The following is a 71764-nucleotide window of genomic DNA, read 5'->3' as shown; positions in this document are numbered from 1 at the left end:
TAGAGAGCTAAGAGACCGATCTCGCGACGAAGGCAACAGTGGTTGAAACCCACATCTTTTATACTCCAAAATTTCGATCTTTGCCTGAAATTTGAAGGTAGAGGAAGATGATGCGAAACAAAATTACCATGAGCTAGATAAATTGTCCGGCTGAGGACGGGTAACTGGAGACGTCCGACTGAGGCCTTAACTCCGTTAATCCTTTTGATTCATGACTAGATATCATGAATCAGAAGAACACAAGGTTAAAAGAACACCTTGTAATTCATCTCTCAAAAGATGAGTCTGGAATTCAATATAATGCTAGATGAATTTGGTTAATTCTTGAGGAAGCTTAACATAGAGGCAAAGAAAAGAGTGCTAAAATGGAGTCTAGATCTGTGACTTTCTTTGAGGGTGGCGGCTAGGATACGGATGATGCATGAACATGAGTGAAAAATAATTTTATATACGTACCCTTAGTGGGTTTTTTTTAAATTTTTAAATGAGACACTGAACGGGTTATGGGGCCATTACATATCTATCCATCGTTAATTTTAATTAGAAAAATACCTACAAGCTTTTCGGATGATAATTGTCAATTGCTATAGTTTAGTTTTCATTCAAAATTAATATGTATTTATAAACCGTGCATCGCACGGGTACTATACTAGTTATATACTAAAAGAGACACCAGGAATTACACGTGTCAATTCCTGGTGTAAAATTTTTCCGCCTAAAAATGTTTTCCTAAAATATATATTTTATTTTATTTTATTTTATTCTCTACCCTTTTATAAACTATCTATATATGGAAAAAATATTAGATTATAATTTATGGCAATAATAGATATCACGTAATAATAATTTTGCTAAATACTTTTTTTTTTTTTTTTAATATTTTAGTCAAATTGGTACATTAGTAATGGAAATTATATTCACTCGATATGTTGGTCAAAGTAGCATATTACACATGTATAATATGCATATTAGATAATATAAATAAAAATGAGTATGTTTAATTTTTTATTATAATTACGCAGTAGTTTGGCGATATTTAGTTAAATATTTTGTAAAAAAAAATTATCATAATCCGTGCGTGCACGGGATCTAATCTAGTTTTAATTAATAAACTAGTGTTTGGCTCAAGCGATGTCCCATTTGCTATACTAAATTAAATATCCAAATTCTTATATGAGACTGTCCTCACCATCAACTGATGGTGAGACCAGTTCACATTTGCGAATTTATAGGTATGTTACTTCTATAGTTTAGACATGTTACTATTTTTTATTATTTTAGATGAGGTACTTTTTTTAGTTTAGGTATGTTACTTCTATAGTTTAGATCTGTTACTTTTTTATATAGTTTTAGGGGAGGAACGCTATTGGTTTCGCGCTCGTCACACCATCAAGTTGATGGTGTGACTGGTCTCACAGGAGACGCGCTGAATTAAATATATGCATCATATCTATATAGTTGATGTGTGTCTGGCTTATGATAGCATGTCTCTTTGTAGTTGTCCACTTGTCCTAACGCTTTTTTTTATTTTTTTTGTTCCAATATAGTATATAAAAAATACAAAGTCAACCAAAAATTTAGTTTTTTAGACTTTATTTTAACATGTATTTATAAATTCATAGAAAATTAATAAACCATAATTAGTGGTTGATTAAGATGGTAATAAGTGTTATCTTGCACACTTGAGTTCTAGTGTTTGAACCTCAATGTATTATTTTTTTGTTGCCCATGACATATCATTACACTTGGTGAGTGGATAATGTGACGTAAAGATGAGGGTTATGCATAACATATATATTTTTAAGAGCCTCTTTTAATTTATTAGTAATTTAGTATAGATATAATGGCAGATTTAGGATTTTTAATAAGAGGGGTCGAGTGACACCAAACAAAAGTGTTCTTGATACAGTTGCGGAACTCCCCATCAATCATCAATCATCACTATATACTAAAATGTTATAACCAAACGCGTGTCACGGACGATTGGAACAAACCTTGCAAATACAATATAGAACAAATGGCAAAAACAATAATTAAACACACAAGTGTTTGTGAGGAAATTTAGATTTCCCCCCTCAAATATTATCGTATTATTAAGTTCCTCCAAAATAATACAATAACCCCTCAATTGATGATTCCTCTCACCAATGTATTTCCCCCTTATTTTCTAGCTAGGCCTAAACCCCCTTTTATAGGCTAAACTAAAAACCCACGTCTACCAGGATTATACTTGCTCCCCAAATCTAAATAATTCTAGAGATTGATACATACCAAAATATATCTTGTTTCCTAATAACAATTCTAATTAAACTAGGAAACAAGATATTAAACCAAATAACACTTATATTTGCCTCCAAGTCTGTTTCGTATTCTTGTCGACTTAACTAAGTTGTGTTTAATTCCTAACAAACCTCAACTTAGTCTCTTCACGAACCAATAAACAACTTTCGGAGCTTGCCTTCCCTTGAGCCAAAATTGGTCATTCAATACCTCCTTCAAGTATGAAGAGATTTTGTTTGTTACGTCGTCCCTTCAAGATCACACTCCTAGCCTTGGTTACCTCCAAAAGACCTCCCTCAATATGAATAGCATAACTCAAGCCATCCAAACGACCCAAAGATATGAGATTGCAACCAAGTCTCGAAATATATCTCACCTCTCATAATTTTCGAGTATTCACATCATGTGTCTTGATCTCAACCTCGCATATACCCTCAACCTTAGCCTCTTCCCCATTAGGCAAGGTAACACACAACCCATCACTTTGTTTATAAGAAGTAAACCACTCCTTCCTACAACAAATATATTGTGAGCATCAATCCAAAATCCAACCCTCTTTTGGATCTTTACTCTCCTCCACCATTAGAGCCATATCCTCATCAATAGCTATAGTAGCAGCACCTCTAACCCTACCGTTACTCAATACCATCAAGTCTTCCTTGTACCTAGGATACTTTGATTGTATATGTCATACCTCGTCACAATACCAACACTTGATGTTAGGGTTTGTAGTGCTCGCCTTTTTCTTGCCTTTCCATTTATTGCCACTATCCTCCGCTACCAATCCTGCTCCTCCATAGATTGATAACGATCCCCTTGCTTCACAAACCACTCTGTCTCGAATAACGCCACCACAGTATCGTCCAAAGCAATTGTTGTCTTCCCTACAAGTAAACTAGTTATCACAGAGTTATACCTTTTAGAGAGAGATGTCAACAATAGAATTACTTTGTCCTCCTCCTCGATTTTCACATCGAAACTCGCTAACTGGGTGATCAAGCCATTAAAATTATTCAGATGATCTTGTATTGCGTTGTCTTCCTCCATCTCGAGTGAATAAAGGTCATTCTTCAAGAACAACTTGTTGGCCAATGATTTAGATGCGTACATCTTATCAATTTGTCCCACAACTCTTTTGGATTATTATCCTCTAAGACATTGTACATGATCTCGGGTGCAAGAGCAAATCTGATCGTACTAGTAGCCCGTAGTTGCATATCCTCCCACTTGTCCTTGTCCACCAAATCAGGTTTATTATCTTCCAAAGTCTTGTGAAGACCTTGATGTATAAGAATATCCTTAATTATAGTTTTCTATAATGAGAAATTCGTCTTCCCATTAAAAAGTTCTACCTTGAACTTGTTCCCGGAATCATCCATGGCTAAAACTCAGCTCTGATACCAGTTTGTTATAACCAAACGCGTACCACGAAAGATTGGGGTGGGAGTTTACGTGCAACGGAAAAATGTACTGCTTTCCTAGCATTATTGATCAATTTAGTTGCATTTTTACTTGCATTTCATATATCTTTATACCTTGCAATCCTACATAGTGTACGTATTTGACTTTCAAACCGTGTCCGGACTTTATTTGACTCTCTTGAGCCTCTTTTGAACTTAGCTATAATTCCAAAATTCAGTCGGTTGTGCTACATATTGATAGCCGCTTGGTATTGTGTGAACCAATTGAATGGTATTCGGTAAGATGTTGATCTTGCATGTGTCAAGAATAGCTTGCCAATTATCTTGTAGGTCACCTTACTATGTGTTTGTGTGATTGGTGTGACTTGTTATCGTATGATTTTGTCTTGAGATTCATTAGTAGTTTAGTTGTAACTCACACTTGCCGCATATGACAGAGGCCATTCTCTTAGGAAGCCTTCAGACGAATTTTAAAACATCAGTTCCTGCCTTTCATACCCCCGTTGTAGCCTTGTCCGTTTATTCTTTTAACTCCAAAAATTGATCCCTATTAGCCCCGTTGGTTACTTGTCTCGAGTCTATCTTGGGGGAGCTTCGGTGTTCGTAATGGTTTCATTAATGTTGATTGATTGGCACACTAAGCCAATAGTAGGTGGTTCGAGGCTATGTTTGGATTTGTGGTTCGAAAATGGTGTTTTTTTATTGTTGGAACCCAAGCTTGTAACAGTTAGCATTAGTATTTATTTTTATACTTTCGTTTTCATCATTTTATTTCATAAAAAAAAATAAAAATAAAAAGTCAAAAAAAAACCAAAAAAAGTCAAAAAAATTCAAAAAATATGTTATTCATTTTGCATATAGTTGAATGAAAGGGAAGGGGATTGAAGAAAGATCATTTGGCATTATATTATGTTCTTCCCCTTGGTTATGACATGGTTGATTGTTCGGGTTTCATGGTTCGATGGAGTTGGATTATCGACATCATCACGCCGACACATGTAGTTCACCTTTTCTCCCAAATTATATCCTACCGTACCCTTACTTTGTACCTAGCCCCATTACAAGATTATTATAAAGACCTCTTGATCGGTATGTTTGTCTTGTGATTGAGTGAAATTTGTTTCTTTCTATTGCCATCTTACCCCATGTTGCATCATATATTTATATTCTACAAGGTATGCTGCGACGACTAGCTTGATTGAGAATAGTTTGTGACTAAGCTTGGCTGTTTCAATTGTGGATCATGATGCTTTGTGGTTCTATTTGTATCTGAGCTAGATTTCTATCTCAATAAATTTGTTTGATTGTTTGCTCAAGAGTAGGTCTTGTTCAGGTTTAATGAAAGTCATGTGCGTCTCATTTCTCTGTCTTTGGTTTAGTGTTTCTTGGGGACAAGCAACATTTTATCTTGGGGGAATTTGATGAATCATATTTGTATAGGGTATTTTAGGCGAATCTAGGTTGCATTTCTAGGCATTTGTCTCATATAAGTTACATTTAAAGTCGTAATTGCATAAGTCGTCGTTATTGTGGTCTATTTCGCTCTGTTTGTGTTTTCTTTGATATTTCAGGTGATTTTACAATCATTTGGATGCTTTCGGAGTGTTTGGAGGTGGATCGAATAATCACCAGATGGTTTGAGTTAAAGGCGAAGTGTTTGATCGGATAATTGAGCTTTCCGGGAACGATTATGTCAATCCGGATGATTAGCTCGATGTATCGCTTGTGCATAGATTCGCAAGATCCCTCGCTGGCTCGTAAGATTCTCGTTGGCTCGTTGCATCTCTCGTTGCACCATATCTCTAACCGTCAAGCATTGCATAAGAGATGTACATCCCCCGCTCTCTCTCTAGATCCCTCTCCGCCCCATTGCTTCATTGTTGCTTGCTATGCATCTCACCAGGCCAGTGAGGGATGGCTCGCTAGATCCCCCGCTGCCTCGTTGCTTTGCTTTGCTTTTCTATGCGCTTCACCAGGCCAACGAGGGATGGTACACGAGATCCTTCGTTGCCTCGCCTTGCTACAGTTTTGCGTCTCACCAGGCCAACGAGGCATGGTACACGAGATCCCTCGCTGCCATGCTTCGCCCTACTATTGTTTTGTGTGTGCGTCGCTTAGGATGTTTGCCGTGCTCGGGTTTCATTGCCACGTCATCATCCATCGACCAATCATTGACGACTTTTATTTTATGTTATTTATTTTATTTTAGAAAATAGAAACTACTTCAAGGGAATTAATTTATTTGGCTCATGTTTTTAAGTCCTAGAATTCTTTTCACGCTTAATTTTATTTTCTCTCGTCATATTCTTGAGCCCTATTACATTACATTCCATTGATAAATATAGAGGTATTTTCTTAATTCTTCTTGCTTTGAATTATTGTTTCTAATATTGTTCATTATGAATTTCAACATTATTCCATATTTCATGTTTGTTAATTTAGTTATGAGTGAGTAGTCGTTTTCTAGGGCTAAGTAAGGGAAGTCATGTTTATACCATGATTGTTATGCATTAAAGTTTGTTAATTTATAGATTATGCTCGAGTAATTCCAATTGATTTGTTCTTAATTGTTGATTCATGTAATTGGCCAATATCGTGAATTGATTATCTAGCTAATAGGAATTAGAATCAAAATATCGTATTTTCAGATTGCGCCAAGGCTTGGCGCAAATGACAATTCTGATTATGTTAGCGATCGGACTGCATATGTTGGATTGAAAGTGTTAATACCCTGCCGTAGGATTATGTGCTTTAATTACTTGGCCTAGTTTATTCATTTTCGAGTTGATTTGTGTTCTTGGATTGGTATAAGCATGGTGGACCGAACGTATGCCCTAGACCTTTAATTCATTGATAAATTCTGCATTATATTATTGCTTTAGTTTTGTTAGATAATAATAAAAATCAACTTTCGTTTATTGAAATAGTTTATTTAATTGGGCAAAAACTAATAGAACTTGTCTCCCTGTGGGATCAATCCGTATTTGCTAAGTATCTGCTAACAACAGACACCGTGCACTTGCGTTATCACTTTTAAATTCATCAAGGCTCCAACAAATTCAACTTCTATTAAGTCCATCTCCTCCACCCATCCATCAAATCTCGTTGCTCGTCCCGTTGTCTCATAGCAAGCACTACTTCTCTTTGACGAAAAACTTGTATCATTAAAATCTCCCGCAATGAGCCATGGCTTGTTATGTGTCATGGAAAATTCTCGTAGTTCATTCCATAACTCTCTACGTTTCATTGGGTCAGGACTCGCATATATAGCTGTAAAATACGAAGGAATTGCTCCAACTCTCTTAATGTCTATAGTAATTTGTTGATTATGCTTAATGATAGGTTCCACGGTGACAATATCCGGTTTCCAGAAAATCCGAATTTCTCCACTAAAACCCATATCATCAACACGGGTATGTCCAGAGTAGCCTAGAGTCGAGGCAATTGAAAGGGCTTGGTTTCCCCCCATATGTGGTTCCACAAGCGCAATACCATTGGGCTTGTAAATGGGTACTAAGTCTTTAAGCGCGGTAACAAAGGGTTTACTACCCACACCTTGAACGTTCCACACCATACAAGTAATTGGTAGGGTATTCGGGGATAAATTTGTTAGGTTATGATACATATGACAATTCATAAATCATGCGGAAAAACCATAAAGCCAGGAAAGCATATTATTTACACATAATCATTTAGCATAGAATAGATGCATACATGTTGTAGCGTGCCTTCCCAAGCTGCGCCCGAACCGAACAAGAACAAGTCTTTAGGACTCCAAATGTCGTCCCTCCGTAGATAGTCCACAGTACGTCCGGATCCGCCTCAAGTTAGACCAACTAGAATCGCCCTTAAAGTGCTAAGGGATTTCGGTTATTATTGCAAGTGTATGGCTGATTTTATTTCAAAAACTTACCCTTTGAATACTTCAATCGTGCCCATAAATTGTGACCCTAGGCACTTATTTATAGGAGTATGGAAAAGGAATTGTAATCCTACTAGGATATGGATTTGCTAGTTAGAACTTCATTAGGACTCTAAATAACAAAACAAATCTAATAGGATTAGGATTTTAATCTTTGCACAAATCCTAATAGGATTAGGATTTCCCGCACAAGCATTGCACAAGCCATGCACCCGTGCAGGCCTTGCGTCCCACGACAGGCGCACAGCCAACGCTGCTGTGCTGCGCGCGCGCGCCCTTGGCCGGGCCTGGTCGAGGCGTGCGTTGGTGCATGCGGCTCGCTGGGCGATGGCCTGGCTTCGTGCTGGGCCTTCGTCTAGCGGGCTTCATCCGATGCTAATTCGTACGATACGCTTCCGATTAAATTCCCGATTCCGGAATTCATTTCCGATACGAACAATATTTAATATTTCCGATTTCGGAATTAATTTCCGTTTCGAACAAATATTTAATATTTCCGTTTCCGGAATTATTTTCCGATTCCGATAATATTTCCGATTCTGACAATATTTCCGTTTCCGGCAATAATTCCGATTCCGGCAATATTTCCATTTCCGATAATATTTTCCGATACGTACCATGTTTCCATTTCCGGCAACATCTACGACTTGGATAATATTTATATTTCCGATACGATCCATATTTCCGTTTCCGGCAATATCATCGTTTCCGGAGTATTCATTTCTTGCTTGTGACGATCTAAGCTCCCACTGAAACCAAGATCCGTCGATTCCGGACAAGTGTGCATTTTCTAATTCCTTTGTCGCTCGATGCTTGCTCTTGAACATAAGGTAAGAGTTGTCATCCTTATTATGTCCAGAGGTGTTTCTCGGTTTCAGAGTTCAACTGATCAAATAAACAGATAATCATAGCCTATGATTCATCCGAGCACGGCCATGCATTTCACAGTTTCTAGCTCTCCGAGTGGCCTTGTACAACTTTTAAGTATCTCATCCCGATTTATGGGAGGACAATCCCAATCTTGCGATCTTGAGATTAGATTTCGTTTGATAGGTGATTACCTGAGCGTTGCCTTTATAGCCTCCTTTTACGGTGCGACGGTTGGTCAACGTCAAAGCAACCAGTTCTCAGACAAGTAATCTCAAATCACTCAGGTATTGAGGATTTAGTGTCTAATAATTTTAATGAAATTTACTTATGACAGATTTTCATCTCTTACAGTAAAGTTTCATAGGTCTGTCCGATACTAGTCTTCCCAAAGTAAGTATCTATGCAAATGATTATGACATTGCCATGTCCACATAGTTCAAGAAACAGAACTACTAGTCATCTTGCATTCTAGTCGTCTAACGTTTTCTATGCGTCCAATTTTATAGAAAACTCCGACTAGGGACCATTTTCAACCTTTGACATTCAAGTACTTGATAGACATTTCTTAGTCACAGGACTGGTCTTGACAGTCTATCTTGAATATTTCGTCAAATTGAAGGGACTCATCATTTAATAAACCACAAATTAAATGGAAAAATGAATTCTATTCATTTATTGTGAATGATTAACCAATAATGTTTTACAAAGATTTAAACTCTAAAACTTTAAAACATTAAATAAGGATATCAAAGCCATTCTCCAATATGCTTGATTCCCATAGCTGCAGTGTGCGAGTTGTGCTTCGCCTGCGGCAGAGGTTTAGTCAATGGATCTGATATGTTGTCATCAGTTCCAATCTTGCTTATCTCGACTTCTTTTCTTTCAACGAACTCTCGTAGAAGGTGAAATCTACGAAGTACATGCTTGACTCTTTGGTGGTGTCTAGGCTCCTTTGCCTGTGTAATAGCTCCGTTATTATCACAATACAGGGCTATTGGTCCTTTAATGGAGGGGACTACACCAAGTTCGCCTATGAACTTCCTTAGCCATATAGCTTCCTTTGCTGCTTCATGAGCAGCAATGTACTCCGCTTCAGTTGTAGAATCCGCAATGGTGCTTTGCTTAGCACTTTTCCAGCTTACTGCACCTCCGTTGAGGCAGAAGACAAACCCAGACTGTGATCTGAAATCATCTTTGTCGGTTTGGAAACTTGCGTCCGTATAGCCTTTAACAATTAATTCATCATCTCCACCATAGACCAGGAAGTCATCTTTGTGCCTTTTTAGGTACTTCAGAATATTCTTGGCAGCAGTCCAATGCGCCTCTCCTGGGTCTGACTGGTATCTTCTCGTAGCACTGAGTGCGTACGCAACATCCGGGCGTGTACATATCATAGCATACATTATTGAACCAATCAATGATGCATATGGAATCCCATTCATTCGTCTACGCTCATCAAGTGTTTTTGGGCACTGAGTCTTGCTTAGAGTTATTCCATGAGACATTGGGTAGGTAGCCTCGCTTGGAGTCTGCCATCTTGAACCTATCAAGCACCTTATTGATATAAGTGCTTTGACTAAGTCCAATCATCTTTTTAGATCTATCTCTGTAAATCTTGATGCCCAATATGTACTGTGCTTCTCCTAGATCCTTCATCGAAAAACATTTCCCAAGCCAAATCTTGACAGAGTTCAACATAGGAATGTCATTTCCGATAAGTAATATGTCGTCGACATATAATACTAGGAAAGCAATTTTGCTCCCACTGACCTTCTTGTATACACAAGATTCGTCTGCGTTCTTGATGAAACCAAAGTCACTGACTGCTTCATCAAAACGTATATTCCAGCTCCTGGATGCCTGCTTCAATCCGTAGATTGATTTCTTTAGCTTGCATACTTTTTTAGCATTCTTTGGATCCTCAAAACCTTCAGGTTGTGTCATAAACACAGTTTCTGTTAAAACGCCGTTTAAGAAAGCGGTTTTGACACCCATTTGCCATATTTCGTAATCGTAATATGCAGCGATTGCTAACATTATCCGAATAGACTTTAGCATTGCAACTGGTGAAAAGGTTTCATCGTAATCCACACCGTGGATTTGCCTGTAACCTTTTGCAACCAATCTAGCTTTGAAAACTTCAAGTTTCCCATCCTTGTCCTTTTTCAGTTTGAAAACCCATTTGCTTCCAATGGCTTGGTAGCCATCCGGCAAATCGACCAAATCCCATACTTGGTTTTCAGACATGGAGTCTAATTCAGATTGCATGGCTTCTTGCCATTGCCTGGAGCTAGGGCTCGTCATAGCTTGTTTGTAAGTCGCAGGTTCATCACTTTCAAGTAATAGAACTTCATAGCTCTCGTTCGTCAAAATACCTAAGTACCTTTCTGTGAGGGGGTCGAAAAAGCGCGAGGCTAATGCGTGACCTGTCCCTCGTGGGTGTGACGATTCTTTTTATTCAAGATAGTGTAATTGGATTTCCTGTGAGTATACACTCAATTGACTAGTAATATAGGAGTCGCCATTCAGTTTTTAACGACAATGAGAAAAACTGACAAAACCCGGTTATCGTGACATAAAGGGAGTGCAATTATGTTTGACCACGACGGCCGTAGGTTCCCTTGTGATCCCTGGTGTGGGGATCTCTCAATATACACCCGCAAGGTAGAGATTGAGGGTTCGGGGGACTGTAACTACCGAGAGGAGTAATTCGCTCGTCGATAACTCCAGAGGCAGGATATCCTTACTAGCTCAGCATAAATAATTGAAGGGACATGCGTTAACTATTAAACTAATCTGAGTTGATTTTAGCAATATGCAACATATAATACTAATTCGATCGTGATTATCTGATTTAAATAGCATTAAGGGACCTAGCATGATAATCCGATTTCCCAAAAATATTATATTTATTAGGCATGATAGAACAATCATATTAGGTTAGTTTAACAGTTCATAAAAAGGGCGAGGAAAGCAGTTAAATCATCGAAAAGGGACACATTACGACGCACCCTTGAGAGGTGCGTCACGGTTCTCAGAAAACTAACCACTTTGACTTTGCTATTTCTCGTTTTTATTTAACGAATCTCGATTATGGGAAAAGATACGTTCTGTTCGATTTATGGATCGATTGCGACAGAACGTGTGAACAGTTTCGCAGCGAGAGGCTTAGGCTAAGGGGTTTAGAGTCAATACTCAAAGTATATTATGTGTTGTTGTGTGTTGTTTCACGTCAAAACTAGGGGTCTATTTATAAGGAAGAGTTCGCGGAAAGATAGAATTGCAGAGTTCTAATCCGCAAAGAATTAGGAAAAGAGACGTACCCAGGTATTTTCAGCGCCCAGGCCTGGGCGCCGAAGATTTCGGCGCCCAGAGCCAGGCGTTGAAAATAGGGTCTAGGCAGTTTTGTTTTGTCAGATTCGGATTCCTAAAATCCGTAGAGTTTGAGATTAATTCGAGTCTTTTAGCGCGTATCAATTTTGTGACGGAATGCGTCTGGGCCCGTTACGAACTCTAGGCTCGTTAGGATTTAAATTAATACGTAACTCTTATTTCCGAACCCAATTAGGAATAGGATTCTCGCGGTTTTCTATCTCATTTAGGATTTATGTTGGAATGCAACACCTAATTCTGACAGGTTTCTATCTTTTATGATTTGCCACTTTTAGAAGCTACCTTTACGGAAGTTACTATTTTTAGCAGGTTTCCATAAATAGCAGGTTCCAGGTGAAATGAAATGGGGAATCGAGATTCGTTTATTTTATAGGAGATGCGTTGTCAAGTGGAGTTTTTATGCTTTCATCATCGAACCTTTCCCTTGCGGGAATGGGGACAAAAGTAGGTGTCTACAGTTAGCCCCCACTTTGACTGAGTCTTGGAGTAAGACGATGGTCAAAGTATTAGACGGAGTGCGTCACACAAGCCATGGTGTATGTGACCTGTTTTGCGAGGGTCTCACGAGCCCCCGAGTGATAACATTTGACTTAAGGGTCATCACTTGAAGTGTCGACATATCCCTCACGTGTCATTGGGATTTGTCAACTGATAGTCTAGAAACTTCCTCACTTTGTCATTGGAAGGATCTAAAGACGCGTAGAAACTCCCTCACTTTGTCATTGGGAGTAACTACAGATGTTTTCGAAATTAAAGCTGTAAAGTTTAATTGGGCCTGGCCAAGCCCAATCACGAGGTAAAACGTTTTTAAAGATTCTCATTTTCAGGGCTAGCTAAACGAGAAACCCCCTTGTTTTTATAGGATGTAAAATGAAGGAAAATCCAACAAACCAATCCTTTAATTTTTGGAAAAAGGGAAAACCAATAAAAGTTATCGCTGCAGCGACTAAGGACCTGCGCTGTTAGTGACGCAGACCCCGCCCGCTGAAGGTGGGCGAGCCTGTCCTCTGAGGGGGACCCCCCGTCCGATAGAAGTGGACGAATATGTTTGATGTTTTTGAAAATAAGGACCTACGCGGTTTGTGACGTAGACCCCGCCCGCTGAAGGTGGCGAACCTTGTCCGCTGAGGGTGGACACCCCGTCCGATAGAAGTGGACGAATCTGTTTGATTTTTTTGAAAATAAGGACCTACGCGATTTGTGACGTAGACCCCGCCCGCTGAAGGTGGCGAACCTTGTCCGCTGAGGGTGGACACCCCGTCCGATAGAAGTGGACGAATCTGTTTGATTTTTTTTGAAATAAGGACCTACGCGGTTTGTGACGTAGACCCCGCCCGCTGAAGGTGGCGAACCTATTTTAAATTTGAAGACTTTATTTTTCGAAAACTGAGGACCTGCGCGGCTAGTGGCGCAGACCCCGCCCGCTGAGGGTGGGCGAGCCCATTTTGAATTTCTTATTTTGCCCATGTAGAAGGGCTTTTGTGATTACAACCTGTTGGTGGGTCGTAATATTTCCTGATTAGATGTGTCCTATAAGTGGGTCCACATTGTGTATATTTTTGTTTAACAATATTTTTTGAGATATCCAAACATGTTATGGTGCGTGGCGCAGTCTGGGTATGTGATTTTGATTGGCGCTCCCTGTTGGAGTCCACTTTTCGCGAGCCCCCAAGTGTTGGGGCTCGTCGGTTGTTTTTCGCGTCTTGTAATCATGTTTGGGGTCACGTTCGTATGTGCGAGCGACCTCCTATAGTAGTGTGCTATTTTAGTGAAGCCGTGGAGTGCGACTTTAGCTTTCAGGCGACATCCGGTTTTGGCTTGGCCCGGATTATCCCTTTGACAGACAGACATTTTCTATTTGGAAAACCAATGACTTGACGACACATATTTTTGGTGTTTTGAAGAATGACCATGATATTCAACTTGCTTTTTTTTGAAAAGTGTACATGAGCGTTTTCTGAGATGAGTCTAAGTTTCGACCAAGTTTTATTATTATTATTATTATTTTTTGCTTATTTGGGAGCTAAAGGTGCTTTGGGCTTGATCTTACTTGTAATAGGGCCTCGTGTTTTAGCAACACGGTCTTAAGTCCTTTCCTATTCCGTGTTTTTGTGAAATCTGGGCCTTGGGCTGCATTTTCAGCGCCCAAGCTCAGGCGTTAAAAATTTCGGCGCCCAGAGGTGGGCGCTGAAACTTCTTTCCTGGTAATATTTGATTTTCGGATTTCTAAACACGTCTCCGAATGGGATCAGGATGTTTATTGGGTGCGTTCAGCTATATATAGGGGCTAGGTACGTCCTTATTTTTCACCACTCTCAAATTCTTTCTCTCTTTTTTGTTGTGCTCTAATTATTTACTGCTTTTGTCATGTCGATCCCTACTTTCTCACTCCAACGGACTGTTAGGCGTTGGCTACGGGCCCTTACTCCCACAGAAAAACCTTTGTTAAAAGAATACCACTTAGAGGCACTTTTAGGCTTACAACAAATTAATATTGATTATAATTTTCTGCATGCTGCCCTAAACTTTTGGGACTCCGATCATCACGTTTTTTCCTTTCGGGGCAATGAAATATGTCCTTTGCCTGATGAATTTGCTGCGATCCTTGGTTATCCTACTAATGCTACTCCTGTTACTCCTGGCACTATTGAAGAGGGTAAAACAACCATAAGGGCTTTCCTAGGGTTAGATGATAACATGTTTGCTGAACTTGTTGTAGACGATAAGGTTAACTTGGCAAAACTCGTAAAACATCATTTTAGGCCTAGTAAGAATATGATCGAACGAAAATTGAACATTCGAGCCCTTGTATTTTGCTTGTTGAATCATTATTTGCTGTCGAATAATAATGGTGAGTTCGGTGACATAAGGCTGATCCCCTTGATTAGCCAGATGGAAAGTTGCTATTCTATTATGCCGTTGGTTGTTGCTGAGACTTTGCTGAGTGCGGATGAGCTGAAGAAGGAAGCCAAATCCGAAATTTTTAAGGGAAGCCCCCTATTACTGCAGGTAATCTATTTTTTTCTTTGCGCACACATACGCCACTTTTATATATTTCTTTTTGCCTGGGGCTGAGTTTCAGCGCCCAGGGCTGGGCGCTGGAATATTCGGCGCCTGGTCCTGGGCGTTGAAACTGCGTCCCATGAACCTTTTTTCTTTCTTTTCATTCTTTTGATTCGATCGTACCTATTTTTGCAGATTTGGCTTGCGGAACGGCTTAGACTTTTGGAAGCTCCTGCCGATCCTAAACATTATCGCCCTATAGCTTTGGGTAACCGAAAATACTTGCACCAAGGCCAGGACGAGGCCGAATGGACCTCCTTGTTTACTTATGGCATTTGTTCTATTAAGTGGGTGGTACCATGGTGGGGTTTGACTACTATGACAGGGGGGTCTGATGTATCGGTTTACATTTCTTTGTTGGGGCTATCTTGTCCCATTTATATTTTCCCTTACCGAGTCATGCGTCAATATGGTTTAAGGCAGACTATCCCCTTTTCTGATACGGTACCACCTAAGGTAGCGACCTTTGCACAAACACAGGTCTTAGCGTGGGCTAGGTATTATGATGGTCTCCCGCGTTGGGCTGTAGCTACAAATGGGTTTATGGGTCTTTCTGAAAACTATAAGTTGTGGATGAGTTCCGATGACAAGGATGTGAGGACCGAGGCTCGTAATGGGGAGCCGGCTGAGCTTTTGATACCTCGTATTCGTGTTAAGTATGAGGGTCCTGATTCTGCCAGACCTCGTACCTATAGTTTTAAGACTGTGAAAGCTCGTCCTGATCGAAAGCGAAAGGAAGTTCTTCCCCGTTCCAGTGTCAGGCCTAAAAAGGTGCCTAACATGAAGGGGCCTGCTGTTGTTAAAAGAAATGCAAGCTCTCGCGGAGATCATCGCCGGAACAATGTATGGGTTAGGAAGGCTCAGCCGCCTGTAGAAACAATGGCTAGTCCAGTTGATGATAGTACTCCTTCTCCCATCATTGCCTGTGCCTTCGAGGCTGAGCGGGCTATAATTGAGAATGTTTCTGAAGCCTTGACATCTTTGGAAGTTAGTGTCCAAGAGCCGGTTCTTATGGAGATTGATATTGGGGCAGCGCAGAAGACTGTGGGGGTGGATCCTGCGAACATTGCTCTCTACAAGACTTTATTTGATGATCCGGAAGAACTAGAGTAGTGTAGTTCTTGCTAGGGTGTAGGTGCCCTTTATTTATTTCAGTTGTGTTTGTTTTTTTATTTCTAGCACTTTGTTTTCCTTCTTATTATATTTTAATAAAGGTGTATTTTTAGTTCCCATTCAATTTTGTTTATATGTCTAACACTTTTTACACAAAGAATATAATTTATTATTATTATTTGGACCTAACCCTTGGTAAGGATTGCCTACGTATCTTGTCAGAATCAGGTCGCGCGTAGTTCTTAGCTTTTAGAATAAGTTCTAGTATGCCGGATTTCGGTAGATATGTCTTGAAGTGGAAACATATTACTTAATCGGTCAAATGAGTGAAGTATTTGCCATTATTTTCATCTGCCGTTTTCCATAGGTTGCGTAAAATTCGACCAATTTGTTGGTAAACCTATTTGGATACGTACTGTACCCCCCAAGTGTACGTTATTTTTCCGTTGTGTGCGGATAAAATGACGGGCACTTTTTGAAAACAAGGAAAACTTTTGGCAGGCAGAGAGTTTCAACGCCCAGGCTGGGGCGTCAGAAATTTCGGCGCCTAGCCCTGGGCGCTGAAAATAACTTGGGCGGTCAATTTTGACGTTTTTGCTTCACATGTTCTTGCGTTTATTTCCAATTCGTTTTTTTTTGTGCCTTGATATTTTGCTTCGTAGTTAAAGTTAATTTTGAGGCTATTTTGGAGGCTTTTTTGACTGTTAGCGTGAAACGCATTTTTGTCCAGATTAATTTTTTCTATTGGTGACTCAAAACAGTTTTGAAAATGGAGTTAGGGTGCGGAACTTATGAAGATCTTTTGTGGAGGGTATGATAGAATCTATGTGAAAGTTGTTGGTGGATTCTAAGTTTTATGAATTTATTTTTTTTGGTAACATTTGCATTTGTTTTAAATTTTTGATTTCTTTTTGATTTTGGGTTGCATGGATTGGCTCTTATGATGGTTGGCTTTTTGAGGATGGGATAGTGTGGTTTATTTTGTGGGTTTCGGGAATTGGTTCCTATGGCACTATTTCAAAACCGAGTGGGCTTTGTTTGTTGGGCCTAGAGTGGGCCGCCTCTTTATTTTTGTATTTTGCAAGTACATTTGGTGTTCATTTAGTGTTAGAATAAAAATTTTAGGAGAAATATTACGCCTTTATTGATTCGGAAAGTAAGGAAAACACACTGAAATAAAACTGACCCATATTCTAAAGGGCCTTAGGACCATCTAAAGTCTCTATTATTCTTTTCTATCAATCTAAAGAACTACTAGGCGCTTTTTACTAATGGTGCTCTATGTGGCTCAAGCCTGGGGTTTAGTCTCATAAAACTTTGGTCCTTTACCGGTACTCATCTCGAATTCCATTCCTTTCGCGTTGACCCACTGATATGTCTTCACCCATCCGTTCCCGACCTCTTCTAGTGTTGATGCAGGAGAGATTAACCGGGTTGGATCGAAACCTTCATCTTGTAAAGCTAGGGTAGTCATCACAGTCTCATTCTCCATAGGCCTCGATTCGTTAAACAATGTCCATAGAGCCTTGTTGTCCAATATTTCAGCTGGTTTAGTCTTGGTGAGGTGGGGTGCCTCATCCAAGGTGTGGCAGTCATGGAAAATTTCAAATCCGGGTTTTAGCAAGCCATCCTGAACGAAGGGTTCAGGGAAATCACAGCATGGGTGTTCTTCTCCTTCCCGAACAAACATCCCGTTAAGGGCCCTTTGATATGGGGGAAGGAGGGTGGTTTGTTTGGTTTTGTTAAGGCGTAGCCTAGATAGGCGGTCAGCAATATCTTCCTCCGTTGGTTCATAACCTAAGCCAAAGGGAGTAGATTTGTCGGGAAAAGGACGGAATGTGCATTCCTTCTTCCTTATGCCCAACGGGGTTCCTGGGAAATAACCTTGAGCCAACAGCATTCTAGGGATGACTCGGGATGCATGCGGGTCTAGGAATGCTGGATCATAATCTTCGATGAACTGGATTGCTTCTTCCATTTGAAACCCATAAAGGTCATCTGCAGTTTCAGCTGTTTTAACCATGGTACAACTGACGTCGAGAGGGGGGGCGCGGATTTCTAGTATTACCCCGTTATGGTTAAGTTTAACCATTTGGTGCAAGGTTGAAGCCACACCTCCTAAGTCATGGAGCCAAGGTTGCCCCAAGAGGAGGTTGAAAGTGGGCTTGATGTCGATTATTTGAAACTCCGTGGTGCGTGCCACAAGCCCAGTTTGTTTGGTAAGGTTAATTTTTCCCAACACAGGCCTTCGGGAGTTATCATAAGCTCGTACCCCTTGTAAGGAGGTTTGGAAGTCATCGCTTCCTAGCCCCAAGCAATGGGCGGTTCGCAATGGGCAGACATTAACCGCCGAACCATTATCTACGAGCGCTAGGGGGATGTTTTGTCCTTTGCATCCAACCACTAAGTAAAGGGCTTTATTGTGAGCACCCCCCTCTTTGGGTAAGTCTTTATCAGTGAAAACTATGGCCTTTTCTCCGGCATCTCTCGTGACATGGCTAACCAATGAGTCAGGTGTGATATTTGTGGGTACTGAGATGAGGTCAAGTGAGCGAATAAGCTTTTCGCGATGTTCCTTTGAAGTACACATAAGATCCCAGATGGTAATCTCAGCCTTGGTTCTTTTCAGTTGTTTCAGGAGAGGATTTTCAATGACTTCCGCGACGGTGGCGTGCCGCCCGTTCTCAGGAGTTTGCCTAACCGGGATGTCGTCCATAGGAGGTGGGTGAATATCCGGATGGTATATCCTTCCGGATCGGGTGAGGTTGTCGACCTCGGGCTCCTGAGGGATGGTGTCAATGAGAGCATACCCGGGCCAAGTTTCAGTGAAGAGGTCCTGGCCCGAGACTTGAGATAGGTAAATATCTTCAGCATCATCGTTCCACACACCGCACACTTCCCCCTCGATTCGATCAATAGGTACCACAACGAGTGGTGCACCTTGAGGTGTAATATACACCGTGGGGTCGAAATTCTCTGGTTGGTCGAGAGAGATGTGACAAGAGCCGAGTGGGCTCTTGTTGTTATTGGGTTTGCCAACGTTAGGGAGAGGTATTACTTCATCCTCTATCATGTCCTGGATCGTATGTTTTAGATGCCAGCAGTTTTCAGTGTCATGCCCATTTCCGTGATGGAATTTGCAGTAAGTACCTTCGAACCAATATTTGTTTTTGACAGAAGGGTCACGGGTGGGGCCTATAGGTCTCGACTTTCCTTGATTGGTTAGTCTTTCAAAGGCTTGTACCAAAGTTGACCCGAGTGGGGCAAACTTTCGGTCTCGGACCCATCTTATAGGGTATCTTCGGGCGGGAGCCTCTTCTACAGCATGGACTTCTTGGGCTTGGGGTGTGTTACCCCGATTATATGTGTTGGTCTTATATGCAGGCTTGCTCTGTATGGTTTTGGCGAGGTCGTCCTCGATTTTTATTCCCACATCATAAACCCTTTTGAAAGTGTCGAGTCCCAGGTACCTAAGGTGTTGTCTGTAAGCCGGGTCTAATTTGTCAATGAATTTTTGGACCAATTCTGTTTCGGGAGGCCTATTGATTAGCTGGGCCGCCTGGTCCCTCCATCTAGCAAAGTAGGTTGTGAAACCCTCATTTTTCTTTTGGAAGAGAACTTCCAGCTCGCGCATGGTGACTTGGAAATCCATGTTCGACGAGTATTGCTTGATGAAGACATTGACAAAGTCTTCCCAAGTGGGGAAGAGCATAGGGTCCTGGTGATAGTACCATTTGAGTGGCACGGGTTCCAAGGACAAAGGAAAGGCAGGTAGGTACATGGACTTGTCCACGCCTTTCAAGTTCATGGTGTTCACAAAGCTCAGTAGATGATCACGGGGGTTGTCCGTGGCCTTGAACTTTTGTAAGTCAGATGAACTGAACTTTTCTGGTAATTTGCCAGAAAGAGATTCGGGCTCGAGGGAGAAGTATTTGCTCCCCATGGTTTGTTGTAGGACCATTTTTTCGATCCTCTTCTCGTTTTCGAAATCATTTTTGGCTTGCGCAGCCGCTAAGGCTTCATTTTCCATTTTCAGTTGGCCCATGAGTTGGGTCATTTGGACCATCTGGTCTCGCAAATCTTCGATGGACATGTTTGGAGGTGCGAATCGAGGTTGGGGAGGCGGAGATCCTTGAAATGAGGGACGACGGACGGAGCTTGGAGCTACTAAACCTGATGTTGGTGATGTATCTTCGAGACGCACTAGCCGTTGATTCCCTGATCAGCACCAAGTGGCAGGACCGGTCCTAGGCATAAGATAAGCTAAAGTTTAGGTTCCCAAAGTTTCAGGCATTACTTAGTCTAGACTTCGACTCTCTAAATTGGTTTTTCATTTTTTCGCTCTTTCTTCTGTCGGTACACTTTTGGGAGTTTTTTTATTTTGGTCATTCTTTGGATTTTTGAAACACTTGCCTGTGTGACATTCATAGTTGTTAGCATGTTCGGTTTTGGTGCCGAGCATTGCCGTCGTAGGAGGCCTAACGACGACACAAAGAGTTATTAATTTTTCGCGAGTCGCCTTTTGAAATCGAGTGCTTTTCTTACGCCCTCGTAGCAATTCTTTTTGATGAACATTTTTTGTGCTACGTACTTTCTTATTGCTTGGGCACCGAAGCTGCTGCACCTGACCAGAAAGCCAAGCAGCAACTTCAGCGCCCAGCAGTGGGCGTGAGAAATTTTGGCGCCCAGCCAGGGGCGTTGAAAATGCGTCCTTGGCTGGTTCTCGTTTTTCTGTTTTCTGTTTATGCGACTTCGATTTGCGTGCTTGCCTAATAACGTCCTTTACGCGTAACAGCGTTTGTGGGATTCGTTACAGGCCATCTCGAGCGTCGCTTATTTTGTGGCGATCATTCGGGTTTGCGGAACACGTGTTTCGGTATAACTCTTTGGCAAATTAGTCTATGAATGTTTGGGCAATTTTAAGGTCGTTGGTTTTCTAGGATAGTTTGTCACACACAATCACATATTTCGCTACACATAACTATATTACAAACATTGATTTGAAAATTAAATATGCCACGTAGTTTATGATAGGCTTCTATGGGTAGTATTTGCGCCTGGCTTGGTACCGCTTCTATCGTAGATCCAACACATGCCCCGGTCGAGGTAGTGTCTTCAACAGACAAATTTCGCTCAAGAGGCCAACTCGCAAGTGCAAGCCAAGGGGGCAGGCAGGCGAGTGGGACCTAATGGGCGAGCGATTGGGTTCGGGATAGGTGTACTACCTGCACAAGTACTGAGTGGGAAACATGCGCGGCGTATGCACCCCCCTATTGGAGAAAAAAGGTATCCTTAGTCCCAACTCCCGAGGGAGCTGAGATTCGTTATGCGGTTCTGCCCGTTCACATTAATATTCTGATTTTCAGGTCGTCCCAACTTGATGGGGAAATAAACGCGGGGTAGGATCGTTTCACCCTTCGGCTATTTTGATTACCTACAAGCACGAGTATTTCCTTCACTATCCCCAGTGGAGTCGCCACTGTGAGGGGGTCGAAAAAGACCGAGGCTAATGCGTGACCTGTCCCTCGTGGGTGTTACGATTCTTTTTATTCAATCAAGTGTAATTGGATTTCCTGTGAGTATACACTCAATTGACTAGTAATATAGGAGTCGCCATTCAGTTTTTAACGACAATGAGAAAAACTGACAAAACCCGGTTATCGTGACATAAAGGGAGTGCAATTATGTTTGACCACGACGGCCGTAGGTTCCCTTGTGATCCCTGGTGTGGGGATCTCTCAATATACACCCGCAAGGTAGAGATTGAGGGTTCGGGGGACTGTAACTACCGAGAGGAGTAATTCGCTCGTCGATAACTCCAGAGGCAGGATATCCTTACTAGCTCAGCATAAATAATTGAAGGGACATGCGTTAACTATTAAACTAATCTGAGTTGATTTTAGCAATATGCAACATATAATACTAATTCGATCGTGATTATCTGATTTAAATAGCATTAAGGGACCTAGCATGATAATCCGATTTCCCAAAAATATTATATTTATTAGGCGTGATAGAACAATCATATTAGGTTAGTTTAACAGTTCATAAAAAAGGCGAGGAAAGCAGTTAAATCATCGAAAAGGGACACATTACGACGCACCCTTTAGAGGTGCGTCACGGTTCTCAGAAAACTAACCACTTTGACTTTGCTATTTCTCCTTTTTATTTAACGAATCTCGATTATGGGACAGGATACGTTCTGTTCGATTTATGGATCGATTGCGACAGAACGCGTGAACAGTTTCGCAGCGAGAGCCTTAGGCTAAGGGGTTTAGAGTCAATACTCAAAGTATATTATGTGTTGTTGTGTGTTGTTTCACGTCAAAACTAGGGGTCTATTTACAGGGAAGAGTTCGCGGAAAGATATAATTGCAAGTTCTAATCCGCAAAGAATTAGATAAAGAGACGTACCCAGGTATTTTCAGCGCCCAGGCCTGGGCGCCGAAGATTTCGGCGCCCAGAGCCAGGCGTTGAAAATAGGGTCTGGGCAGTTTTGTTTTGTCAGATTCGGATTCCTAAAATCCGTAGAGTTTGAGATTATTTCGAGTCTTTTAGCGCGTATCAATTTTGTGACGGAATGCGTCTGAGCCCGTTACGAACGCTAGGCTCGTTAGGATTTAAATTAATACGTAACTCTTATTTCCGAACCCTATTAGGAATAAGATTCTCGCGGTTTTCTATCTCATTTAGGATTTATGTTGGAATGCAACACCTAATTCTGACAGGTTTCTATCTTTTATGATTTGCCACTTTTAGAAGCTACCTTTACGGCAGTTACTATTTTTAGCAGGTTTCCATAAATAGCAGGTTCCGGGTGAAATGAAATGGGGAATCGAGATTCGTTTATTTTATAGGAGATGCGTTGTCAAGTGGAGTTTTTATGCTTTCATCATCGAACCTTTCCCTTGCGGGAATGGGGACAAAAGTAGGTGTCTACACTTTCCGGTTGAGATCAATATCTTTGCGATCTACGCGGGGTAACATTTCTAGATTGACCATGATTCTCACCAGATTGTTCTAAAGATCTCTGAGTTTCATCCTGAATGTCATCTTGAGCATTCTCTAGAGTTTGTTGTTCGACTCGAATTTCTTCGAGGTCTACTTTTCTCCCACTTGTCATTTTGGAAATGTGATTCTTCTCCAAAAAGACACCATCTCGAGCAACAAACACCTTGTTCTCAGATGTATTGTAGAAGTAATACCCCTTTGTTTCCTTTGGATAGCCCACAAGGATACATTTGTCAGATTTCGGATGAAGTTTGTCTGAAATTAATCGTTTGACGTATACTTCACATCCCCAAATCTTGAGAAAAGACACATTTGGAGGCTTTCCAAACCATAACTCATATGGAGTCTTTTCGACAGCTTTAGACGCAGCTCTATTTATAGTTAGTGCGGCTGTATTTAGTGCATGTCCCCAAAATTGTATTGGAAGTTCGGCCTGTCCAATCATTGACCTGACCATGTCTAGCAAGGTTCTGTTCCTCCGTTCCGACACACCGTTCCAATGTGGTGTTCCAGGAGGAGTCAATTCTGATAGAATTCCACATTCTTTCAGATGGTCATCAAATTCATAGCTCAGATATTCACCGCCTCTATCAGACCGCAGTGCCTTAATCTTCTTGCCTAATTGATTCTCTACTTCACTCTGAAATTCCTTGAATTTGTCAAAGGATTCAGACTTATGCTTCATTAGGTAGACATAACCATATCTACTGAAGTCATCAGTGAAAGATATAAAGTAGCTGAAACCACCTCTAGCATTTGTACTCATTGGTCCACATACATCTGTATGGATTAAACCCAATAGTTCAGTTGCTCTTTCTCCAACTTTAGAGAAAGGTTGCTTTGTCATTTTGCCAAGTAAACATGATTCGCATTTACCATAATCCTCTAAGTCAAATGGTTCTAGAATTCCTTCCTTTTGAAGTCTTTCTAAGCGTTTCAAGTTTATATGGCCTAATCGACAATGCCACAGATAGGTGAGATCTGAATCATCCTTTTTGGCCTTTTTGGTATTTATGTTATAAACATGTTTGTCGTGATCTAATAAATAAAGTCCATTGACTAATCTAGCAGATCCATAAAACATCTCTTTAAAATAAAACGAACAACTATTGTCTTTTATTAAAAAGGAAAATCCCTTAGCATCTAAGCAAGAAACTGAAATGATGTTTTTAGTAAGACTTGGAACATGGAGACATTCTTCCAGTTCCAAAACTAGCCCAGAGGGCAACGACAAATAATAAGTTCCTACAGCTAATGCAGCAATCCGTGCTCCATTTCCCACTCGTAGGTCGACTTCACCCTTGCTTAACTTTCTACTTCTTCTTAGTCCCTATGGATTGGAACATAAGTGTGAGCCACAACCTGTATCTAATACCCAAGAAGTTGAATTAGCAAGTATACAGTCTATAACGAAAATACCTGAAGATGGAACGACTGTTCCGTTCTTCTGATCTTCCTTTAGCTTCAAGCAATCTCTCTTCCAATGCCCCTTCTTCTTGCAGTAGAAGCATTCGGATTCAGAAGTGGGTTGACTGACCTTCCTCTTTTCAGACTTGGCGCCAGTTTGCTTAGTTGGGCTGGCTTTGTTGCCACCTTTCTTAGCATTCCTCTTCTTTCCATATTTCTTGAACTTGCCCCCACGCACCATAAGCACATCTTGCTTATCACTTTTGAGCGTCTTTTCAGCGGTTTTCAGCATACCGTGAAGCTCAGTGAGCGTTTTGTCCAGACTATTCATACTGTAGTTCAGTTTAAACTGATCATACCCGTTATGAAGAGAATGGAGGATGGTGTCTAAAGCCATTTCCTGAGAGAATTGGTGATCCAGCTGACTCATATTCTCAATGAGTCCAATCATTTTGAGAACATGTGGACTTACGGGCTCGCCTTTCTTAAGCTTGGTCTCAAGAATTTGCCTATGAGTCTCGAATCTTTCGACTCGAGCCAGATCTTGGAACATGTTCTTCAACTCACTGATGATTGTGAAAGCATCTGAGTTGATGAACGTTTTCTGCAGATCTGCACTCATGGTGGCGAGCATTAGACATTTCACATCCTTGTTGGCATCAATCCAACGATTGAGGGCTGCCTGAGTGACCCCGTCGCCTGCGGCTTCGGGCATCGCCTCTTCCAGGACATACTCCTTTTCTTCCTGCATAAGAACTATTTGCAAGTTCCTTTTCCAGTCAAGGAAGTTTTTCCCGCTCAACTTCTCCTTTTCGAGAATTGATCGAATGTTGAATGAATTGTTGTTTGCCATAATAAAAACTACAATTGAAAAGAATAAACAAATGAATAACCATTCACCGTTTCTCTTAATAAACTTAAATTCTAGCATACATGCATAATTCAATGTTCATTAAGCATTTTATTCAAGTTATGTGTTCCGGCAGGTGTGAATAAAATGATTCCAATATCCTAAAATCATTGAAGAATTAAGCACAGTTTGTCGACTTAATCCTAAAACATCTTAGGTAAGCAAAAGCCTTTTGCTAATAGTCTAGAAACTATTCTTGGTTGATAGGTACGTCTAAGAACTTATTAGGTAAACCTATCGATTTTGCCACGACATAAAAGGACTCCTTACTTATATCGTTGAGTTTCACCAAAACTAACATGTACTCACAATTATTTGTGTACCTTGCCCCTTTAGGACCAATAAGTAACACCTCGCTGAGCGAAAACTATTACTAGATTGATGTAAAGGATATCCAAGCAAGTGTATATTTTGGCATGGCACCTTTTAACTCAATTTTTAAGTTTGGAACTTAAGGCTCTTACTATGTTGGTTAGATTTTAAGTGAACTAAAATCCTTAATCATGCAACATAATCAAGCTTTGATCTCATGCATATTTAAGACATATTTAAAAACAATAAATAACTTAAAACATGCATAAGATAAATGTGATCTAGTATGGCCCGACTTCATCTTGAAGCTTCAACTTCAAAGTCCGTCTTGAAAATCTCCGTGGGAGGCACCATTTTCTTCAAATAGGATAAGCTTATAATTAAAACTAATTACAACTATTTGATGGTACGCAGACCATATTTGAATTGAAAAACAATTTTGGTACTTTAGACCAATTACATTCAAATTAATGGTACGCAGACCATATTTTCTATCCTATTTGGGCCATACTAGTCACTTCATATCCTGCAAAACAGTACATATACAATATATACCATTCACCCATTCATTATCATGAATGGCCCACATAGCTGGTTAGTAAAACACATTATGCATCACATAAACATTTGCAGCAATTAATCAAGGGCACCAATAATCTACAAATTATTCAGTCCTTATTAATTCTAATCAAGTTGTTTTAACCTTAAGGATTTGTAGACCTAATCAAGAGTTTATGACTAAAAGGGCTCCCACTTAAACCAATAATTTCATATGCTTTACTAACTTTAAACATAAAAATGTATTTCTAGTCTAACCGGAAACATACAAATTTAATTAAAATTTAAAGCTCATATAAATTTATAATTGAATCCGCTTATTTAATTTATTTTTCAGTCGTATTTAAATTAATTCATGATTTTAATTTTAGTAAAATAATTAGAATAAATAAAATTTATTATAATTATAATATTCAAAATTAAAATCCAAGAAAACAATTTAAATTATTAATTTTCAAATTAATTAAAATTACAAAAACTGAAAATTTTAAATTAAAATTTTAAAACGATCTAATCGTAACGCAACAACCCCACGCAACGCATAGCCATGGGCCACACGCACACAACCATCGCTGGCCATGTGCGCGCAGCCCATGCGCTGCGTCGCATCGCTGCTGCTCACCATCGCAAGGCGCGCGCCAGCGCTCGTCGCAACAAGCACGCTGCTCACCATCGCTGGGCGCAGGCGCTCGTCGCACGCGCACGCTGCTCACCATCGCTGGGCGCAGCGCCAGCGCTCGTCGCAACAAGCATGCTGCTCACCATCGGTGGGCGCAGCGCTCGTCGCACGCGTATGCGAGGCAGTGCGCGCTGTGGCGCAGCTCGCTTGCTGCCCAGACGCGACTGCTTGTGCCTTGCTCTCGCCCTTGCCCATGCGCCCATCGCACACAGCCCACGACACAAGGCAGGGCTGCTGCCTTGTGCTCGTGCACCATGCCCTTGCTCGCTGCATTCGTACCGCATGGGCGACGAGCTCCCTTGCTCGTCGTCGCATGCCCGCACTATACAACACCCCTTAAGGGTAACACGTAGCGTCCATTGCTTTGTGCGTGCAAGTTATATGAGCAAATCGCATAAAAATTAAAAATTTTATTTTCAAAATTAATGACAAATTAATAAATCGTATTAATTTCATAATTTTAGGGCGAAAAATCGAAAATTTATTAATTTATTGATTTTCGATTAACATGGATTCAAGTCTAGGTCATAAAAATTTAAAATTTAACATAAATTTACAATTTTTATGGTGGTTTTTAATCATAGGTATCTAATTAAATTATAACTAATTATGAAAATCAAATTAATTCTAAATTATTCCAATTTTCAACAAATTAATCATAATTACAAATTAGATTGCATAATTAACAAGGCTAGGCATTCAAACTTGTTAAACATATACAGTAGGTCAATCAAAAATTCAAGATTTAACAACAAGAATCGCAAATATTTAATTTAACATCTTAAATTTACGAAATTTTGCGTTTGAAAAACTAAAACCTCCGAAAAGTCATAGTTAGGCTTCGAATTTGAGAATTCTGGGTTCGGCCGAAAATTATTATTTTTGTCAAAATTTTAGAATGCCTTTTACATGCGGAATTGACACAAAAATCACTCGATTTGGATGAGTAACGAAGAAACTGCCGAAAAACTGCGTACGTATAATTAAATAAACGCAATTTGCAATTAATTAACAATTACGAAAATTAATCACCCCTTTTAATTCTTGCAAATTTGTAATATTTAACCATGTTTATGCAATTTAGATTATGAAAATAATAAGAGGCTCTGATACCACTGTTAGGTTATGATACATATGACAATTCATAAATCATGCGGAAAAATCATAAAGCTAGGAAAGCATATTATTTACACATAATCATTTAGCATAGAATAGATGCATACATGTTGTAGCGTGCCTTCCCTAGCTGCGTCCGAACCGAACAAGAACAAGTCTTTAGGACTCCAAATGTCGTCCCTCCGTAGATAGTCCACAGTACGTCCGGATCCGCCTCAAGTTAGACCAACTAGAATCGCCCTTAAGGTGCTTAGGAATTTCGGTTATTATTGCAAGTGTATGGCTGATTTTATTTCAAAAACTTACCCTTTGAATACTTCAATCGTGCCCATAAATTGTGACCCTAGGCACTTATTTATAGGAGTATGGAAAAAGAATTGTAATCCTACTAGGATGTGGATTTGCTAGTTAGAACTTTATTAGGACTCTAAATAACAAAACAAATCTAATAGGATTTGGATTTTAATCTTTGCACAAATCCTAATAGGATTAGGATTTCCCACACAAGCATTGCACAAGCCATGCACCCGCACAGGCCTTGCGGCCCACGACAGGCGCACAGCCCACGCTGCTGTGCTGCGCGCGCGCGCCCTTGGCTGGGCCTGGCTTTGCACTGGGCCTGGTCGAGGCGTGCGTTGGTGCGTGCGGCTCGCTGGGCGATGGTCTGGCTTCGTGCTGGGCCTTCGTCTAGCGGGCTTCGTCCGATGCTAATTCGTACGATACGCTTCCGATTAAATTCCCGATTCCGGAATTCATTTCCGATACGAACAATATTTAATATTTCCGATTCCGGAATTAATTTCCGTTTCGAACAAATATTTAATATTTCCGTTTCCGGAATTATTTTCCGATTCCGATAATATTTCCGATTCTGACAATATTTCCGTTTCCGGCAATATTTCCGATTCCGGCAATATTTCCATTTCCGATAATATTTTCCGATACATACCATGTTTCCGTTTCCGGCAACATCTACGACTTGGATAATATTTATATTTCCGATACGATCCATATTTCCGTTTCTGGCAATATCATCGTTTCCGGAGTATTCATTTCTTGCTTGTGACGATCTCAGCTCCCACTGAAACCAAGATCCGTCGATTCCGAATATCCATAGATAGAGTATTTAATTCCATTAAATACTTGATCCGTTTACGTACTATTTGTGTGACCCTACAGGTTCAGTCAAGAGTAAGCTGTGGATTAATATCATTAATTCCACTTGAACTGAAGCGGCCTCTAGCTAGGCATTCAGCTCACTTGATCTCACTGAATTATTAACTTGTTAATTAATACTGAACCGCATTTATTAGACTTAACATAGAATGCATACTTGGACCAAGGGCATTATTTCCTTCAAAATTTGGGGTTTGTTCTTCCATAGAAACCGACATAGAAGGTAATGAAGTCATATATGCTTGACTGATCATACGTACAAGACTTTGGATTTCATTGGGTAGTAACAATGTTACCACCAATTCCGGTGGATTCGATATAGGCTCTAGCCATGAGTCGATCCGTACCTCCAGTATGTAAGTTAGGGGGATCGTTGAGTATAGGTACGGTTTTTCCATCGTATGCCCTGCAAAGAAAGTCTTCTCCAATGGGATGCTCAATTTGATGACATGGCTCAGCGCCTCAGCAACAACGACATTATTTATGTCTTCTGTATTGCTTGGTTTGGTGGAAATTAGACTTTGTTGTTTCGGGGGTTGTTTATGGCTTGATTACTTGCTTTGAACACAATTAGTTGTATTTTCCTTTCCATGAGCAAGGGTTAATAGGCTTGAAGTAGTGGGCCTTATGCATGCATTCGTATTGACTTCAGATAGGGCTCTCAAATTGGACTTTTTTTGTGGTTTTCTTGATAGACTTTAGTAGCAGTTTGTGGGATGTTGTTGAATATGGGATTTTTTACCCAAACTAGTGTATGGTCGCGCGCTTTGCGCGCAGTGTGGATGGATATTTAAATTTTGCTCCGGTTGTGTTTTAGCACCCTAATTTTTTAATTTTTTTTTTGAATTCGGATCGATTTCGGATGTTTGGGAATCCGATCCAAAAAATTCATATCGATCGGATCAGATCCTATATCCGAAAATTAAACACCCCTATGTAGTACATGTTCTACGTTTTATTACCTTAGATAAATTAGAATATAATAAAGGATTTTTTGTCATTAAACACCTTAAAAAAATCAAATTTTGTAATTAAACACCTTACTTAATTTAAATTATATATAAACACCTTAAAAAATACAAAATTTAGAATTCAACACCGGTTGACGGTTTCCGTTAGGAAAAAACGGAGGTGGGGCCCACACTTCTTATACCCATCCAACTTTAACCTATATTCCATGATTTAGTTTCCCGCTTCTTATTTCTTCCCTTCCTCTGCTCCCAGTTGTGTGTACTGCCTCTGCTTCTCAATCAATTCTCACCCAAAATTATTTTTTATTTTCGATCTAATTCAAAGCAAAATTCAAAGATTGCCTTTTTCTATTGTGGAAATTCAACTTCAAAATCATTGAAGCTGGTGGACCAACAAGGTATGGGAGGCATCATCATCTCCATCAATGAGGGGACCATAAATTTTGTGTTTTCTGACTAGATAAGGTACTTTAATGAACTTTTGCATCTTTTTGGTCCATAATTGTTAAAAGTAGTTGCCCTGTTGATGTTAATTTTGTCAGTTTTAAGGAGAATCTTTAAACCCTATATTCTGATAATTGGGGGAATGTGTGTGTGATTGTGCAATTAATAATAAATTAGGTTAGCAGTAATTGGGATAATCAATAATTGATTAATTAATCTCTTAATTTATTTTTGATTATTTATGCTTATTGTTAAACTGGGGTTATTTTACACTGTCTGATATAGGGTTAGTTCTTGAATATCATTTATTTGAGTGTTTTTTGCTTTGATTATTGAACTTTTTCTTGTTTTGTTTACGTTTTTCAACAGGATGGAGAGTGAAGAACATGGTTACATTGATATTCTGATTAGGTTAGGGGGTGGGTTTAAACCTAAAAAATTCAAGAACAGGGAGTTAATTGTGTATGATGGTGGGTGGTATTATTGGAAAAAGAAAGCTAAAATTTCAGAAATGTGTGTTCAATATCTTAGGGAAGCAGTTATTCACGGGTTTGTGAAGTATAATGTGTCGGTGCCTAGGAAGTTTAACATTTGGTATAAGAAAAAGGGTCTGACTTTTACTACTGGTAAGAGGGAGGTATTAAACGGGGATGAAGTGCAGGGGTTTTTAGAGACAAAAAATAAAGAGGGACATCTTGAATTGTATTGCACTAGTGAGACAGACCCTTCACCATTAAAAGTACTACCACCACATACCCAAACAAAACAGAAAAACCGTACCCAAAATAATCGAAAACAGCACCCAGAACATAGGACGTGCCCTACATTGAGTCAATCCATTAGTCCACCACATAGAAGGAGCCCTAGGTTGAATGACAACTTTGCTACACCACTGAAAACTCCTAGGGTGAAATCAGTTGCTAGAAAAGGAAGTTCAAAGGGGAAGGGAAAAGAAAAGGTGAAGGAGGTGGGTGAGGGAGAAGGGAAAAGTAAAGCAAAAAAGGGGTTATTTAGGGATGAGGAAAGTGGATTTGGTTCCTCAAGTACGGAGTTCAGCGATCTTGAAATAGATTGGGAAGTAGGTGAAGAAGAGGGCTATTATGATGATGAAGAACAATGGTTTATGTAGTCGAAGCAAGACATTCTAAATGAGGTGAAAGATAGCTTTGTTATTGATGACGAGGGTAACAAAAACCAGAAAAAAATCAGCAACTTGATGAAGACCTAGGCTGCAAGGAAGTACAGATTCAAGAAGAAATCGAAGGAGATTCTGATGAGCTTAAGAGTTTGGATGGATCTGACGAAGATGAGGACAAGAGTCCATGGTTTAATTCAGTTGCTGATTTTACAAAGCCCGTGAAGTTAGCTGAAAAACTGAAATTCACATCTGTTAGTGTTCTTAGGAAAGCTCTAAGAAATCATGCAATAGAGAATAGGTACGAGTCTTATTTTTTACACAATGACGGTGATAGGATAACCACTTTTTGCAAGAATAGATGCGGGTGTGTGTGGGATCATAAGAGAAGTAAAATGCCTAAGTGTACTTGTGACGAGGGATATATGAAGTGCAAATTTAAGGCTCATGCTAAGAGGTTGCGGAATCAACAAACATGGCAGATTAAGTCTCTTATTCTACAGCATCGTTGTATGAGGTCCAAGATTAATTCAATGGTGACGGCAGAATACCTATCTGAAAGGTATTTGGAGGATTGGAGAAGCCAACCTGGAATGAAAAATCTCTGACTTCCAGGAGAAGGTTTTGAAAGATACCGGGATTCAGATTAGCTACACTCTAGCATGGCTAGCTAGAGGAAGGGCAAAGCTCACCATTTATGGTAGTGCAAGCGAGCAATATGCTAGGGTATTGGATTATGGGAAGGCCGTTTGGAAATACAACCCTGATAGTCGTTGTATCGTTTTAGTTGATGGTGTTGAGCAACCAGAACCACCATTATTTATGAGGATGTTCGTCAGCCTTGGTCCTCTTAGAGATGGGTTTGTAAGAGGTTTGTAGGCCTCTCATAGGTGTGGATGGATTCCACCTTAAAGGGGCACACCCGGGTCAAATCCTTGTGGCAGTTGCATGGTGTAATACCTCGTATTTTTCTGTATTTATAAATATATTTTATTATATTTATAAAGTATTTTTATGATTTTTAGAATTTAAATCGCATTTAAATATTATTTAAATGTATTTTTAATTAATTAGGATATTTATTATTTTAATTAATTATTAAACGAATTTATTATTTCATTGGGAATTTAATTGGGTTTCAAAAGTAAAACGATTTTAAATTAATCTAGCCCAATCCAATTCCAAGTTCAAGTCCAAACAAACTAAGCAAGCCCATCTTATGTTTAATGAAGCCCGAAAGAGAATCCTAAACCCTAGCACATCTTTGAGTTTCCTAAGCCTATAAATATAAGTGCTCACCCTCAAAATCCCTCACTATTATTCATTAAACCTAAAAGTAAAACCCTAACCTTAAATTTCTCTTTCTTTCGTCGAACTTATGTTTGACCGTTTTTCTCCTACTACCGTTCGTTTTCAGAAAAATGTTTCTTCTTTAAAGTTGTAGATCTTGAAAAGATCTTGAGCTTTGCCTCAAGAATCAATCGATTCCGAGTTACAGATTAGAAGTTATGAGCGTTCTAAAATCCTGCTGCAGTAATTTCTCTCTTCTCCTCCGTCCGCCCTTGTCTTCGGCCGCAAGCAAGCCACGAGCTTGGCTCGCCCCTGCCTTTGACGAGTGCTGCCTTGTTCCGCTGCCCACACGCACACAATTGTGTTGTGTGTGTTTTGTTGTTGTTTATCGTTCATACTCCGTATACTTTTAACCTTTTCCAAATTCCGTTTTTAAATTATTAAATTATTATTATTGTTTTGGATTATTTAAATTGATTAGAACGGTTATGAACACCGTATTGGTTTATGGTCGTATTTAATTAAAGAGATTGGTTTTGATGATTGAAATTATTATTTTCAGATTTAATGAGTTAATGAAGTGTCAATTTTTATTACCAAAATATAGTTTTTATGATTGTTTATTACTAGGGTTTTAATCCCAACTGTATAGGCAATTGATTTACATAATTTAATGATGATTTAAATTATGGGAATCAATCTTAATTTTCAGATTGTTTATAAGGTTTAAAAAGTTGGTTTTTAATGGTTTTAAAGCTAAAAAGTCAATGTTTTTACGTTAGGACTTGAGTTGACTATTTGAGACTATTAAATTACCAATTAATGAATGATTTCTAATTAAACTAAGAGTTTTAGAATCTTAAATAGTTGCTGGAAATTTAGTAAACATGGATAATAATTTAGTTCTCTTATTTGGTTTTATAGGAGTTGATTTCTAGTGAGTCGTGATTCGCACAGTGGCCCCCGTACTTAGGTATTCCAGGTACGTACAAGACTAGGGTGACCACCCATCCCTTGAGGACTTTGTGAAGTGTATTGAATGCGAATCATGTGAACTTATATGATGTTATGAATTCATGTTTGATGATTGGGAATGAATATGTTATTATGAATTCATGTTTAATGTTGAGAACGAGCATGTTATTATTATTGTTGAATCTATGTGAACGAGCATGTTATGAATTGAATTATGCTTTATAGATTCTATTGAACTAGCATGTTATGGAATTTTATAATCGTTGAATTATGTCAAGCATGTTGTTCAAGTTGGTTTGCATGCATGAGTAGTGCGCATGCAAGTTGTTATTATTATTATGTTATAGTACAGGATGTCTAGCATAATTATTGAGCCAATCGAATGTTGCCAGTGAGCAACATATATTCTACCAAGGGGTAGAATATGTTAGAGAGTCTATGTGCATTGAATTAAGGAAAATTCGTGCTAAGGGCACACCCCGCTTGTTAATAGGCAATGTCGGGTTATCTCAAACAGTGTTTTTGAGAAGGAACAATGGGAGTAATTTCACTTGAGTCTTGTTTGATCACAAGTCCTAAAGAAGTAAAATATTAAAGAGTCATTGTTTACTTGTTTAATTGTTTAATTATTTGTATGTTGTGTTTTGAGTAGTGTCTTGAGCCGCCTTGAACATAATATACTAATTAACGTAAAGTGTAACCCAAAGAGCTTCAAAACTTTTGGAACGTATATACCTTGAGTATGAACAATGGGGGGAGTCTTGCCGGAAAACTTGTACTCCTAGAATGATACAAGACGTTGTTTCATTCTCTTTTATGCCGTTGTGCATTGGAATTCCTGTCGGTATGGCCCGACTGTCGGTAGTAGCCCGACTTATTTTGGTGTATGGTTGTCTCCCATCACCCTTTTCTTTCCTTTTGAGGATACTTTGCTTTACCTGTTCGAAGCTACTTTTTATTAAACTGTGAGTCAAGAGTCGTGTCTCGTGTCGAGTCTTGTCTCCATGTTTACTTGTTTATTATATGGCTTTTGCATGTTGATTATTTAATTGTCGAGTGAAGCATGTTAGGATAGAATGTTATTCTAGCTTGTTCGTACTCAACTTTTGCTGACTTCGTGCTTCATGTCTTCTGGTCATGGCCTTTGCCTTAATGACCCTATGATGATCCATCAATTGCATTTGCGTTGTTGCGGAGTAGATTTTCAATAAAGCAGGTTTGTAGAGATAACTTGCGGAAGAAGTTATCATGGGATTCGAGTTGAGAGTTTTATTCTTCCGTAATTTATAAACTCTATCTTTATTTAAAGTCATGCCTAATACTACTATTTTCAGTTAATGGATTTCCAATGGTTTGTTTTAGTTTGGGCCTCAACGGTTCCAACTTGTTTTAATGACCATTAACTATTTATTTATTATGTTTTGAAAGTTAGTTAATTCCGCTGCGTAATTCTGGTAAATAGCCTTAGCCGTTATCACGGTGGCGGTAATATCTCGGTAATTCCTGTGTTTTAAGTTGGAAAATGTTTTATAAAAAGCAAGGAATTATTAGGGTGTTACAGTTGGAAAGGACGGAAATAACAACTTGTTTCCATTTGCATGGGCCACAGTTGAGATTGAGAACAAGGAGACTTGGGTTTGGTTTTTGGACATTCAAATGATGGACTTAGGAACTGATAAAGGTGCTGGATTCACATTTATGTCTGACCGACAAAAGGTATTTTTTTTACTTTGTATGTTGCTGTTATGTGTGTGTTATGTTACAAATTTGTTGATGAATCTGTAGTTTTTGTGTAAATGTGTCAGGGTTTGTTGGAAGCTTTCAAAGAAGTGGTTCCGAAGGCCGAGACAAGATATTGTGTGAGGCATATTTGGGCTAACTTTAAGCTTCAATATTGTGGGTCAACTTTCAAGGAGTTATTTTGGAGTGCAGCTAGGGCTACTACTTTGGTTAATTTTCCTGTTTTTTTCGTTTTTCTTCTGTTTTTATTCTACTTTTTTTTTTTGTGTGTGATTCTACTTCTTTTGACATTCTTCTGTTTTTATTCTACTGTTTCTTTTGTGTGATTCTAATGATGTTTTAGTTCTACTATTTTTCTTCTGTTTTGACCACCAACTGGAGTTTATTTTTAGTAACATGAACAACTGCTTTCAAATACCTTAGTTTTGTTCTTGTTGTCGTGTCTAACTTAGTATATACGTTGTATGATCAGCTTGACTTTGAGGTAGAAATGGAGTGCATCAAATTCTTATCAGAAGATGCATATTATTACCTTGACGATATCCCCCCGAAACATTGGTCTAGACATGCTTTTACCCCTAATTGCAAGTCCAACATGTTGTTGAACAATGTGTGCGAGACTTTCAACGTTGTTATTAAAGAAGCTAGGGATAAACCTATTATTACCCAAATGGAGTGGATGAGAAGATACATGATGAAAAGAAACCAGGAGAAATGGGAATCTGGCCAGAAAATGCAAGGGAAGTTAGTCCCTTATGTGAGCACAGTGTTCGATGGATTGGAAAAAATGACTAGGTCTTGTAAAGTAGTTGCATCAAGAGGGGACACTTATGAGGTGCAGTTGAAGGATGATCAGGTTGTTGTAGACTTGGATGAAAAGACTTGTAGTTGTTATCAATGGGAGCTAACTGGAATACCTTGTGTACATGCCTTTGCATGAATTTTAGACAAAATAGTTGACCCCGAGTTGTTTGTTCACCCTTATTACTTCACCTCCACCTATCGGTTAGCTTATGAAGCTCATATTAAGCCTATGCTTGGACCTAAACATTGGGAAAAGATGAATTTGATAGAGCCACACCCACCAGCCTACAAAGTACAACCTGGAAGACCCAAATCCACGAAGAGGAAGCTTGAAAAGGGAGAGGGTACTTCACATGGAGGTGATCAGCAACCTAAGAAACCAAAAAGGAAGAATCAATGCAAAAAATGTGCTGGATTTGGGCATTATGCCAAAACTTGTGGGCTCCAACCAACAACAATGAAGGGCGAAGCAGCCACAAAATCTGCAGGCAGACCTCCACTACAAACACCATGGGTTTGTATGCAGAGGAAGAAAAAGGAAGAGAGGAATGCGAGAAAGGTTAGTGCAATTCTATTATATTTTGTGTGCACTGTTGTTTTGTTTTACACCTTAACCGATAACTTGCTTTCATTTATGAAAGGCTTCAGCAAGGGCAGGCCCTAATAGCATTGCAAATAGGACATTTCCTCAAGAAAGGAATCAAACCCAACCAACAGAAGAAACAACACCTTCATGGAGCCAAGCTTCCACAAGCACTGCACCTCCCCGCAAAAAGTTGTCAGTTTCTAGGAAAAACAACCTGACTCGGTGATTAGGTTCTAATTTGTGTACATTGGAATCATTATGATTCAACAAGTTGCTCTTGTTTGCAAAAACTTAGGATTTTTTGTGAACAACTTATTTTGGTGTCCGGTTGTAAGTGTCTATTTAACACAACTTACGATATTTGAACTACGATGTAAGTGCCTATTTAAGAGGCATTTTATATTAATCCAATTATGGAAGTCTTTATTTGGGGCATTTTTCAATTTGTGTTGTTCCCTGTAATTCTGGTATGCTGCATGACTGCATCATCAGTATACATTAGTTACTGCGTTCAATTACTCTGTAAGATGTAGGAGGAGTGTAGTCTAGCAGAAGGTTGGCACTTTACTGTATCCTTGGCTTGGTATATTTTGTATGCATATGTTGGCTGCAAGGTAGTAGCTGAAAGAGAATGGTGCATCTACATTCTGCACAGGCTTTATAGGAGTTATAGGCTTTATAGGAGAATGGTGCATCTGCATTCTGCACAGGCTTTACAGGTATTCTGCACCAGGAGTTATGCACAGACATTCTCCACTAGGAGTTATGAACAGGCATTCTCCACTAGGAGTTATGCAGGCATTCTCTTGCATTTGAGATGATTTGAGGCTTGTGCACAATTCTTCTAGGTTTAGTATCTTGTTTAGTAGATAGGTTGTACTTTCTGATGCAGCTTCTAGAGTCCAAGAAATGGGAGATTGTCGTCATATGGAAGAGCCTCTGCTGATTCTTAACAGGCGATCACGAACCAGTGACTATTATTATCAGCTGTCACAGGAGTTTGTAGCTGAACTCAAGAAGACCTGCTAAGTAACAAAAGCCAAAACTGCTAACCATTTCTTACTCATGTTGACTTTGTTAGTTATGTCGTGGAGACACAATAGGTTTTTCTTTTACAACCTATGTAGGATTCGAACCTACATCAATGTGCAATCGCACATTGCTCTACCATTGAGCTAATAGGCTTCCAAAAACTATTATAGTAGTATTGTTTTTGAGTAACAACCAGACAAAATCATAATCATTGACTATGGTTCATAAGGATATGTAAATGGCATAAATGTAAGAATATATAAATGGCATAAAGGTAAGAGTCCCAACAATGTCTTGAACTAGCTTATTCTTTGAAAGGACTTGTGAGCACAATCATGTCCTATCACTAACACTGAAGTGCAAAAGAAAAACAGGGATCGAAAATCAGAATAAAATATAATTGTGCAAGTAAAGTAATATACAATAATGATAATTTACACAGAAACTCAAAGAGTTGAGTTAAAGGGGAACTGACCCCTGTGATTAAATCGTGAGTAGCTAGCATCTTTTCTCTTTCAGATGAACTTATGAATTGCATATTCCCTACAATTGTCAAATAAAACGGTATGTTTTAGGTGATAATCAAGGTAATTACCACGCAATAAGCTTAATTTGACAAACCAACTAACATTCACAAAATCCCCAATTCGATTTTCATATGAACCCTAATTTTTCACTAACTCAAATTAGGGGGTATTTCACCAATTACAATAGAATTTCAGCAACTCAAGCATTATAAATCTTAAATTCGGAAGAATTGTACAGAAAAAGTCGTTTAATTTTCACTGAATAACACCTCAATTTCAATTTCAATTTCTAAATTATCAATATTCATAAGCAATTAATAACTAAATACTCTTAATTCATACCTGACTGTAGCTTGATTATTCTCTTTCTTCCCTTGATTGATTAGAAACGTAATCCCTCTTTCAATTTCAGGAACTTGAAGGCAATTATTTTTTGGAGATGTTGAAACAGGAGAGTAAGAAGCGCACGGGTAAGAAATTAGAACAAGAGGACGAAAATAAACTAAGAATCGTGGAAGGAAACTAAATTTGGATGGGTATATGAAGTGTGGGCCCCACCTCCATTTTTTCTAACGGAAACCGTCAACCGGTGTTGAATTCTAAATTTTGTATTTTTTAAGGTGTTTATATATAATTTAAATTAATTAAGGTGTTTAATTACAAAAGTTGGTTTTTTTAAAGTGTTTAATGACAAAAGATCCTATAATAAATGAGAGAATTCTATCCTAATTTCAATGTATATTTCATTTTCAACAAAAGAGTTGAAAAAGTGGATACTCGAAACTCGATACTATACACAGTACATGTTCTACATTTCATTTGAATAAAAAAGGAAATGCAAACGTACATGAGAATCCTTTTCAACAAAAAGAACTGAAAATTAAAATTGGATACTCGAAACTCGATACTATACACAGTACATGTTCTACATTTCATTTGAATAAAAAAGGAAATGCAAACGTATTATCTTATTCCCGACTATGTTTATAATGAGGTGTACTCAAAGTCGGTTTTTATCTTATCGATCGGTTGTACTAAATCGTAAATAAACAAAATTGATAAAGTTAGTACAAACAGGACATTTGGTACATGTACCCAGCTCTAAATATACTTCGTACTTAGGAGCAAGATTATTGGCAAATTAGTTAAAGAGAAATTAGGATAATTAATTTAAAAAAAAAGTAAAATAAATAATTAGTATATGGGGAGTTACGGTTCATAATTAGTATAAGGAACAGTAACTAATCTTCCAATTTTTAAAGGGTAGAGATTAAAGGCGGGATAATTTCCCAAATTTTTGGTAGTATTTTGAGAGTTTGAATCTAAGTCAACCGTTTCAAAGGAAGAGTACTCATACACAACAGGTGTGATATTTTGGTGATTATCCTTCATAATTGGAGCAAAAGGTCTTGCGCGCACAAGGTGTACAATAAATTTATTGTACACCAAGATAACTTTAACCCCTTTTTTTTGTAACTTTAACCTAATTTTGTTTAACTTTTATATTAGTAAAAAAAAAATTGATAGATAAATATTTTAAAGGGTTAAATGATTAATTTTATACATTATTAGTGATTTTGAAGAAATAAGTTTTACTAAAATGAAAAAATTTATCATTTAACAATAGGTAACTTTTACATATATAAGCTTAACTTTTAAGCATTTTGAGTTAACTTTTACTTCGGTGTACGATATTTATTGTACACCCATTGTAAATAAGATTTTGTGTAATTGGAGTATGATTCTCCTCAATTTCCTGAATATCCTGGTTTCCAGTACCGAGAATCTCGATCCAATCCCCCTTTTGCGACTAATTGATTGATTCTAGCTTGTCCTTCAGGATTCCCTACCCGTTCACCTGCTTTCCCAGTTTCCTGTGCACTGCTCAAAGAGGTTTTCCCGGTCACCAGAGCCGATTAATCCTGCTTTGGAGGTCTTTTTTCGCACCGGTTTCTTCACCAGCATCCAAGACCCGAAGTCTTGCACTTCCTCTGGTTGTTTCTCAGTAGACTTCGGTATAACGTCCAGGGAGGCTTTTTTTAGTTGATCATTGATAATCATCAAATCATCAACATCGGCTGTTTTAGTTGGACAATTAGCTTCATTATGTCTTGTTTTACCACATTTTGAAGCAGGCCATTCCAATTCCTTACGTATTGTATCCTCCAATCTTTTATTTAAGCCAAAATTTTGAAAGTAGGGCTTAGTGAGATCGATTTCAATGCTAATTCTGGTGATGTGATCCCGTTCCGCTTGGGCCGTAGATCGGTCAACACGCAGGACTTTGCCAATTTTTTATCCAATTTTATTGAGAAATTGAATGGGGAAGTATTCCACAGACATATTGGGTATTCTTACCCATGTTCTGAGAACTTTGATCGGGTTGTCATCTGGTACAAAGTTTGATACCCATTTTCCGAAGGTGAGGTAGTTGTCATCAAGCATCCATGGACCTTGGGTGAGTTAGTTATGGTCGGCGGAGTTGGTGAAACGTGCCATGAAGTACTTGTATCCTATATCTTATTATGGAAAGAATTGAAAAAATGTAATAAAATTAAATGGACACATAAATTTTTGTGTTAAAGGTAATATAAGGTTCGTTTATTTTTGAGCTTGAGCTCGAGCTCAAAATGCAAACAAGCTAGCTTGTTAGTGAACAAAGCTCGAACAAGCCAAATTCTTAATGAGCCATACTCGAACAAGAATTTTTCAAAGCTCGAGTTAGCTCGAACACTAATAATCCTTATCAAGCTTAGCTCTAACAGATAAAAGCTCATCTCGACTCATTTACAACCCTAGTCAGGTGTCACTTGTTGATCGGTTTTGCTAGAAACCATCAACTCTCATTTTACCTGCTCAATCACTCATGTTTTCAAGTAGTGCTCCTTCAAACGTTTGATGAACCAACTTTGTTTTTTCGTCATTTAAGAAAAACATAAAAAATTTGGTCATCCATGTGAACATTTATTTTGTTCATGTTTAAGGACGCTCTAAATATCTTCTTCATATGCCTACTCTAGTCTAAAGTGTGAATTTTTAGTTTCAGCTTCTAAGGCACTGCAAGTACCATCAACGGACATCGCTGCGTATATCAGTACATCGCCATTCCAATTCCACTTGTATGGACCCGGTCCACCATATAATTAGCGTGGACCAGGGTAATTAGGTAATTTAGGGCGCTGATTAGGATGATTTCACGTGATCCAAAAAAACAGAAAATGCGCGACCCAATTTTGAACTAAACCCTAAAATCTCTCTCCTCTAGCAGCTTCTCTCTCCTCCAACAGCTTCTCTCTCTTCGAGCTTCAACAATGGAGGAGGATTTAATCGATTTGAATATCGATTTAAATCGCGCAATAGAAGAAGTAATGTATAATTATGAAGGTAATATTCTAATCCTAGTAACTACAAAGAATTATAGTAACTTTAATACTGATTGCGTAATTATTATTATTTTTAAAAATTTAGAGAATCATAGAGAAGTATACGACGTTGAAGATGAAAGCAAATCTCCGCAAATTATGGTTGCAGATCATTGTATTGAAGAAGGTATGATATAGTATCTCTTAATAAATATATAGTAACTGTTATGTTGATATAGTTATCCTCTTATTTAATATAGATGTTATAATAGTGCACACACATTAAATATTATAATTTCAGTAGAGTAACTATAACATATAAAGAGGAACTATATTTATAGTACAGTAACTATAACATATAAAGAGGAACTGTATAGTGTAGAGTAACTATCACATATACACAGGAGTTATATTAACTGTATAGTAACTATAACATATAAACACTAACTATATAAAATGAAGAGTAACTATCACATATAAACACAAAAAATATTAAGTACAGTGTAACTATAACATATAAAGAGAACTATATTTATAGTAAAGTAACTATAACTTATAAAAAGTAACTATATTAACTGTAGAGTAACTATAACATAAACGAAGAAACTATATTAGAAAGAAACTATATTTGTAGTACAGTAACTATAACATATAAAGAGGAACTATATTTACTGTATAGTAACTATCACATATACACAGGACTAATAGTAACTTAATAGTAACTTAATAGTAACTGTAGAGTAACTATAACATATAAACACTAACTATATAAAATTAAGAGTAACTATTACATATAAGCACAAACAATATTAACTGTAGAGTAACTATAACATGTAAAGAGGACTATATTTGTAGTAAAGTAACTATAACATATAAAAAGTAACTATAGTAAATAAAAAATAACTATTATATATAAACAGTTACTTTATTAACTATAGGGTAATTACAACATAAAAAGAGAAACTATATTTAGAGTAGAGTAACTATAATTTATAAAGAGTTACTAAGCTAATATTTGTATATGTACAGGTTCAATCATACATTCAATTGATACAAACCACAACATCTTTAAAAATCCAAATAATGAGCAGCAACAAAACATTGATAAAGAATTTGTTGGCAGTTTAATTGGAGAAGCAAGGAAAACAACCGATGAGATTTATGATCTATATTGCAAACATGCTGCTATTATTGATTTTAGTGTACGAAAAGGGAAGAATAGATATAAAGAAGGAACCATTGTTGTTAATGGAAAATACTTCTACTGCTCTACTGTTGGAATAAGAGACACTCTTAAAAACAAAGAACTCAAAAATGAAGATGATCAATCAGATACAAAGAAGAACGAAAGGAGAAGGAGAGTGATGATAACAAGAACAAAATGTGAATCTCATATATTTGCAAAGAATAATGAAAATGGAGATTTTGAAATAGAAAAGCATGTAGTGGTTCATAATCACCCATTGACAAGAGAAATAAGTAATTATCTCCACCGATCGGAACGACAAATGACAGAGCCTAAACAAGACGCTATTGAGGCAATGTTAGAATGTGGTCTTAGACCAATGGAGTCTTATAGATATATGTCAATAGAAACTGGAGGAGAAGACGGTGTAGGTCATACAATGATTGATCATCTAAACTACTGCTACAAGTTAAAAATGAAGCAAATTGATGACAAGGATTCACAAACACTAGTGAACAAACTGTATGACTTACAATCAATAGATCCTGAGTTCTTTTTCAGAGTAAGACTCAATGATGAAGGAAAAGTTGAGTGTCTATTTTGGAGGGATTCAATGATGAGAGAAGATTACAAAATATATGGAGATGTTCTAGTTTTTTATACTACATTCAGAACAAATAAGTACAATCTCATATGTGCTCCATTTGTTGGTATCAATAACCATTGAAAAAACACAATGTTTGCTTGTGCTTACATTGGGGATGAAACCACTGAATCTTTAGTTTGGGTGTTTGAAACTTTTCTAAAGGCTATGGGAGGAAAGCACCCTGTGTCAATTTTCACTGATCAAGATGCAGCTATTGCTGCTGTAATATAACATGTACCTCTTCATATATTATAGTTACTGTCTATCACTTATAGTCACTGTTTGTATTAGAATAGTTACTCGTTATATACATAATAACTATTTATTTTCTATAGTTACTCTTCTTTATATATAGTAACACTTTGTTTACTATAGTTACTCTTCATATATCATGTGTTACTGAAAATTACTCTTATAATTACTCATTATTTTTTATAGTTATCCTTATTTGAAAATAGTAACTCTTAATAAAATATAGTTACTGAGTATAACTAAAAACATTAATATATATATTGAGAATAACTATAACTATACTAGTTATTTTTTATAGTTACCTTTCTTTACATATAGTAACTCTTAATATAATATAGTTACTCTTTTAGAAAATACTATATTTAATTTTGAGAGCAACTATATCTGTGAAATGGTAATTATTTCTGTAAGAAAGTAACTATATGTATTCATTCTTGTTTTTCAGGTTTTTCCTTCTTCAAGACACAGGTTATGCTTGTGGCACTTGAGTAAAAATGCAAATAGTAGATTTGGTTTATTGAAGTCTGATAAAAACTTCAAAAACGCATTCTACAAGTGTTTAAGTGGGCGTATAAAACCAAATGATTTTGAAGAAACTTGGAAATCTATGATCAACACTTTTAAGCTGGAAAAGGATGACTGGTTCAACAGATTGTATGGTCTTAAAGAAAAATGGTGTACAGCTTTAAGTAAAGATTTTTTTTTTCTGCTAGTATACTTTCTTCACAAAGAAGTGAAAGTACAAACCATGCTGTTGGATTTAAAGCAAATAAAAGTACAACATTAACAAAGTTCTATAGTATTTTTCAAGCTACAATAAATCGATGGAGAAAAACAGAAGAAAAAAACGATTTTGATTGTACAAGAGGAATACCTACTTCAGAGCTAAGTATGAGTGCTATATTAAAACAGGCAGCGAATGTATACACTATAACACTTTTCCGTGATTTTGAAGAAGAGTTCAAGCTTTCTGTGGCAAGTAGTGCAAAGTTCAAAGGAAGTGTTCAGAGAACAGTGTTTTTTGAGGTCTGGACAGAAGGAATAACAGGTAAAAAACTATAAATCTTTGTTTAATATTTTAAGTAGATGTTCTTTTGAATAATATTATATTTTATGTAAATAATCTAAGAGGATCAAGGCAAGAATTTCAATTCAAAATGGAAGATTCAACCGTCACTTGCACATGCAAAAACTTTGAAAAATCTGGATGGTTGTGCTTCCATTGTCTGAGAATATTGCATTTACATTCAATCAATACAATTCCAGATCGTTACATAACAACAAGATGGACTAGATATGCGAAGAAACAGATATGGGAAAGGGTTGATACAATAAAAAAGGAGAAAGGTGAAATCAACAATTTTACTGGTTGGAGATTACATATGATCAGAAGGTAATTTTTTCAATTTACATTAGGTCATTTTCATATAGTTACAATTACAGTTGATACTTTACTTAACACTAAAACTTTATATGACAGATGCTATAACTTAATTTTGAAAGGGCATAAGATAGAAAAGGCCAGAAAATTTATCGAGGAGAGGTTTAAAACTGATAATACAGCAGTTGATGAAATCATAAAAAAGGAAGAAGAAAGGAAGGCAAAAGAAGAAGCTGCAAAGATAGCAGAACAAGAAAAGGCAAAAGCTGAAGCACAACGAGAAACACAAGACGGGGAATCAACTAATTCTGAAATAACAATTGTGCTTGATCTTGATCGCGCTAATACTAAAGGAAAGTGTAAGAAGAGAATAAAGGTTCAATATGACAATTACAAGCAGCCATCAAAGAAAGGAAAAAAGAAACACAAAGAATTTGGATCCAAGACACCGAATATTCAATTATTTACACCTAAAGAACAACTATTTTAGTGATTTTTTTGTTTGATTATCATATACAGTTACTTCAATATTTATACACAAATTTATTGACTGTTTATACTATAGTATTCCTTTACGTTACATAGTTACTATTCTGAAGTTATAGTAACTATTTGTAATCCACAAAACTTTTATTTATCAAGTAACATAGTACAAAACGAGAGTAACTATATCTTGTAAAAGGTAACTATATCTGTAAGAGATTAAGTATATAACTTATGATTTATACACAAATTTATTGACTGTTTATACTATAGTATTCCTTTACATTACATAGTTACTATTCTGAAGTTATAGTAACTCTTTGTACTCCACAAAACTTTTATTTATCAAGTAACATAATACAAAACGAGAGTAACTATATCTTGTAAAAGGTAACTATATCTGTAAGAGAGTAACTATATAACTTATGATTATACACAAATTTATTGACTGTTTATACTATAGTTTTCCTTTACATAACATAGTTACTATTTTGAACTTATGGTAACTCTTTGTAATCCATAAAACTTCTTTTTATCAAGTAACATAATACAAAACGAGAGTAACTATATCTTATAAAAGGTAACTATATCTGTAAGAGAGTAACTATATATATCTGTAAGAGAGTAACTATATAACTTATGATTTATACACAAAATTATTGACTGTTTATAATATGCTAACGCTTCACATTTTGTGGTTACTCTATTTTACATATAGTAACTCTTTCTTTAATATAGTTACTATTCTATAAATATAGTAACTTTTTGTATAGAATAAAACATGACTTATAAATTTATAAGAGTAACTATATTTTTCTAAAGGTAACTGTTTCTTTAAAATAGAAACTACATTTATTCTCATTATATTCCACGGTTAATGGCAATAAAATACTTAATTTATGATAGTCACTATATGCTATGTAACGTAACTATATATTCAGATAGTAACTTTGAAGAAAGATAATTTCATTTGAATAAAGTAGAATATCAATAGAGTTACTAGATGTTGAAAAAAGGTAAATTATATCTGTAAAACAACTACTATATTATAAATTGAACAATATCACACAGATACTGCAGAAGTTACAATCACTCTCATATATCAAACAATTCTAAATCACAGAGAGTAACTATATCAAAATTAGAATTAACTGTACTTTCTAAAGAGTAAATTTACAACACATTAACATTAAAGATTAAATTATTTTTTCAGCTTTAAAAATTATTCACCATGTGAAGCACCTCGTCCGCGTCCTTTACCGCGTCTGCCTCCTTTGCCGCATCTCCTTCCTTTGCCGCGTCCTTTACCTTCAACTATAAAATTTGGCTCAACATCATCTTCTGTTTCAACATTTTTGGATTTCCTTCCTGAACTAATTCTTGCCACAACTTCAATTTTTTCAGGATCATCAATGTGTTTCTGAAGCAACTTTTCCCTCTCTTTAATAAGTGCCTCCAAAACATCTTCTTTCCTCTTTTCCCTAAATGAAACCATTTTTTGAAGAAATTCATCCCTGCAAAGATTCAAATCTGACAAAACAATGGTGCCACACATACAAGCCCTGATGAACTTCCTGAAATCTTCCTGCAAATATTTAAACAATAACTATTAGAATAAAAACAGTAACTATAACAACAAAACAATAACTATAAAGAATGAAGAGAAACTATAAAAAACATTAATTTTATCAAAACAAAAAAAGATTAATTAATTTTAACACAAAAACTTATATTTGCCAAGGGATCAAAGTCAAAAATGCCAACACCATCTTGTACAGTTTCAACACCATGAAATACCATCATAAACATCATTAAATAAACACAACAGTCTTTATCATAAGCACCTCGCTTCCAATTACCATCGACAGGGATAAATGCGAAGGTTCTAATATCTTGATGATGAATGGTATCCAAATCTTTCAATAGCTTTTCTAATGAAGAACAATATACAAAAGATAAGTATTTGTATTCAATAAGGACTGGAATATAAGGGTAACTATAACATATGTAAAGTAACTACAACGAAAAATAAGGTAACTATAAAAAAAACTTACCAAGACAGAAAAAGATTTCTTCCTTCCTTCCAACTCATTTTCATCAATAATCATATTATCCCTGAAGTACACTCTTTTGTCTTTCATACTAACCACAAACAGGTAGTAATATTTCGGGTCTTGAATCAGAACAGGAGCAAAAATCTATATAAAAAAGAAAAACAACAGATTACAACTACAACAAAGGAGGCAGAAAAAGAAAATAATATGGTTATATAAAAAAAATATAAATCATACCATATTACAATCTTTCAACGATTTAATTCCATTAATATCTTTCACACCATAACGAAGACAAATAGACAATTCAGACTAGATTTTTTTGATCATCTGGTTTCTCAATCAATTCAGCAACATATTTCTGCAAAAGATTATTAAAAGAAAAATTAAACAAAGGCAAAAAAAATATAAATAATTTACATTCTATATTATTAAAAATATAACTTACACAATATGTGCCACCTAAAAACAGCTTATGAGGACAACCATCAGGCTTTCTTTCATTTTCATTCAATAAAAAGGCCCATGATTCAATATGAATCAGAAGAATATCAAATGTAGAAGGAAGTGTCCACATATCATCTCTTGCTACCACAATAAAAGGATTGTATTCAATAACTTTATCACTGAAAAACATAAATAAGAAACAATAACTATGTCAGAAATAATATAAAGGTTACTATAATAAATAAAATGATACTATAGAGTATAAAAGGTAACTATAGTAAAAAAAAAAGGATACTATAGTAAAAAAAAAAAAAAAAAAAAAAAAAAAAAAAAAAAAAGGATACTATAGAGTATAAAAGGTAACTATAGTAAATAAAAGGATACTATAGTAAATAAAAAGTAACCATAGAATATAAAAGGTAACTATAGTAAATAAAAAGATACTGCAGAGTATAAAAGGTAACTATAAATTATCGAGGGACTATAGTAAACAAAAGGTAACTATAGTATATAAAAGGTTACTATAGAGAATAAAAGGTAAATACAATATATAAAAGGGTACTATAAAGTATCGAGGTAACTATAGTATTTAAAAGGTAACTACCATATATAAAAGGTAACTACTATATATAAAAGGTAACTATAAAGTATAAAAGGTAATTACAATATATAAAAGGTAACTATATAGCATACAAAGAAACTATAGTATATAATAGGTAACTACATCAAATATAAAGTTAACTATAACAAATACGAATTATAAAGTTACTATAACGTATATAAAGCTACTATATCAAATATAAAGTTACTATAACGCATGTAAAGTTACTATCATATAAAAGCCAAACAATTATATTAAAAGTAACTATAAAAAAATATAATAACTATATCTGTTAGAAGGTAACTATAGTTTAAAATAAATAACTATATTACAAATAAAGTGAATTAAATATTAAATGGTACAAGATTAAATAAACAATAAATTATGAAATGAAAAACTTCTACTTACTTAAGCAACATACACTCTCCATCAGCCAAAGCAGCAAAATCCACAACTTCTTGAACAAATGGTGGAAGAAGTCTCATTAAATCTTCAAATGCAATCATAAACGCACACATTAATAACACATTTTCCTCAACACCATACACACTGACATCCACTTTTGATGCAATCATAAACGCAGACATTAATAGCGCATTTTCCTCAACACCATACACACTGACATCCACTTTTGATATAGCATGGTTGTTAATGATACATTTTTGGAACCCAGCCCACACACGATCATATTCTTCCATTTCATCATCATCACCTCCGTAGATGTTTTCGATTTGGTTTTCAAAGAATCAACAACATCATGTATAACTTTTGAAACATCAATTGGATTAACAAACGCTTGGGTAGATGTTCTTGGCTCAACAATAGCAGCAGTAGACAAAGATGCAGCCTCAGTTGGAACAACAGCAGAAGGTTGAGGGACAATGGTAACAGATACTGGATTAGATGCATATTGACTTGTACCAAAAATATCATCCCACCCATTAGGTAGGTTCTTCACCAATTGATGAATCTCCACTAACTCATCAACCAACTTTTGATAAGTGGAAGATTTCCAAAATATCATCGCCATGGTTCTGCGTCTGCATCGAAGCCTTTATTTTGAACAGCTCTTCAGCATGGATTGCTGAAACGACATCCAAATCTCTCTTCATCAACAACCACTGACCTTGAAAATTCTGAAAGACAAAGTACATAAATTAAAATATGGAACATATTAGGAAATTTTAATAAAAGAGTACAACAAATATTATAAGAAAAGGTAACTATAGTATATAAAAGATAACTATAGTATATAAAAGGTTACTATAGTATATGAAAGGTAACTATAGTATATAAAAGATAACTATCGTAAATAAAAGGTAACTGTAGTAAATAAAAGATAACTATAGTATATTGTATATAAACAATTACTAAAACAAAGATAATGGTAACTTAGTGTATAAAAGATAACTATAGTATATAAAAGATAATTATAGTATAGAGAATATAATACAATTACTAAAACAAAGATAATGGTAATTATAGTGTATAAAAGATAACTATAATTTATAAAAAATAACTATAGTATATAATGACAAATATATCAAGTATAAAGTAAATTTACATCAGTGGCTTTGGAGAGAATTTCTTCATCAGTAGGATGAGATTCAGGGATCTCAAACTGAAGAATCTTACCCCGCCGATGGGGAAGTCGACGGCCAACAGAGGGCTTTTCACCTCCTCTCCCACTGCTGCCAGGTTGACTTTCTTTGGAAATTGATTTTGTTCTTGTCAAATCTATTTGACCATCAACAAAAACAATTTTTTTGGAAATTGGATACTTCTCCTTCTCCAAAATTCCAGAACCATATAATGTACTCATATTTGCATTTTCAGCATGAATCCGATCAGTTATCATCTTCGATGTCCAATGTTTAATAAGAGGTAATTCATCAGGAATACTACTATAATTCCTAAACTTCATCCGTTGAAAATAAGCAAGTTGCAAAAACACAACACAACCTCCAAAAGCTCCCTTTCAATAAAGAATTCTTAAATTTCACAGTTTCCTCACACAATACGTCAAGAACGTGTTTACACCAATTATATTTGGGAATCATTTTAGGATCTTCCAAAGCTTTAGCCAATCGTAAATCTATACTCCTATTGGATGTAGGAGTCATAAATGTAGAAAAAGCAACAAAAACGAACAACTGTTTAAACAGATCACCACCCTCTGTCAACAACTTGATTCTTTCCTCAAACAACCTCACAGGAATTTGAGCATTTACTTCTTCAAAACCAAACTCCTTTCGCCACTTGACTTTCAACTCCAAGTCAGGATTAGTAGAATTCCGCCCACGCTTAACCCCTTCAACCTCCAGCTTAGAAAGGGGGAGCATAAACATATCTTACACATCATAATCAGTGATTTCAAACTGCTTGGAATCACTGACTGTGAACAAAGAACTCACTCCATCAAAACACTTAATGCACCAGTACATCATTTGAGTATTTTTTCGATTTAGTTGCAGCTCTAACAATCCCCCAAAGCCTATCTCTTCCACAACAGCCTTTTGTTCAGGTGTGAAGTCTTTAATTAATTTGCACAATGTTCCTCCTGAACATTGTGTAACAAAAGTAAACCTGAAAATAATCAATAATATATAACCTAAGCCAGGTATTTAATATATAGATATGAAACAATAACATAGTAACTATAAAAATTATATAGTTAATATTACAAGGCAAACATTAACTAATATAATGATATAATAACTATTGTACACATATAGTAACTATTTAAAAAATATAGTAACTGTTTAAACATGATATAATAACTATTGTACACATAGTAACTATTTATAACATATAGTAAATATTTAAAACATATAGTAACTATTTAAAACATATAGTAAATGTTTAAACATGATATAATATCTATGGTACACATAGTAACTATTTATAACATATAGTAACTATTTAAAACATATAGTAACTATTTAAAACATATAGTAACTATCTTTAAAATAAACACTTACATAATCGGCAGGCCATCAACGCCTACTTCTTTAATAGCTTGAGCCTGGAGTTGATGAGCATCAGGCACTGGAACGTCAATCAAACTAGAATTTTGTAAAACTATTTGTCGACTAAGTTCTGGTCCTTCAACAGCTTCTCTTTCTGGTTCTACCTCGTTATCTTTGGTTTTAAGAGAGACCGTCTTTTTCTTCTTTTTAATAGTCACTGATTGTTTGGCAACTGAAAAGAAAACAATTATAAGACGAAGTATTAATAATATAGTAACCAGTAGAATCATATAGTAACTATTGTGGACATATAGTAACCATTATAGAATATAGTAACCATTAGAATCATATAGTAACTATTGTAGACATATAGTAACCATTAAAATCATATAGTAACCATTATAGAATATAGTAACCATTAGAATCATATAGTAACTATTGTCGACATATAGTAACCTTTGAAATCATATAGTAACTATTTTACACATAATAATTTCTAAAATAGTATAGTAACTATAGTACACATAGAGTACACCATTTAAATCAGATATATAGTAACTATTTATAAGACATAGTTACTGTTTAAATTTATAATAACATTTTAACAAAGATAGTAACTATTTATAACACATAGTTACTATTTTAAAGTTATAATTACTTTCATAAAAAGATAGTAACTATTTGTTTTATAACTTTCTAAAAATGATAGTGACTATTTTAAAAACATAGTTACTGTTTTAAACATATAGTAACCTTTTTAAAAATATAGTTACTCTAAAAAACTACTAATAACATGAACACTACGAACATTCCAGTCACTAATAAAAACACTAAAAAACTTCGTAAAATAAAGTAAAGGTAACTATATCAAATATACACTAACTGTATGAAACACTAACCCTAATTTCAACAAAACCACAAACATTTCAATAATTCAAAATCAAAAATATAAAACAAGATCAAATATACCTGGAATTTCATCAGAAACTTGATTTGGCCGTTGTCCTTGCGTTCGCGGACCTTCAATTGCCGTTTCTAAATTCGAAACGGCGACATTATCGATTTTGGGAGCTTCAACCACTTTCTTCGCTGCCGCTTTCTTCACCATTGCAACAAAAACGAAGATTTGATGATTATTTTATGGAAATTGATGGCGCAAATGCTGAAATTAAATTTGAAATGGAGAGAGAAGTTCAGTGAGCAGTTTAGAGATAAGTTGAATGGGAAGTTCAAAAGCTTGGAAAAGAAAAAAAAAAATCAAAAAATACGTATATATTTGGAAAGTAACCACACGTGGCGGTTACCCAACATACCATACGCAAAGACTATAATACCCTAGTCCATAGCATGGACCGGGTTTATTATAGTGTAAATATCGCCATTCGCCCATGCCCAAGTCGAGGAAGTCTTAATCTATACTGGGTATACCATTGAAATGGTATACTAATATTCTGCATTTTTATTTAGTACCAAACCACATAGTTTGATACAAGAAAAGTAGTTGTATTTTCTCATGCGATACCAAACAACATAGTTTGGTAACGTGGTTTCAGTTTTATTTGGTTCCAAACAACATAGTTTGGTACTCACAAGTCAAAGATAAATGTTATTTTTCGTGGGCCAGACTCAATTTTTTACTTAAACTTACCATTTAGCCCTTAATATACCAACTGAAGTTACTATTTTGACCTTAGTATACCATTTTAATGGTATACCCAGTATAGATTCAGAAAACCTCGCCCAAGTCACCCCTTCCATCCATAGAGATTGTTGCGTCAGTATTAAGCTTATAACGGCTTTCATAGGTGGCATGCATCCACCTGAGTACGGAGTAATTCACTAGAAGAACCTTCGTACTCTCCAAGGGGAGACACAAGTCTAGTGCTTGCTAATTGAGGGTCAACCTTCTTCTTGCGTTTAGAAAAAAATTTATGTATAATCGGTTGTACCATGCATTTGGTACAACTAGATTATTTCTTTCTCTATAGCGCTTAGTTAAAGTTTTGCTTGAAAAACAAGAATCGTAGAATATTCTAAATATATTGACGGGGTATATTAAGCATTCATATAATATTTCTATCACAATAATAGTATAGAGTTGGTGATTGCAGTAGTTTTAACAAAAGATAACACCAAATGCCAAAGCATAATTCATACATAGCTCATAATCAAACATATGTAGTACTTCGTATTCTTTTTGCATCAATGCAATTTGACATCACTCTCAAGAAGCTTATCTGCTCAACAAACAGTTGCACAAGCCTAGAAAATTTGCGTAAATTAGGAATAATCATTATCACCTGCAATCAGAAAATCACATTTCATGTCTCCAATGACAAATCTGAGATCTGGATTTAACTCTTAACGCTAAGAGCGTTGGGGAAAATCAAGGGGTAGGGGTTCCAACGTTAGAGTCCTTAGACTTGTTCTCGTCAGAAGACGGTCTCTCTTCTGACTCGGATGGTCTAATTTCCTCAATCATTCTGACCACATCTTCCATTACAGGCCTCATATCAGGAACTCTAGCAACACAAGCCAATGCTATCTGTAACATCTGCACCATTTCCTCTTCGGCATTTGGACTCTTTAGCAGCTCAACATCAAATACCTCAGAAGTCCACTCTTCTCTCACTACAGACTGCACCCATCTAGGGAGATCAATCACATCACATTGTCCATGGCTTGTCTTAAGAGGGGCTTTCCCTGTAAGCATCTCCAACACAAGTACTCCAAAGCTGTAAACATCCGATTTTTGACTGGCTTTTCTTGCTTCTATCACTTCTGGAGCATGGTACCCTATGCTCCTCGAGGTGATGCCTTGGAAATTCATCAACAGAGGCAAGCCGAAATCAGAGATGCAACCTTCGTGATCTTGTGAGAGGAGAATATTCGAGGACTTAATGTTTCCGTGGATAAATTTTCCCCCTGCCTCACTGTGGACATGGAGTATTCCTCGTGCAGCTCCTAATGCAATTGTAATTCTAGAGTTCCAATCTAGGGGAGTCTTTCCATTATAGCCAGAGCCTGAAAGTTGAGCGGAAGGATGCATCAACAAAATGCTAGCAGCATATAATTTCAGAAAATTTGCAAATTTTAAGCAACTTCAACCACTGTTTTTTAATTCAACAGTACAAGATTGTAAAGCAGGCCTAAATTTTCATGTATGAATTAAATAACACTGATTTCAACAATTAATAGTTTCCATTTTCAAGTGAAAACATAAAATTATTATGTTAAACTTAAAAGGAAGGGGACCTGATGAAATGAGATCACAAGGATGCAGATATGTAATCATAGGAATATGCTACTCTACAGTAGTTTTTTAGGGGCCAATGCTTCTAATAGTTTTTATGACTATTATATTAGTCAAAATCGATCAGATAGCACGTCATGATTGAAGATCTCCTGCAACAATGGATCATCATTATGGTAAACTGCAACTAGAAGATTGATGCATTTAAAACTGTGAGAATAGAGGGTTAAGGTATGTGTACCATGCAAGACTGCACTTAAGCTACCACCAGGCATGAAATCATACACTAGAAGTTTTTCATCCTTGGAGAAATAGTAAGCCCGAAGAGGCACGAGATTTGGATGTTGACCAACTTTGCTAACCATCTCCATTTGCTGTTCAAATTCCCTCTTGCCAATTCCCACCTCCTTCAGCCTTTTTACCACCACAACAACTCCCTCGTCCAAAATTGCTTTGTATGCTGTTCCATAGCTCCCTTTCCCAAGAACTTCCGCTGAAGCTCTAAGCAAGTCCTCCAGATCAAAGTTATAAGAGCAGCCTTCAAAGAATACCAATTTGTTCTTTTCAGATGTTTGCACACCACTCCCGAAGTCTTCCTTTGGCATTTGGTTTTTGCCCTTCTTCACATTAACTTCTTTCCCTTTATCAACTGCACTATCTTCTACACTTCTTTTCTTCAAACAGCATAATAAGATTATCATTATAGCAAGAAACAACGCAGCAATGCTGCCTACTACAATAGCAATTATGGCGCCTATACTGAGTTTCCTGCTATTGCCAGTTTTGCTTTTCATGGGGAGTGTTGATGGAGACACCAAGGAAGCTGGAGCAGGTGATAGGTCACTGGAGGAGCAACTGTCCAGAGGTGGCCCACATAAGGGGTTCCCCAAAAATGATGAACTAGGGAACTTCTGAAGTGAAGATGGGATTTCACCATTTAACTTGTTGTAGCTAATGTTTAAAAATTTGAGCCTCGGGGGTTTAAGGTCAGGAACAGAACCTGAAAGCAAATTATCTTGGAGATCCAACACCATAAGCCTTGTCAAATTGTTGATAACTGAAGGAATATTTCCAGTGAAGGAGTTGAAGCTTAAATCCAACACCATAAGTCCAGGAGAAAGAGTTTCGGGAATGCTCCCTGAGAAATTATTTGATTGAAGGAATAAGTAATGGAGTGATGTTAAAGAACACATGTCAGTAGGAATTTTCCCATTGAGGCTGTTTGATCTCAGGCTTAGGATTTCAAGGGCGTCTAGTTTCCCAATGGTGCCAGATGGTATCGGGCCAACGAGCCCAATTCCTGGGAGATGGACAGCAACAACACGGGTTCCTTGGGTATTGCAAGTAATACCAGCCCAAGAGGTGCAAATTGGAGAAGCAACATTCCAGTTGAGCTTTCGGCTATGTGGAACATTAGCAGCAAAATTAAGAAGAGCTTGCCTGTCTGAGTTCAAGTCAGCACAAATGAGGGGGAGGATAGCAACTTGGAGAAGAAAGACAGAGAGTTCTAAAGAGGATTTGCGCTTCATGGTGGACTTTTCTGCTGATGCTATATTAAGATAATGCTAGATGCAGAGATGAAACCATGAGTGGTGTTGCTATTTGATCTGTCCCAATAAGAAGTCCTTTTATGACTTATATTACATCTGAAGGAGAGGTTGACAATAACACTGCATCATCAAATATGCAAAATCGATAATCAGATTAAGACACTAGCAGCATAAGAAATAAACATAACATGCATTATGCCTCAAGCTTAAAACTCACACAGACATACATAATGACCTTGATTGTTGGAGTAATATTAAAAGTCAAATCAAACCAGTTAAACTAACCCTTTCATACATGAGATGGCCTGTAATGATGATTCTGATCCTAGAAAACATCCGGAAAACCTGCTATGGTTTAAAGGCGAACACGAAAAAGATATACGTAGTGTAAAACAAAGACAACATCCACAATTCCACATTCTTGATAGGAAAGAGGGTCAAAAGACAAGGAAATATCTGCAATTATTTAGTCTACGGTATGTCCTACTTTACCTGTAGAATATTTCTTACATACTATCAACTTTGAAATAAAATTGCATATAAAACACTAATACAGTTGAAAGAATATTACTTTTGATGACTCCACCATTCAAGGACCACCAATTCTTTTAATCTGTTCCTGCTTTTTCCTTAATTATTTTAGGGGGGAAAAGTTCACTCAATGATTCTATCATGCAAAGAGGAATATATACTTATTAACTAAGTATTGATTTTAGAAGGGTGCCCTACTTTTAGGTTATAAAGCATCAACATCTTTGCACCGAGAAGAAGCAATAAAAATTGATGCATTTGTACATTTGTACTCTTAGCTTCAATTTTAACCTTCCCACAACTTCAACTCGAATAATCGAGAATCGAGATATGATCCAATTATTAAGATTATTTTTTCCGAGTGGGAGGTTGAGAGTCGATTCTTATCCACCCTTTGTACCCTTTATACAAACAAAAAAGAAAAAGCAAAATATTCAGATAACTTAAGAGGGAATTTATTAACATTTTAAGGTTTAAAGTGAAAATTCCCAGTGCTTCAGGAATCAGGAATATAACTTCTATATATTGAATGCCCTTAAATTTCTAAAAAAATGCTGTAAAGATTAAAAGCAGCCCTCTGTAATAAGGAAAAGAGATCAGAGAGAATCCGATGCCCATTATAAGAAACAAAGCAAAAGTGAAAACTATACTTTGCCATGCCATAAAAAAAAAAGTATGAAATGCTTTTCCTAAAAAAGGCATGTCTCCTCTAAACAAGCTCAAAACAAGGCTCTTGATAATGGATGTTCATTTTTTCTTTGAACTAATAACTCCCTCCATTCAGAATTAATAGTTACATAAGTATATTACTCCGTATTTTGGAATGTCCGAAACAGTTGTCAGTTTTCCTTAAATTAGATTATGCTTTGACTATGCCTGGACTTGGGAACTCTATCATATAGGACACCCTGGATATGTTTTCTTGTGAAGACTTGACTATTTTATCTAAAATTTCCATATTTTTAGTCCAAATTGTGGTCTTGAGGTGTCAAGTTTCTATACCTATGTTGGAGTGACGGGAATCTAACACGAGTACCTAACGTAAAATGGAAAGTCCTAACAACATAGACTAAACACAACCATATATATATACCCTAATTAAATGAAGTGATAAAGAGAGGTCCAGATTATGGAACAAGACAACTAGTATCCATGAGATTTAACTAAGTAGAAGAATCTGTACTGTAGCATCATTTACTTTCTTTTGTTAAGATAGCGACTAAAAGCTTCTTTGCCTAGTTTAATACTACAAAGGTCACACTAAGTAGCAAAAGCAAAAGTATTACAAAACCATAATAATCAACCTCAATCCACAAAGCAAGACGGCCATTGTTTTGTCATCCTCTAAAAATAAATTTCTTATAAAAAATATACGGGAAAATAATCTATACAGAGACAACTTTGAACTATAACGCGACAAAAATTAAAGAGAAAAGGAAACCTGCTTCAGTTTCCACTATGTTGTCTACTACTGGAAGTGATTTTGGCACACCCAGTGGCCAGTGTGAGAGCACCCCTCACTGGAATCCGTAAACTGTACTCTACTCATAGAGGTGTGCCAAAATCAATTTCCATATAACACAAGGATTTGCTCCCTTTCATGAACTTCATTAAATTATTAATTTCTCTTAAAATATATTATTGTACTATTTAAAATTAATGGAAGTTTCATCAAATAATTTGATAAAAATTAGTGAGCAATACAAACTTCGTATAAATTAAATTTGCACATACTGTATAAAAATATTAAAGGTCGGATCTAGTATTTATTTTCAATTTTCCATTAATTACAATTGCTAATATAATTTACAAAAAAAACCTGATTTATCCTGAAAAAAACACTAATTTGTACGAAAATAAACATTATCGTACGGCAATTTATGAGCAAATTCTGGTACAATGTGGATCTAAAACCTTGACAAGACTATCCGTTAGCTTATTTATTCGAATTTATCTTTGAAATATTATAAAATGCCAAAATTAACAATTAATGCAGGTAAATAAATAAAATATTTCCAAAAAAAACAAAAACAATTGCAGAAATTTCTCAGTTTTACAGTATTTCCAGTGTAGAACATACAAACATGCCAAAATTGAACCAATTGGACAATGTACTTACTTTCTCTCTCCTTCCCTGCCCCAACAAAAAAACCCACAAAATTTCAAAACTCCATTGCACCTAAGTATTAATTTATAAAGGCAATTAAACACAAATGTTCAATTTATATCAGTAAATAAGCAAAAACTCAAATACAAAAATTGCTAAAAATAGAATAAATTCGAAAAAGAAGAGGAGAGAGAAAAAGAACCTCGAGATAAAAGCAGGGGAGGCGAAAATGTAGAGAAACCCACCAATGTAGAAGGAAACCCAGTTGAGATTACAGTGTGATTTTTATGGCAATTTTGGGTTTAGTTAATTTATTCATGAGAAAACGACGTAGAAAAAGAAAAGCGTCGGTAAACCGAAATGAAACGACGATTTGTACCGATATTAGTATGAGGAATTCAGCATTAAATGAGAGTTTCTCTTTCTCTCATTTAAAGCGGCTCAACTACAAAAAAAAACACTTGAATTTCAGTGATTAATAGAGAGAGAAAGCAAGAAAAATAGGGAATTTTGAGATGGACCCAGAAAACCCAAAAAAAAAAAGGAGAGAGAAAAAAGGAGGAGTTGGTGATATAGAGAATATGGTGAAAGTGGGAAAAAAAAAAAAATAAAAAAAAATAGAACTAATGAGTAATGAAGTTTTGTACAGTAGACTGGTCAAAAATAATTGAAAAAAAATGAAGAGTGAAGTACAGTCTGGTAGTGAAGCTGGGGATCAGCAAAGTGGGATTACAGGCGAATCACGAATGGTGTGTAAGTGTGTTGTGTCATGTGTTGCGTAAGAAATGGGGGAAGCAATTGCGGTTTTCCAAGTTTTGTTTACTTTTACCGTAAACTTTGTTTACTACCTCGTAGTATTAAGCTTTGTTTACTATTAAGCCATGTTTTTTTTTTACTTGTATATGGAGTATATGGTTACCACAAATTCTTATTTACAATGGTTGTACAATAAATACCAAAGTAAAAGTTAATTCAAAATGTCTAAAAGTTAAACTTATATATGTAAAAGTTATCCATTTTTTAATGATAAATTTTTTCATTTTAATAAAAATTGTTTCTTCAAAATCACTAATAATGTATAAAATTAATCATTTAACTCTTTAAAATGTTTATCTATCAACATTTTTTTACTAATATAAAAGTTAATCAAAACTAGGTTAAAGTTACAAAAAAATAGGTAAAAGTTATCTTGGTGTACAATAAATTTATTGTACACCTAGTGCGCGCAAGACCTTTTGTATTTTTACTATTGGCCTTTAGATGTTCTTAACTGTTTCGTACGTACAAGATAAGATTAATCAACGAAAGTTGGTGGAGACTAGACCTGTTCAATGGGCAGGGTTAGGGTCGGGCCGGGCCGAAGCTTAACGGGGCGGTTGGGTTGCACAAGAATCTGCATTGGGCCGGGTTGGGCCAGGCTTAAGCCCATTTGAGCCCGTTTAAGCCCAGCCTATTCTTTATTCTTTATGATTTTTTTGGATTTTGTTTATAGTTATTTCTTCTTACTATATACTTACGGGTGGTTAATAATTGTGCTACTTAGTTTATTAATTAATATTTTACATTAACTAAAAGTACTACTTCGTACATTATTTTAGGCAGACAAGGGGGGTAATCCATTCCATCATCATCGCATTCCATCATTTATGTTGATTCTCCTGGTGTTCTTGTTAATGAGGCATTGCAATACAGATTCTTGTGTGAATTCCGAAGAATTAGGTTCATCGGGTAAGTTCATTGCTAGTTTTAATTTTCAGAATGAGAGTTTCTCGCTTATGGATTGCTCGGAATTTTTGGGTAAGGGTGAGAGGTGTGAGAGAGCAACAATGGTGGAGAAGAAGTAGAGTTAATTTAATAGATGGGGTCTAACCTTTTGAAATTTTCACCCTTTAGGACCTATATCTATTTTTTTTTACCGTTTGGGACATCATTCCCCCTTTCCGGTCACATTTAACTAGTGTACATTAAAAGGTTATGTCATTGGGTTAAAAGGTTTAAGTAAATCCAGAGTTTGAGGACTAACCTTTTCGTTTTTTCACCTTTTAGGACCTGTACTTTCTTTTTTCACCTTTGGAGACCTCATTCATATTTTCATGTAATTCCAATTCAATTATTAAAGTTTCTAATCATTAACATATAATAAGATCAAATTGAAATACTCCGTAGTATTTTATATATTCAGTTATGTTGTGCAATGACATATCTTGAATAGTTTTTCAAGGGCAACAATAGAAGAACTAAGCAATATAGTGGAGTACGATAATACAATTATACCCAAATTTTTACGGGGAACGATGGAACTAAAATACGCTAGGGAATTTTCGGCCCTGAGACTCACGATGTAAGGAAGATCTGCCATTGATCGTATATCCTCGAATTCTGGTTTTGATCACAAATTAATACTACCTCCGTTTCTGAAAGTTATTTACGCTTTCCGTTTTAGTCTGTTCTTGAAAATTCTTTACACTCTACTTTATTCCATTTTTACTTTCATTTAGCCCGCCATAACTTATCCACTCACAATACTTTAATATCAATTTTCATCCATTCACATTGTTGGACAATTAATAGCCACTCATTTTTCATTTGTTACCCCATTGTCAAATGTTCACCAAAATTCCTTATTACTGTGCAAATAGTAAACGTAAAGATCATTTAAGAACGGAGCTAGTATATCATACTAGATTTTTATTGTTTAATGAGCATAAATACAATTGGATTATTGATGCCCATAATTGACGAGGTACTAAAATGATATATTTATACTTAACTTGATCAAAATTCATCAGCAATTTCTGAATTAAAATTTCTGACCTCAAATTTTCTATAACATATTCAAATTAGTTGTTATTGGTTTACGTAACTTAAGTTTAACTATTAAAGGTCTTATAAATGAGAAAAGACTATCTATGAAGTTTGGAGAAGAATACTATGTAGTTTTAATTGTTTGAAGGGGTTCGGGAAAGATGAATTATTATTATTATTATTATTATTATTATTATTATTATTATTATTATTTTTAAATGGATAAATTATTTTTTACCACCTAAAAAAATTAAAACTTATTTTTTACCACCTGAAAAATGGAAAAGTAGATGAAAATATTATGTGGGGGGCCATAATAACGGTAATATTTCTAATGTGTTATTTTCTTACATGATTTCATGTATTAAACTCTCTTCTCTTACCCCGCTTCCTTATCTTCCAAGAATTCACATAATTTTTCACCACCATTAATTCACAAATTTGACATAATTTAATGGAAGTAAAGAGAGAAGGGTGAAAGAGTTAAAGAAAATCACATATGAAATGTAAAAAGTTAGAGGAAAATTGAATTAGGTAGTCACATATAAATGATTCATCTATTTTTTCGTTTTCAGGTGGTAAAAGACAAGCTTTTTTTGTAGGTGGTAAAATACAAGGTTTAGTTTTTTAGGTGATAAAAAACAATTTTTCGATTATTATAGGTGGTAAAAAATCATTTGTCCTTTTTAAATCGAGTGCTTAATTTTATTTAATTTTTGCATTTTATTGATTTTTTAGTAAATAACGTTTGGTATAAAAATGAGAACGAGGTCCCAAAAGGTGAAAAAAAATGTCTGAGTCCTGAAAGGTGAAAAAACCAAAAGGTTAGACCTAACCTTTGGCTTAACTTATTATTTGAGTGATGGTATGGTTAACGGCGGTTTAAACCATGGTTAAGTGCCCAGAAAATGAAAATGAGGTCCTAAAAGGTGAAAAAAAAAGTCGAAGTCCTAAAAGGTGAAAAAACCAAAATATTGGACCCCAACCTTTAGCTTAACTCAAAAGAAGTAGAAGAAAATGATGGAAGTGCTGAGGAGAAGAAAGAAATTGCGAAAAACTAAGGAGGAAAGAGAAAGAAATGATGAATTATAAAGAATTTTTTTAATAATAAATTAATATTACAACAATAAAAATGTCACTTAGGACATATCACCGCCTACAACAAATTTATGGTCTATTAGGCTCATTAAAAGTAGTTAGTTCGTAATGGTGGGATTATTAAAAAAAGGTCATATGTGGGCTTAATAAAAGAAATTCGGCCAAAGGTTAGATTAATTTTATCAAATTTTCCTTTTTTTTTGATAAAAAGGGCATTCAATATCTACAAAGGGAACCTGACTTAAACAAATACGTAACAAATGAATCAAACAAATGTTATGTTCATCATAACTATGATCCTCGAGTAGATCTTGCAATGTGGCGCATCTCCCACACATATCTCTGGAATACACATCTTTCTCGGAGAGACAATCTAATGATTTGTTGTTGTAGCCATGAGGATGATTTTTATCTAATCCATCTAAACGTATTCGAAAAATTGATACCCGTTGCGATACCACACAAAATTTATACCAACGAACTTATTAATTTTACGGTAGTCCTTAGATATACGATCATGGACATTAGAAAACAAAAAGAAAAGTTTCTCGCAAAGAGAGGAGAACAATCCTTGTCTTTCAAGGGAGAAACATTCCTCGCACAAGGAGGAAGGATTATTGTAGACCTTAAAAACAAAACAAAATAAGAAAAATACACACAAAATTAAAATTTAGGGCTTTCCACCTGTATCGACCGATGGGAGCCCCTTCAAAATTCGTTGATGGTTGGGAGATTCTAGGAGAGAGAGAGAGAGAGAGAGAGAGAGAGAGAGAGAGGGGGGAGATTCTAGGAGCGAAACATTTCAGGATATCGTTCGTTCAAAAAACTAGCTTTTATTAAAAGTGTAGTTCTGAGCTTTTAGCTCAACCATTGAAGAAGAAAATAATTAATCAATTCTGCAACAGGTGTATCTCAATAGAGTTACAAGTTTGTATCAACAATTAATTATTAAAAATGACTAGCTTTTGAGCCCGTTCAAAGTACGGGGCGATGTTATAGTGGTTGTTTAGTTGTCTTTTGAAATTAAATTAGTGAGGACTTGTGAATTTTTGGTAATATATGAATTAAACATAGGCGTAATTTGAAGGTTAAAAAAATATAAAAATTATATGTTGAATTAATATTGAATATTTTTGGTGGAGTGGAAAAGGCTAATGTGTATATTGGACTAATGGTAACTTGATGCTGAATAAGGAAGATGAATTCAAAATATGATTTATGCACCCAGGTGCACAATGTCCATTGTGCACCCTGTTTTTAAATGAACATATAGTTCAAATACAAAGAACATGTTTGAAGGAAATAATGCTCTTGGGCCAAGTATGCATTCAATGCTAAGTATAATAAATGCGGTTCAGTATTAATTAATTATACAAGTTAATAATTCAGTGAGATCAAGTGAACTGTATGCCTAGCTAGAGGCCGCTTTAGTTCAAGTGGAATTAATAATATTAAATCCACATCTTACTCTTGACTGAACCCGTAGGATCACACAAATAGTACGTGAACAGATCAAGTATTTAAGTATGAAGAATCGCTAAGATTATCATTTGTTGAGAATGTTAGTTCATTAGAGGAAGGTTATCATTTGACTTTTGGTACTGATGAGGAAAAGTTGGATATAACGGAGACTTTGGAGGATGAAGAATCGCTAATGGTTGTAGAATCGTTGGTTGAGAAACCATTGGTTGCGAAACTTTGGTTGAAGATTTCAGTGACAAGTTTATTCACGAGGGTGGAATTGTAGGTAAAAGCATTAATGTTGAGCCTCTATCTCCTCCCGCCTATGTCCCGTTCTCGCGGAAGCTTGATCTTGTTCCTTCATACCCCATGTTAAGTCTAACGTGCTTTATCAATAGGTCTCCATTCCATGATACATTTGACCTTACCGACCTTGATGCTCATTCTAAATCGTTTACATTGCCCGAGGAGCAATTAGAGGGAAGTTGTAAATATTCTCCTTTTTCTTCTACTTCTGATTCTTTTTCTTTTAGTTTTATTGTTTCTGCTTATTTATCTAATACCCTATTTGCGAGGATGAATGTGGTTTTACTCAAGCCATACATAGTGCTCAATGACATGTTTGCAGGGGTATTTGATAAATTACTCAAGGCGTTGGATTCTTCTTATTAATAATTGGAGTAGGGTCGAGCGGGACCTTAAAACGAGCGCTTATCGGAGGCAACCCGGTTTCAAATTTTCCCTCATTTTATTTTTTTCAATTTTAATTCATTTTTTCGATTTTAATTTAGTATTTATTTTCATTTTGTTAATTTATTGAAGAAAATTTTTTTTAAAAAAAAAATAGAAACAACAAAAGCACATAAATATTTTCCTTTGAGTTCACTTGAATTCATAATTTATTTTATTTTTAGATTAGTTTTCGTTAATCGTATTTATTTATTCATTTATTTTGCGTTTAATTTTACTAACAACTTTTTTTTCCTTTGAGTTCGCTTGAATTCATAATTTTATTTCATTTCTAGATTAATTTTTCTTTAATCGTATTTATTTATTAAGTTTTGTGTGTTTAATTTTTACTAACGATTCTAATTTTTTAGTTTAGTGGTGCTTGATTTTTTTTTAGGATGTGTAGGTGCACGATCAAGTTAATTCCAAGAATTTTGATGCATTGACAAGCCTTGCAGCTCGCTCCAACACATGCGCAAGCCAACACTTGCCCAGTGGGTTAGCTGGTCGCTGCTGAGTTTGTCCGCGCATAAACCAGCGCCCAGCCAACTACCTCGCTAGCCGTTCTCCCCTCGCAACTGCATCTTCTGCCTTGTCCTCTGGCGAACCAGCGCCCTCGCTGGATTTCCCGCCCAACCCTATTCAAAAAAAAAAAAAGAATACAAAAAAATTTCCAGCCACGACAGCACCCCACCGCCTCTCCCTCCTTCGAATTCCTCCCTTCTCCATCCACCACCATCGGACCACCCAACCATCCATCCGACCATTGCACCTCGGTGGTTGGCGCACCACCTGCACCACGCCCAGCCAACACCAGCCCGCCATTCTCCCAAACCCACGAGAACCGCCAGCACCAACCATCACCGTCAGCTCGCCACCCCCCTCCCTCCTCGCTTTCTCCCTCACCCACGCCACCGCAGCCCCCCTTTGCACTTCCCTCTCCATCACATTTGCCGTCTGCCACAAACAGACAACTGCTTGTCGGCGAACCACCTGCACCACCGGAGGTCGGCGCACCAACCTCCCAACGCACCACCTTCCCCTCCTCCTATACCTCTCACCTCTTACATCTTCCCCATGATTTTGTTCATAAATTTAAAACCCTAACTTTTGAAATCAATTTGGGGATTTTTTGTTTTTTGTGGGAATTGGTAAATTGTGTAGTGGTGCTCGTTTGCGGAATTCATGTGAGTTCGTAACCAAATTCTGGTCTTTGTGGTGTACAAATGGTATTAAAATTTCAATTTTTCTAAAGTTTATTCACTTGACTCATATTTTGAAAAGGAAATTGGAATTTTTATATCAATATTGGTTGTTGAATTTGAATGGTTGTCATTGTTGGCGAATATTATCTGAGTTGCGTGTTGAGATTTGTTAACGTTTCTTGATTGTTGAGTTCAAATTGTTAGCATTGGAAGATTATTGATTATTGCTCGAACTATTTGTTGGGATTGATCGTTGAATCTTGAAGTATGCACCGTCTTGGTTGATTGGAGTATTTTAAATCGTGGTTGTTGCATCATGAAAGCACATAAACCAACTAGCTCTCACCCAAAATCCACCACATCCATGGAGATTGGGTCTTTGTCGCCTACTTGAAGCTTCTGGCCACACCGCTTCTACTGTCGACAGTCCTACTGAGTCTTACTCGGCCGACGAGGCTCATCACGAGTGAGCACTTTCCATCTCTCTCCCTTGTTTGAGTTATTTTGTTGCTAGGGCACTGTGTTTGGATTAGCTTGGGGGAGAGATATCTATCTTTATTGCTTTCTAGTATAATTTTATCGCTTTTTTTAGGTGTTGTACGCTTTGTACCATCCATTAGGGGTGGGAGTTTACGTGCAACGAAAAAAATGTACTGCTTTCATAGTGTTATTGTTCAAATTAGTTGCATTCTCTCTTGCATTCATATTTCTTTATACCCTGCATTATGCAATTGACTTTCAAACTATGTTCGGGCTTTATTTGACTCTCTTGAGCTTCTTTTGAACTTAGTTATGATTCTGAAATTCAGTAGGTCATGTTATACATTGATAACTGCTTGGCATTTTGTGAACCAATTGAATGGTATGCGGTAAGATGTTGGTCTCGTGTCAAGAATAGCTAGCCAATTATCTTGTAGGTCACCTTACTATGTGTTTGTGTGATTGATGTGACTTGTTATCGTATGATTTTGGCTTGAGATTCATTAGTAGTTTAGTTGCAACTCACGCATGCCGCGTATGACAGAGGCCATTCTCTTAGGAAGCCTTCAGACGAATTTAGAAACATCAGTTCCTGTCTTTCATACCCATGTTGTAGCCTTGTCCGTTTATTCTTTTAACTCCACAAAATTGAGCCCTATTAGCCCCGTTGGTTAATTGTCCCGAGTCTAGCTTGGGGGAGCTTCCGTGTTCGTAATGGTTTCATTGATGTTTTTTGATTGGCACACTAAGCCAATAGTTCGTGGTTCGAGGCTATGTTTGGATTTGTGGTTCGGAAATGGTGTATATTATTGTTGGAACCCAAGCTTGTAATAGTTAGCATTAGTATTTATTTTTGTACTTTCGTTTACATCAATTTATTTCATCTCAAATTTGAAAAAAAGTTAAAAAAAAAATTTAAAAAAAAAAAAGAAAAAAAGTAGGAAAAAAAAGAAAAAAAAGAGAGAAAAATCAAGTAAAAATCAAAAATACGTTTTCGGTTTGTATATAGTTTGAAGGCAAGGAAGGGGATTGAAGAAAGATCATTGACATTATATTATGTTTTTCCCCTTGGTTATAACTTGGTTGATTGTTCGGGTTTCATGGTTCGATGGAGTTGGATTTTTGGCATTATCACGTCGACGCATATAGTTCACCTTTGCTCCCCAAGTTGGACCTTACTCACACTTTTTCCCAAATTATACCCTGCCTTTTTTTTATTACCTAGCCCCATTACAAGCTTATTATAAAGATCGGCATGTTTGATCGGCATGTTTGTTTTGTGATTGAATGAAAATTGTTTTTTGCTATTGTCATCTTACCCCATGTTGCATCATATATTTATATTCTACAAGGTATGCGGCGACGACATGCTTGATTGAGAATAGTTTGTGGCTAAGCTTGGTTGTTTCAATTGTGGATCATGATGCTTTGTGGTTCTATTTGTATCCGAGCTAGAATTCTGTCTCAATAACTCTGTTTGATTGTTTGCTCGAGAGTTGGGTTGGTCTTACCATGGTTTTATGAAAGTTATGTGCGTCTTGTTTCTCTATCTTTGGTTAAGTGTTGCTTGGGGACAAGCAACAGTCTAGCTTGGGGGAATTTGATGAGTCATATTTGTATAGGGTATTTTAGGCACATTTAGATTGCATTATTAGGCATTTATATCATTTTAGTTGCATTTAGGGTCACATTTTCATAAGTTATAGTTTTCGTACTCTATTACGCCCCGTTTGTGTTTTCTTTAATATTTCAGGTGATTTCACGGTCATTTGGATGCTTTCAGAGTGTTATGAGTTGATTTGGATGATGAACGGATGAAATGTTGACTCGAGGATCATTACATGTCTCTAGGGATAATTTTGAGTCAACAACGAAGCTAAACGCTATTTTTCTAAGCATCAAAACGAACAAGCATTCCCTCTTTTGATGATATCTCAAGTTCACATGTCGGAATGAGACGATTTTGATTGGGCTAGAAAGTAGGCTTCAAGAGCTTTCCAACGAAAGGTCACACGTCCCTATAGGCATTGTAGAACAAGAGTTATGACATAAACAAAGTGGCTCGACTATCCGATTCGCCCGCAGCCCAAAACTATGGCCCGAATCTTCCCCTTGGGCGCGAAAACCAGCGACCCACCAGCGGGCCCGCTGGTTTCTCCGCCCAACTGAATTTCTTGCGGGCTTTTCGTTCGTTTTGGCGATCGTGGAATTAAATGATAACTTATGTAATTATTCTTATTTCCTATTTTGTTTAGAATTTAGGAAGCATTGAAATACCTCAAGGGAATTAATTTATTTTCCCTTATGCTTTTATTTTCCTAATGTTTTAATTCCCTTATAATTCCTAGAACTCTTTTTTTCTTTCACGTTAGTTTCTATTCTTCCCTTTTCCATTGTTGAACCCTAGATTTTCAATTTTCAATTCATCAATCTGGAGGTAATTCAAGAATTGTTTTTGCTTTAATTTATTATTATTGTTTTCGTTCCTTAAGTTTAATTTTTCCTTTGATTATGAAATTCATGCTTATTATTTCTATCATGTTTGTTAATTTAATTATGAGCGAGTAGTCATTTTCTAGGGCTAAGTAAGGGAAGCCATGTTTATACCATGATTGTTATGCATTAAAGTTTGCAAATTTCTAGATTATGCTTGAGTAATACCAATTGATTTGTTTTAATTATTGATTCATGTTATTGGCCATTTTCATGGATTGAATATCTAGCTAATAGGAATTAGAATCGAAAGATCGTATTTTTAGAGGCTTAGTACAATTGGCAATTCTGATTATGTTAGCGATCGTACTACATATGTTGAATTGAAAGTGTTAAGACCCGACCGTAGGATTAGCATGTACTTTAATTACTCGGCTTAGTTTATTCATTTCTGAATTAATTTGTGTTCTTGGATTGGTATAAGCATGGTGAACCGAACAGACACCCTAGACCTTTAATTCATCGATAAATTCTCATTTACATTATTGCTTTAGCTTCATTAGTTAATAATATTCAAAATCAACTTTTGTTTACTGAAATAGTTTATTTAATTGGGCAAAAACTAATAGAACTTGTCTCCCTGTGGGATCGACCCGTATTTTCTAAGTATCTGCTAACAACAGACGCCGTGCACTTGCGGTATCACTTTTTAACTCATCACCAACATGCAAGCCGAGTATTCTTTCACATAGTCGCGTATGGAGCCCTTGTGACGGATCTCCTGCAGCTTCATTCTTGCAACAAACTCGGTGTTCTCGGGGCAGAATTGATCTTTGAGTTCCTTCTTGAACTCTTCCCAAGTTTCTATCTTGACCTTCCCACCTTCGATGTCGGCGTGCTTTGTGCGCCACCATAGCTTCGCATCATCCTACAAGTGCATGGTCGCATTATCAACCTCTAGATCGTTGCTCAGCTGACAAATTCTAAAGTAATGTTCCATGTCTAAGAGGAAGTTATCAACTTCCTTCGAGTCTCTAGCGCCATTGTAGTCTCGAGGCTTTGGAAGTTTGATTTTAATTGCACCACCTCCGCCCGAGTCAGTCCTTGCGGCGCGCATCAGAGTCGCGCACTTATCTTGCGCATCTTCTGCTTGCTTCTGAAAAAATTGAGTTGTTCCTGAAGTGCTTCTTTCTCTTGCATGAGCTCATCGACCGCACTCTCGCGTCTTTCTATCTCTTTGGCTTGACCAATCACAACTTCCTCGAGTCGGGTCCAGCTCTCTGACTTGCCTTCTAGCCAGGCTAGTCTTTCTTTGATTGATTCCATCTCAGTTTACTTCCTTGGGTCTTTCGGGGCCTAGGTTTGAGCCTTGTCTCTGATACCAACTGTCACGATCCGAATGTTTTGACACCGGAACCGTGCGGCGCACTCTTGCCTATTGCCGTCATGGAGGCGAGCCTTGTGCGGTATGAGTTTCTTGTGACTCGTAGGGGCACGAGTAAGCGTCTGATTATGAAAGGGTGCTCTTGCCTATTGGCGACGAGAGCAAGGGACCAGGGTCAACCGGGGCGCTTGTGTGCGCACAGCAGGCACAAGCAGGACCGGCGACGAGAATTTATCTGTTTGTGGAACTTTGGAATGCTTTAGAGAAAGTTATGGCACAATATCTATAGAGGCCTACAACAAAACACAAGCAATAAAGCGATGCCAAAAATTGGTGAGAAGTAGGAATTCATTCATACCCCTCATAGAGGTTTATTTTGAATTAGCTACAAACTACCAGTGAACACTGGATTGACAGTAACATAATAATTCTATATAGAGCCTAGAAAACTATTAGAAAGATCCTAGAAAGCACTAGATAAGAAAAATACAAGTAAAGGAAGGTTGGATTCTAATACTATGCGTGCGAGATTATAAAAAACCAGTCTTATATGCACGCTATGCGTGCGAGATTATATAAAACTAGTCTTATATGCACGTGATGCTTGCGAAA

General features: G+C 36.6%; 6 protein-coding genes across 8 annotated transcripts; 2 read left to right on the top strand and 4 right to left on the bottom strand.

Annotated features, from left to right (window-relative positions):
- Positions 1-6699: 6699 nt before the first annotated feature.
- On the bottom strand, positions 6700-7275 carry LOC130465444 (uncharacterized). The gene has a single exon (XM_056834202.1). It carries the CDS (start codon positions 7273-7275, stop codon positions 6700-6702), a length of 576 nt encoding a protein of 191 aa, XP_056690180.1.
- Positions 7276-42046: 34771 nt separating this feature from the next.
- On the top strand, positions 42047-44010 carry LOC130465443 (protein FAR1-RELATED SEQUENCE 5-like). Its single transcript, XM_056834201.1, has 4 exons — positions 42047-42119; positions 42204-42284; positions 43127-43212; positions 43315-44010. Exons 1-4 carry the CDS (start codon positions 42047-42049, stop codon positions 44008-44010), a joined length of 936 nt encoding a protein of 311 aa, XP_056690179.1.
- Positions 44011-44019: 9 nt separating this feature from the next.
- On the top strand, positions 44020-46052 carry LOC110799755 (protein FAR-RED IMPAIRED RESPONSE 1-like). Its single transcript, XM_056834200.1, has 5 exons — positions 44020-44151; positions 44627-44835; positions 44895-45229; positions 45448-45574; positions 45662-46052. Exons 1-5 carry the CDS (start codon positions 44020-44022, stop codon positions 46050-46052), a joined length of 1194 nt encoding a protein of 397 aa, XP_056690178.1.
- A 1207-nt stretch (positions 46053-47259) lies between these two features.
- On the bottom strand, positions 47260-50248 carry LOC130465950 (uncharacterized). Of its 2 annotated transcripts, XM_056834727.1 has the most exons (5): positions 49556-50248; positions 48548-48725; positions 48337-48460; positions 48100-48243; positions 47260-47630 (listed from the first exon to the last, which is right to left on the bottom strand). In XM_056834727.1, the coding sequence occupies exons 1-3, from the start codon at positions 49843-49845 to the stop codon at positions 48407-48409; spliced, it is 522 nt and encodes a 173-aa protein (XP_056690705.1). In that variant the 5' UTR covers positions 49846-50248; the 3' UTR covers positions 47260-47630; positions 48100-48243; positions 48337-48406. The 2 variants fall into 2 exon arrangements, with proteins under 2 accessions (XP_056690705.1, XP_056690704.1); XM_056834726.1 differs by having other exon boundaries at positions 48337-48725.
- Positions 50249-50717: 469 nt separating this feature from the next.
- Positions 50718-53770, bottom strand: LOC130465949 (uncharacterized). The gene is made up of 3 exons (XM_056834725.1): positions 53086-53770; positions 52129-52348; positions 50718-51733 (listed from the first exon to the last, which is right to left on the bottom strand). Exons 1-3 carry the CDS (start codon positions 53222-53224, stop codon positions 51499-51501), a joined length of 594 nt encoding a protein of 197 aa, XP_056690703.1. The 5' UTR covers positions 53225-53770; the 3' UTR covers positions 50718-51498.
- A 451-nt stretch (positions 53771-54221) lies between these two features.
- LOC110799762 (probable inactive receptor kinase At5g58300) lies at positions 54222-60303 on the bottom strand. Of its 2 annotated transcripts, none has more exons than XM_022005030.2 (3): positions 59760-60303; positions 55611-57039; positions 54222-55140 (listed from the first exon to the last, which is right to left on the bottom strand). In XM_022005030.2, exons 2-3 carry the CDS (start codon positions 56896-56898, stop codon positions 54503-54505), a joined length of 1926 nt encoding a protein of 641 aa, XP_021860722.1. In that variant the 5' UTR covers positions 56899-57039; positions 59760-60303; the 3' UTR covers positions 54222-54502. The 2 variants fall into 2 exon arrangements, with proteins under 2 accessions (XP_021860722.1, XP_021860723.1); XM_022005031.2 differs by lacking the exon at positions 59760-60303 and adding an exon at positions 57205-57393.
- Positions 60304-71764: the final 11461 nt, after the last annotated feature.

This window comes from Spinacia oleracea, chromosome 1 (assembly GCF_020520425.1).
Source record: "Spinacia oleracea cultivar Varoflay chromosome 1, BTI_SOV_V1, whole genome shotgun sequence".
In the NCBI taxonomy this organism is placed as follows: Eukaryota; Viridiplantae; Streptophyta; class Magnoliopsida; order Caryophyllales; family Amaranthaceae; genus Spinacia; species Spinacia oleracea.
The sequence above is the reverse complement of the archived record's forward strand: the minus strand, read 5'-3'. Positions and strand labels throughout refer to the sequence as shown.

Coding starts and splice junctions, on each gene's coding strand:
- LOC110799762 (XM_022005030.2), bottom strand. CDS start 56,898: ATGAAGCGCAAATCCTCTTTAGAACTCTCTGTCTTTCTTCTCCAAGTT. Junction 55,141..55,610: donor CTTAAGTGCAGTCTTGCATG/GTACACATACCT, acceptor CTCAACTTTCAG/GCTCTGGCTATAATGGAAAG.
- LOC130465443 (XM_056834201.1), top strand. CDS start 42,047: ATGGAGGAGGATTTAATCGATTTGAATATCGATTTAAATCGCGCAATA. Junction 42,120..42,203: donor AGTAATGTATAATTATGAAG/GTAATATTCTAA, acceptor TTAAAAATTTAG/AGAATCATAGAGAAGTATAC. Junction 43,213..43,314: donor AAAACATTGATAAAGAATTT/GTTGGCAGTTTA, acceptor CGAAAAGGGAAG/AATAGATATAAAGAAGGAAC.
- LOC130465949 (XM_056834725.1), bottom strand. CDS start 53,224: ATGGTGAAGAAAGCGGCAGCGAAGAAAGTGGTTGAAGCTCCCAAAATC. Junction 52,349..53,085: donor AGTTTCTGATGAAATTCCAG/GTATATTTGATC, acceptor TTTTCTTTTCAG/TTGCCAAACAATCAGTGACT. Junction 51,734..52,128: donor GTTGATGGCCTGCCGATTAT/GTAAGTGTTTAT, acceptor GATTATTTTCAG/GTTTACTTTTGTTACACAAT.
- LOC130465444 (XM_056834202.1), bottom strand. CDS start 7,275: ATGGTGTGGAACGTTCAAGGTGTGGGTAGTAAACCCTTTGTTACCGCG.
- LOC110799755 (XM_056834200.1), top strand. CDS start 44,020: ATGTTTGCTTGTGCTTACATTGGGGATGAAACCACTGAATCTTTAGTT. Junction 44,152..44,626: donor AAGATGCAGCTATTGCTGCT/GTAATATAACAT, acceptor CTTGTTTTTCAG/GTTTTTCCTTCTTCAAGACA. Junction 45,230..45,447: donor CTGGACAGAAGGAATAACAG/GTAAAAAACTAT, acceptor ATACAATTCCAG/ATCGTTACATAACAACAAGA.
- LOC130465950 (XM_056834726.1), bottom strand. CDS start 49,845: ATGGAAGAATATGATCGTGTGTGGGCTGGGTTCCAAAAATGTATCATT. Junction 48,726..49,555: donor GGAGAGTGTATGTTGCTTAA/GTAAGTAGAAGT, acceptor TATGTTTTTCAG/TGATAAAGTTATTGAATACA.